Raw genomic sequence first — 70,094 nt, 5'->3', positions numbered from 1 at the left:
GGTAGAAGCACCAGGGGACACCGGCGGGGTGTGCCCTGAAGCAGCAGCCCTTCTTTGTGCACTCCCAGGGCTTGATGCCGGGGTGGCCGCAGTTTATCCTGGTGTAAGGATTGTTGGGACACATTTTCTTCACTGTGTAAAGCAAAAAAGAACAACAAAGGAAGGAAGGAGAATGTGTTACTTCATGCTCCGTCTACCTGGTGATGTAATTCACAAATAAAGGCAGGACACAAAGGTGAGGTCCCTGAGTACGTCCCTGATGACCTCTGAACCAATTTCAGGCACCAGATTCACCCAAATCCTCACCCAGCCTCCTATGCAAAACTAAATACCAAAGGGTGATGAACTGCTGCTGTGGCCCAGGGACCACAGGAGGCAAAATTCACCCCTGGAAGTGTCTGGCAGAAACACATCTTTACCTATCTTAAATCCAGCAATGGGGTGAGAAGTCCTGTGCCTCCCACAGTGGTAACACATGCACTGGCCTCACACCAGGGTTTTATTCATGACCTGACCCCTTGCTCACCCCAGAGAAGCCTGGCTAACATAGGGAGAGGACCACCCAACCCTCTCTGCCAGCTTAAGTTACAGAAAGGAAATAAGGAAATAAGTCTTTTAGGAGGAAATCACAGCTCTGCCAGGCACTTAAAACTGAAATCCCAAGGAAAGAGATTATACCACCCAGCTTGACTACTTCAGTTTTCCTCTGATGGAACAGTTCTGTCCTATGAAAATGGCCCTGTAAGTTCCTGCTGCTCATTTTTCAAGGTTTACAAGAATGAGCAAAATTGCTCAAAAGCAAAACTGTTTTTTCCTACTCTAATTCTGATCCCTGTTGACTAATCTCGATTTATATCAGGTTCTCCTGTTGGGTAACATTGCCTTTGCACCTTCAATTCCTTTCATGTTGCCTGTGCAGCTGCTGAGGCTGCCCTGAAGTTCTCCTAAGGAGGAGTTGTGCTGTCAGCCCAGCAAACGTAGCTTACACTGAGTTAATTAACACAGGTAATTACAGTCAGTTACTTAACACAGTTATGTAAAATATACTGCTAATCTTTGTAAGACTGGGAGAGCAGCTGTTATCCTCTCTGAGAAAATAATGGTAGAAAATAGAAGCAAGATGCTGACAGATGTCAAACAAGTAGCCACACAGCAAACCCACTTTGGTAAGTGCTGAGGATCCCTTGCTCTACCCATGGACAAGACCACAAATGAAATTGAAATGTCTCTAAACAATCAGCACAGGTTGTTTGATAACTAGAAGCCTAAAGAAAGAGGAAATACATCGTGTGAAGAGGATGAAGCAGAAATCTGATGGCTAAGCAAGGCTTGACTTTGCGTTTTCCTACCACCGGTCTCCTAACAGAGGTTTGTGCCCACTTTCCTTGCCTAAGGAGAAAAGCAGAACTGCTCCCTGGTTGTAGACATTTCTGGATAATCAAACACAAGGTAAAGCAGTGTTTCTGGCAGAGATATTACCTTTCTTTGGTTTAGGACTGTAGCACCAGGGGACACTGGGGACTGAAGCGTTGAAGCAGCACCCGATTTTCTTGCATTCTGCTGCTGAGATCCCCGGGTAGCCACAGTTTGTCCTCTCCCTGGCAACCACTTTACACTGGCATTTTGCTGTTCAGGACAGAAGGAGCAAGTTACAGGGTGTCAGTTTGCACACTTGTTAGAGGGGTGTTTATCAGATGCTCACTGGGAATGATGCTCTTTCCCTAGATGCTTTCCATCTTTTCTGTTCCCTGCCAAGACCACAACCTGAGTGGTTTAAAAGCTGCTTTTAAACTCCTACTGGTTTTGGTCAGGGCTGTACATCACCCTTTGAGAGTCTGTGGTCCCACTTGCAGCCCAGCCAGCCCAGCACAGTGTGGTTTGTGGGCTTCGAATCAACCACACCGAATGGGAAATCCCAAGAACTTCAAATATTATGCTATTAAATGTTTGCTGCTTTGCCCATCTCATGTGAAGAGAAAAAGAGTTAAGGGGTCCAGTGGATATTCAAACAGGTGTAAAGATACAAAATCTTTGCATTTTTGTCAGGTGATTATAAAATATAGGATGGGGTGAAAATAGCTGCAGCTATGCTTCTAACATTTTAAGTCTATTGCACAGTCAACCACAACCAAGAATTTCTGGACCTGTCCTCCAGCTGTCATTGCTTTCCACTCCTGGAGTTGTCTAAATTACTTTTCTTTTAATGAGGAGGCAGATAGGCTCCTTTAAAACTGTATTCACATGGCAAAGCAGCATAAACAAAATGTCAGAAGACAATTTAGACAAAGCTGGCTCCTGTTCCAGCCCTGGTCCTGTTCTAGCAACCTCCTCTGCCTTTGCAGTGGGTTCCTGGTTATTCCACCAACACAAGAGTTCACCTGCAGTCTTTCACATTTTGCTATAGATCTCTCTGAAAAACATTTAAAAGTAGGTTCCACTTTGGGAATAAAGAGCAGCACAGAAAGCCATTTGCTGTCTGGTCTGTTAAAGCTGCCAGGCTCTGGCTGCAGTCGGTGGGATGAGGGTCCCACACGTACCTGGAAGGCAGCAGGAGGTGGATGTACTTACTTGGAGGTGCAATTCCCTCTGCCAGGGTGCTGAGGGCTATGACGAGGGTGATGGAGAGTGCACAGACCACCTTGAGATCCATGGCTCTTGGAAGAGGAGCGCTGCTGCTTCCCCTGGAAGCCGCGGGTTTTATGCGCTCCTTGTGTTTGCCCAGCGAGGTCTGATAACATTGTTCCATCTGGTGCTTCACCCAGAAGGTTGGGTTTTCTTTTGTTTGGTTAGGAAGTGTTGCCATGCATATTTTGATACCCCGGAGACAAATTTCTGGGCTCCCGTGAGCCATTGATCACGTATCTATTAGGTACCTATAGATACATATCTGTTATGTGATCCCACAGTCTATCAAATGGATGCTGCTGGGTGCCTCTGGGTGCCAGAGGAACCTCTGGGTGCTCTGATTTCATTAGAGTATTTCAGACCTCTGGGCAGTTTTTATTTTCCAGTCACTACTGAAAAATAAGTGAAATATTTCCTATCCAGGTGTATCTTTTCTGCCTTAATTTTTCCCTGGCCTTAAGATTTTGGTTATGCTTACTCTGAAACAGGTATGGGAGGAGGGCTGGAGCTGTGACACCTCCAAGCTTCAGGAGACCACTGTGCACCTGAAAAAATACATAAACACAGAAAGTGGCAGGTGTGACTGTGAAATACTGAGCCCAGCTAAGGCCACTGCTGGTTTCCACACAAGAGGATTTAGCAAAAGAAGGTAAGATCAGGAAAAAAAAAGCCCAAGAGGATCAACAGCCTAGAGACACAAGAGAAGAAATGAGAGTTTCTGTATGATCTCATCCTGCCCCACAGATGCTGTGCTTGTTCAGGCATCAGTCCTGAGGGTCCCGGTGTTATTTTGAAGTTGCTGCCCTGTGCAAGGTCCTGTTCCAGGGGTGCCACAGCAGGGGCTGTCCCCACTCCGTCTGCCTGATCCCCAAAGCAGAGCAGCACTTCCCAACCCATCCAACACCACCTGCATGTGTTTTGCCAAAACCAAACTTCTGAAGCACCATGTTTGACCAATTAATTCCCTGAGTGGTTTTCTCCTGGTTTAAAGGTGGCCTCCAAGGCAGCCTTTGGGCTGTTTTGGGACAACAGGCCTTGGGACTTGGACTGCTGAAGGCTTTATTCTTCCTTCTGGACAATTTTCTACCATTTACTGTAACATTTCTTCTAGCTCCTTCTCAACTCTTAAATACAACCAGAGCAGTACCAGGGAGTGGGGGAGAAGCAGTGGGCTGGTGGGACCATCTCTGCACCCTCCCCACAGGAGGCATCTGCAGAGCAGCCAGGGCTGGCTGCAGCCCCTTGGGTGCTCTGCTGCATCACTTTTCCGATGGGAAATCCACCAGGTAACTCTTCCTGTTCATCAGCAAAATAAAGAGATTCAATGCACCTTGTTGGTCTTTGACAGAATTGTGTCTCCTTGCTTTTGAATATTACATATGAGTTTGTTTTGTGCATCTCTCCATTACAAAGTTTAAAGTGAGAACTTTCAGCTTCTACAGCTGTGTTTTGGAGGAAGTTTATTTGTTGCAAGGTATTTCCAACAAAGTGGGAGGGATTTTGTTCTAGAAGGGAAAAAAATAATAGGGTTCTTTTTCCTAAAGGTTAACTTATTTAATGCTTTATGGGCTTTTTTTATATCCATCCCTATTTAAGACATGGGTGGCATTTCTCACAGAAAGTCACAATTCATAAATTAGATATTCTGTGTATCCTCCATTTCACAAGATACCAGGCTGCAGGCAGACAAGGGCTGTGCTCCATCACTCAGCAGCTCATCTCACATTTTTTACCTCCATCACTTAGAGAAAATGTTGGACTAAAAACTTTAAAATCCAGTTTTCCCCTTATGTACAAAGGTCCACCATGATGCCTGTCCAGAGTAGCTTTTCCACCAGCTTTCTCCTCAGAAAGGAGGTGAGGTTGGCTGAAACACTGCCCGTGCGCGAGGGGAAAGCAGCGATCCCGAGGTGGACCGCGCTGCTTTCGGACTTCCACGGAATTCTCGATAGATTATCAGCCCATCGTGTGAGTCAGCTGAAACTGCAGATAACATTTGTCACTCCTGCTCCTTTCTGGACATTAATTTAGCCCTTATCTGCTGGCTGTCACCTCTTGGGCCCAATCCCAGTTGCGGGCACAAAGGCAAATCTACCCCCGAGCTCTCGCTGCGGAAAGAGCGTTTGATTGGCATCGTAAAGCAAACACAGGGCAATAAATGAGCTGCCTGCTTTCTGCCAGGGGATTACTTAAAGATCTTTAATATGTTTATATAGCAAAGCCTTGAAAATTATCTGGGGTTTCCCTGTAAATGTGTTTCCTTCTGTGAGGCCGGTGCCTACCTAAACCTTTTGGTAGCTCTGTAAAGGATCTCAGGCTCTGCAAGTGCCCATGGTCAGAAGGGGCTTGGAGGGCTCCTTCCTCCTCTCCAGGCTCCGTGTCCTCCCTCACCACCCTTCCCTGGTCCCTTTTAGCTGCACTGTGGTGCTCTCATTTTCTCCCCAGCAAGCACATGGAGAAATCACCACGGCTGGTATTGGATCTTGCTGTGGATCAGTGCCAGGCTGCAACTCTTTATTTTGCTAATCCAGAACTTTTGAAGGATAAGGGTAATTTTTTTCTATCTCTTTTCACTTAAAATAACCAGCAAACAGAACAACTTTGATTTTCATCCTAAGGGGGGTGTTTTGTCCTGAAGGGAATTTCCTTTTTGTGGTAACTGGTGGCTTGAATGCTGACATGAAGAAATCTGTCACTGGGCCAACAGCACTGCATGTGAGCCCACAGAGTAAATCCCAAGTTTTGAGTGCTCTCTAAAGTAAATCATCATAACAGAGAAAAAAAAAACAACAGTGGCAAAGGAGAGGGATGTCTACAATTTGCTCCTTCCAGCCCTGCGAGGCACACAAAGGCTTGAGCTGGCACATAAAATTCCTTAAACCAGGACAATATCTGTCTGTCCACCAGATAACACCGAGGGGTCAAAATACAAACAGAGAAACCCCTGCATCTTAATTCTGGGAATGGACAGCTCAAAATAACCCCTGACATCCATGGCTTTGATAAAGATCCTTACCAGAGATGTCTAACGCAGTTGTCAAAATCAACTTGAACTTTGTGAGTTCAGACTCCTTCAGGGGAATTTTGTCAAAGAATATGTCATTTTTACAAACCACAGACAGTGCTGGAATGGGACTTTTGTAACATTTCTGTGGCAAACATCCTTGCCCAAGGTGAAAAGAAAGATTTAATTACTGAAATTAATCAAATATGTAACTCAGAGCTGCGTCAGATCTAAAAGCCTGAATTTCAGCATCCAATACACTACAAAAATGTTTGGTTGTGATGCAAAGCCCGGTGCCAGATTAGAAATACAGATCTGAGCCTGTAATTTTCCCTAATGCTTCTGGGATCTCCAAGCAGTCCATGATCTCAGCATTGCCATCATTTTTTGTAAGCACCAAAATAACACCAGAAAATCCTTGCTGTTCCTGAAATGAGGTGGGGACCAGCCTGTGGAGAAGAGGACGCACTGGCTGGAGCCAGCAAAGCAGGGAAATATGTATTTTGTTTCTCTTCTAGACCCCATCAGATTTGTAGTGACCCAGAGAGGGGAAGAAACTCCTGAGAAATGCAGAAGATCTGATTCCAGACGTGACCATTGAAAGGTCTTGTTATGAAAATGCTTGTGATGCATTCCAATTTACCATGCCCCAGGCAATGAGGGAGTCCAAATCCTGACCTATTACCTTCTAAAAAGGGAAACATAAACCAAGAAGACTTATTAAATTGAGCTTAAAGGAAGAGTAAAGTGTGTGAAATGTTGGCAAACAGCAGGGTGCTATTGAAAGATACAATATGAAAAACTCAGTAAATATTTACCATCGAACAAAAAATATGAAAAGGATGTCCTCAGGCACACATATAGACCCAGAATAATTAAATGAAGGAGTAAAGGAAGCTACTAGAAGAAAAAAGACCTTTATTTCCAAAGTCAAATAAAGAAAATAGAAAAAAAAGTACTGCAGGAAAATAAAATCAGAGATAAACAAATAACTTCAGACAGGAGACAAAGGTCAGCAATCAGAAGGGAGAGGAGAGGATTTTTGTTCAACATCCTCATAAATGATCAGGAAAGCTTGGTGAACAATGAGGTGATGAATATGCTTATGACTCAGAATTATTTTTCATATTTTTTAAAAAGTGCAGCTAGCTCAACAATCTTACAAGATTGACTGGGTGATAAATGGCAAATGAAGTACAAGGTAAAGTGCACGGAGGAAGAGTAACCTAAGTATATCATCACCAAGATGGGCTGCAAATTAGCTACTGTCACTCACACAGCTTCCCATCACTGTGGATGTGCCAGCTGACTATTCAAAGTGACAAAAAGGCAAATTGGTTTCAGTAGTTAATAGGAAAGGAGTACAAAGGAGAAAACATAATTCTGGTAAAGCCCCAGTCCCTGCTGCTCCCATGCCCACGTCCCTTTGTGACGTTCTGGCTGCCCCGAGTTAAAAAGGAGACTTGTAATTAGAAGAGATGCTGAGAAAAGCCCTCTGGCTCATGAGAGCAATGAGCTATGGAAAAATGTTTTGAAGAGTGTAGGGATCTTAGAAACTAAGTTGTCACAGGACAGACGGGGAAATTTTCTCCCGGATAAAAACAGGGCAAAAAGCAGAGGGCAGGATGGTGCTCGCTGTGGGGAGGGGTCATAAGGGGGCTCCTGCAGAGAGTTATGCTGGGACCTTTGCAGCTTAACAGGCTCACAAACAGTCTGAAAGAGGAGGTGAGAGGATAAAATCTGTTGGCAACACAGAATTTCTGTGGTAGTGAAAATATGAAGCAGTTGCTCCAATGGGTTGTGCAAAATGGAATGACTGCGGAGTTGGATGGCACGTGAGGCTCCATGTCTGGAAATATGGAGTGATGCACACCTGGGAAAGGAGCAATCCTACCTTTCCAGTTGCCATAAAGGACCCTGAGCTGACTGTGATCACTCAGGTTACTGTGAGCGCAGTGTGAGGATGACAGGAGCATATGGAGGACAACAGTTTTGTGAAAACACCAGCTCAGTACTTAGCAACCGTGAGAAAAGAGAGTGACAGATTAAAAATTCTTAGGCAAGGAATAGAGAATCACAGATTTACAAAGTTTTTCCATTTTATAAATCCACCCTCTGTCTACATTTTCATGCCGTGTTCTCAGTCTCCAGCCTGTAAAAGGTCCTGTGGTGGGGATGGTGGTGTGGGACAGCATCCACACCAGGAATATTTATGTACACCAGGTCTCTCCAGATCCATACAGGTCACAGGAGGCACAGCTCGTGGTCTTATCTAACACAAAAATCTCAATGGTAGGTTAGAAGCTCATGAAGGAAGATGGTTCATCACCAAGCAAAGGGATATGATGCAATTCATCTGCGGATGCTAAAATTTCCCACAGGTCTGAAAAGCAACTGGATGAACTCATTGAAGAAAAATTGTTTGGGGCTGTTGAATCCCCAAACCACACATCTATCTCAGGAAATGTCTAAGCTGCAAATCCTTGGAGGTTGGAAGGGTATTCTGTGAAAGTATCAGTGTCTGTGGCTGGATGGACTTGAGCAAAAGTTACTCATCATTTCTCAGAATAGAACAACCAGAAAGCATTCAATAAAGTGATGGGGCAGGAGTGGGAAATGAGAATAATGTAGGGTATGAGTGGATTATCTTTGCTCCTTGTTGAAGTTTTTCTGTAAGCACCTGTAACTGGCACAGGGAACTGGGCTGGGGATGGATTAACTTAATCTGGCTGATCCCACAATTTTATCATTGCATCTTTTGATTTTCATCATTTCTCAGGGACATCTTTTCAAATCATCTAGTGCAAGTTTCAAGCTCAAAACCAAGATACTCTAGTTTGGGGTTAATACTGAATCTGGTAAATATGTCCTGGTCTGGAGAATGGAAAATGCTGTGATGGGTGGAGCTTCTGAAACTCACCAAAACCTGAAGCAAACTCACGCCAGTGGATTGGTTGTGATTCCCAGAAGGAAGAGCCAAATCCAGCACCACTCATGATGCAGGGAGGGTTTTTGGGTCTGTTCCCTTCCACAGTGACTGGTGGGAGGGAGGGATTCTTGCAGGTGCAGTGAAAGAGCATCACCTGCAAGGGGTATGAGCCAACATCTCTCACCTGCACACAGGGACAGGGAGTCACTGAGATCACCCAGCAGCTCCAAACACTGATGTTCTGAGGGCAATGGCATGGAACAGCTGATATACACTGCCCGTATTGTATCACTTCAGCATAATTCATTCATTAATGTCAGAGCAATTGGCAATGTAAATAGGAGCAGGCAGGGGTCAGAAGCCATTTCCCCTGCAAGCTAAAAGGAAATGTTCCCCTTTTAGTTTTCTGGTGGTTTCTTAGAGCAGATTGAGAGCTCTGGGTTTCACCTCATGTGTCGAGGACTATTATTTGGCACATGAGATATGAAAAAAAAAATCAATGGTTCTCATTTGCTGCTATGGGAACAGTGATCAAAACTTTGAAAACCAGGCAATGCAGGCAAAGGGCTGCAAGGTTATTTCTGACACAAATAGCTAAAGAGATAAATACAAATGAGAAATGCCTGAAATAGGAGAAGCAGGAGTCCTAGGAAATGATAAGTGAACCTAAGACCTTGTGTGGGAGGAAAAGGTCATTTCAGAGAAGTTTTGCCCTAGTGCTTTCAAAAGTGGGGAGTGAAAAAATATTGCCTGAACTGTCTCCAGCTGATGGTGAGGACTGGAAAGGCTCAGAGAGATGTACAGTGTGACAGGGTCTGTAAAAGAATTGAGGTTAGAAAGTGACCTGGGCTGGCTCAGCTGAGCTGATAGCAAAAATCACCTACAGAGCTGGCAGAGTGGAGTCAAGATTGTTGCTGTTTTTAGCAAGTTTCAGTTATTGCTCTTTTCACTGATGACTGTGAGGGGAGGAAATGTTGGCCAGGAAGTGTTTCTTCTGCACCAATTAAATGTGGTTAAAAACAGAGGGAGAAATATTAAGCTCCAATGTTAGCAAGAGTTGATATATGGGGATTAGTGGGAGAGCTACTTCAGGGGACAACTGTGTCTCTGTAGAGTTCAATTCTTCAAGGGATTTAATAAAATAATGGTAGAAAAATGTAGAAAGAAAAGAAGTAGACATTTCAACAGAATAAAAAAAAAGACTAGCTATGAAATTCCTTTGAAATCTTCCCTTTAAAAATTTTAAAGAGACTGGACATAGAAAGTGAACTATAAAGTTCTGCCAAGAATCAGAGAAGAAAAAAAATTCTCTTGAGATAGGAAAATCTTAACAAGAACGTCTTATTTTACTATGTTTTTTTATGATAAGTTACTGCAGGTGAGAGCTTTGCAGAAGCCAGAGCTCAGGCCTAGAGGAGCATGTTGGAGGCTTCCAGCTGGGATGAAGGATGCCATGGCAGAGGAAATGACACCTGAGGCTGCCCTTGCTGTGTCCTGCTTACCTGGGGTAACCCCACAGAAAAGGATGCAACCACTCACTGATCTACAGCTGAGGTGCAAGAACTGGATCAAATGCACCCAGCAGGATTAAAATAAGGCTGTGAGAGCTGGCTGGGATCTCTCCATCATAGAGTTTTGTCAGGATGAGTAGATTGGAACAGAAACTTGATGCCTGCAAGGATTGCACTGGCACAACAGTGCTGTGACAGCTCTTCCCGACCTGAAGGTGTTTTGGGATGGGGCAGACAGCAAGGAAGGGGGGTCCCTGTCACCTCAACAAAAAGCCATTTGCAACAGTTCCTGGAAGGGAAATCCATCTGGGCTTTTAAAAACACCAAAAATACCACACCTGGCTCATGAATTCCCTGAGTCTGGAACACCCAGCAGCTGGGAGAACACTTGAAGTGGACACTTGCCCTCTTGTTGTGGCCAAGTGTGTCCAGGGCCCGAGGCAGCACAAATTTGCCCTTCCACCCTGCCAAGGAGGTGGCACTGGCTCAATCTACCCCACTTTCATCTGAAGTCCTATCTCGGATCTTCAGGGCAAAGTGAGAGCTGAAGCCAGAAAACCCCTTTGATAGTGGGAACATGAAGCCAGTTTGGAGCAAATAGCAAAGCAATCAAATTGTGATGATGAAAGATTTTGTTCACATATTCTGTGTATGTCACACAGACAGTGCTGTAGCCCAAGAGGGTTCTCACATTGGATCACTGGTTTAAATCTGTCATTTGTAGCACAATAAAGTGAATTGTCAAACATATTTCTGTCCACAGTAGCAAAACAGCAATTAATCCATGCCCATAAATACAGGGGGGGAAATGCTAGTACTGCAGTAAATCAAGCAGCTTCCCTCTCTAACATATTTTGCTTTTCATAAATGAGACCTGAATTCTCAATGTCTCTCTGCTAATGGGAAAATTCTTAAAACCTAATTAAAAAGTCTATTCAATGGGCTGTGGAGAATTTATAGCAGTGAAACTGCCTGTGTCAGACTGATATGCTACTGATAGTCCTGTGGGAGCTAATGATGAAGGGACTGCAAATAAGAGTGGAGAGGAAAAGGAACTAGGAGAGAAGAAAGAACTGGGCAGCAGGCTGGGCATTGTTTCAGACAGCTGTGGTGGTGTGCAGGGAGGCAGGGGAAGGGACAGGGCCGGGGACATGCTGGTGTCAGCCCTAAAAAAGTGCTGGTGAGATCCAGTGACTGTGGTAAAAGCCACTGGGGCTTCTGGAAGGGCAACAGGAACAGCATCTGTGAGGAAAAACATGTGTGCTGAGAGCAGGCTTTGCCACTGATGAACTTCATGCAAACCTGACGGATTCAGGGGGAGTTCACAGCATTTCTCATTTCACCACCCACAGAACAAACACTGCTTTTCTCCCAAAGTAAAACCAGTTTGCCCAAAGCAGGAACAGGCTCTTGCCCAGCATTACAGGCATGTTCATGCCAGGCAGATAAATAAAGGAAAGCAGCCCAGCTCTCTCACCAGCCCTGACCCCAGAAAATGCTTAATTGGGGGCTAATGTCCCCCTCCTGCACCTTTAGAGACCACTGTGTTATATCCTGAGCTGGTCACCAGTGCAGAGCACAGGCACACAGCACTTTGCAGCCAAGGATCTCTCACTGGAGGTATTCCAGAGCCATCTGGACACAATCCTGCACCATGTGCTATGGGATGCCCCTGCTTGAGCAGGGAGGTGGGACCAGATGAGCCACTGTGGTCCCTTCCAGCCTGACCCATCCTGGGATTCTGTGAAGGGCTTTGCAGTGGCAGCACCCATTGCTGATGGGAGGCCAGTGGGGTTAAATTGCTTGTAAACCAAACTATGACTTTCTGGTTGTTGGAACCCGCTGTTCCTCGGTTCTACAAATGCTCTTTCTGGGTTTTAGTCCCAGCCTGGTTGGACTTTGTTTGGAGTGGTTCAAAATCTCTTTATTCACCTCCTTGATAACAAAGGAGAGGTTTGGAAATGTGGAGAACATGAGGCCCCTGTAAAAAAGGGGACTGATTCCTGAAGAACCCAGGCACCCTCCCTGCCTGCCAAATGTCCTCCTCATTAGGCAATAGGAGCAGCCACTTTCACCTAATGCCCATTTAATTGTTTGCGTTAAGAAGGGCCACCTGCAAGGGGAGAAGCTGAGAGGGGAATTATGTGAGTCAGAACGAAGCCTTGGAAGTTGAGAGCCCCAGCCAGCTGCTCTCATCTGAGGGCTTCAGGACTGGGGCTTTTCCCCTCATTCTCTCCTCTAGCCTGGACTGGAAGTAAACCTCTGGCTCAGTCCCTTTGCCCCCTTTTACTTAGTGAAATTGTGTCTGCCAATAATTTAATTTAAATTATTTGTTGTCACCTCTTCCAGCCCTGCTGTCTGTGCTGGGTTCTATTCAGAGTAACTGTTATTTAGTAAATGCTTTGTTTGCTATTCCTAAGAGTAGTTTTATACAAACTCTGATTAGACTGTTCCCTACCAGTTATGGGAATGAACACACTGGTCAGGAATTTTCAGTCAGAGGTTTTCTTCCCATGCTGGAACTAAACTTGGCCATTGTAACTGCATGAGGCAACAAAATGATTGCTACTGCAAGGCCTAATTTGGTGAATTTTTCGGTATTACATTAATCTCAGAGATCTGCAATGTTCAAAGCAAATGATGCTTAATCCTGGCCTTTGGGAAACACGGACCTGCAGAGTGTATGAAATGATGAGATACCCTCAGCTGAAATACTCCTGAAAAACAGCTCCCAAACAGATTTCAGGTGAGAGCACAGCTGGGAAGTTCTTTAGAGGGCAACCTTGGCAATGAGGCTTTCTCCCTTTTTGAAGAAGCCAGTCCAGACACAGGAAGGTGAAATTCATTTGCTTTAGATGTCACCAGGGTCAGGGCTTCAGCCTGGCATGAGCATTTGGCTCCCATTCACACTAGGTGGCTCATCCTAGTGCCAACAGGACTTTCTGGGACTTTCCTGACCTCATTCACTTCACCAGGAAAATGAACAGCAACCCCAGACTGAGATGAGCAGTCCTCTTTTCACCTGCCTTCACACCCCAGGAGGCAGCAGGGCTGTCTTGAGCCCCTCCATTCGTACTGGGTCAGTGCTTGCTTCTGAAGGAACAGTGCTGGAAGTGCTGGATCAGCCTCTTTCCCAGGTTTTGGGAGCCAGCCTTTCGCTCCAAGCTCTTGCCTACCTCATTTTCCTCACAGGACAGAGTCAGCAATCCCTCTTCTCAGGAAAGCAGCAGGATGAAAGCAGATTTTGGCAGGTTCTCTGCTTCACCCCCTTGCCATCCAGCTAAACTTAGAAGGTGTCTTTCCTCTCTGGTCCTCCATAACAAGCATCCTGGACCTAAAAGTTAGCAAAACTGGTTTTGAAATCATGAACTAATTAGGTTGGAAAAGACCTCTGAGATCATGGAGTCCAAAAAATTCTCTTCCACGTGCTGTGGGGTGTGGTTAATTATTCAGAGTTGAAGTCATGGGAGTAAAACCCATCTGAAATGCAAGATCCCTACAGGAGATGGGGAGGGATGAAGTCACAGCCCAGCACTTTTTGCTTCACTTTCCCTGAAACCACAAGTGTCCAGGGATAAAGCAACAAGAGTTCAGCTTTAACTGGGCCACAGGGAGGGCAGAAGCTGCACCAACCATGGCTGGACCCTGCCTGTACCTGGATCTGGGGCCATCTCTGACCTGAAGGAGATGCACCTCTGGAGCCAGTCCTGAGGGCTGCATGGGAAAGGCTGATAATTGCAAACTCCATGTTTTCCTCCAGCTTTTCTCTTCTTCAGCAATATCGGGACAGGAAATATGAAGGGATTAATTACTGGAGATGGCAGTCTTTATTTTTTCTTTACAGATTGAGCACGTTTGGGTATTCCCAAGTCCCTGAGTGCTCTCCCTCAGGGCTCGGTTTGGTTGTCTGCACCCTTAGTCCCACCTGCAATAGCCCATGGCATCTGCAGCACTCATGGGAGCTGGGCAGCACCACACAGGACCTGTGGAATTTGCTTTGGGGCACTGAACCCCCCTGTGTGAGCATCTCAGTCCATCCCTCAGCCTCTCTTCCCTGTCATGGTTCCTGTGCACAAGGCTGCTTGTTTAAAAGATTCCCGTAATGCAGGAGTTCTGAGGGGTCCTGTTTCCCCCTTCCCCTCCCTCCCTTCACCAGCTGCTGAGCACATCCATGCCTGAGCTTGCTGCAGGAGAAAGGAATCAATTGTTTCTGGTTAATTTGTGTACTTAATGACCTCAAGATAAGAGTTGTTTTCCTCTGGCTTGGGCCAGCACCAGGATTACCCTGAGCTCCTCCTAGCCCTTGTTCTTGCTCCCCAGTCGAGCTCAGAGGAAGAGATCTCCGCTATCAGCACACAGTGGCACTTCCAAGTGCCTCCTGCCATGCCACAGCCCTGGAAGATCAGGCACCACACCACAGGCTGTCCCCTGAAGGCTGCGTGTCACAGAATCATAGATTGGTTTGGGTTGGAAAGGACCTTAAAGACCATCCATCTCCAACCCCCTGCCATGTCACAGGGTCCTGCTGTCAGCCTCTCCTTGGTCCCTCTATTCATGTCAGGGCCACACCTGCCCTTGCTGCCACTGGTGGGGAGCCAGCCACGCATCAAAAATAGCCATGAACTCAGGGCTGCACTGCCTTCCACTATAAATAGACCTGACACAGGTCAATCCTCTAAGCAAAGGGCTGCTTAGTGAAGTAGGTTACGGTCCTGGCCTGCTGGCAGAAGCAGAATATGTTAACCTTCACAGTTTATTGCGAAGCTGTTTATTGTGGAGCTTTTTCCACTCATATCAGTCCCTGGCCCCTCTCTGTGCCTGCAGCCAAAACGTTGCTGTGCAGGCTGGTGTGGCCCTGAACATCACCCTGAGGAACCTCTGAGGGGGTGACACTGCCTTTCCCTGTGGAAGCAGAGTGCTGGCAGTGCTGGAAGCTGCAAATATGAGCTATTCAAAGGTGTAAACACAGGGGCCGACCTCGGTGCGGTACGAGAGTGATGCCATGAGACTGTGGGCAGTGCCATGGTCCATGTGACAAGGGATGGTCCAAGTGACAAGGGATGGTCCAAGTGACAAGCAAAGGGCTTGAGCAAAACCCCTCAGCTCCAGTGGGGCAGCGATGATGGGTTTGGTCAGTGGAGTGGCTGCCTTCAGCCTGCTCTGAGGCAAAACCAGGCCTTTTCCCTCCATCCCCTGGGAATGCTGTGCCACAGCCAGCACACTGAGGATGCCCCAGGAGCCAGAGGTCCAGCCAGAAGGTCAGAGGCATCACAGCTTGTCCCACCCTGGCTGGGCACTAACAGCCCCAGCACAAATCCTTTTACCCTATTTTATCCCTTTTATCCAGAGAGTATTGCCCAAACAACACCTGAGAGACTGAGAGGCCCTGTGTCTCTCCTACTCCTCCTTTTCCAGGGCAGTTAAAGGCACCTCCACAAGGAACCTTTCTGAGCTGTGTACAGCAAGGATTATACAGGATGATGCCACAGAAACTGATTTAAATAAATCTTACACTATTAGCAGATTAACTAAACATTCAGAAAATCTCTTTTCCCTTCTGAATATTCGCTTGTTTTTTGAGTTCATTCATCCTGGAGAATGAAAATTGATTTGATCTTTTGTAACACAGTCCTTGAGGTACTTTCTCAACACCACTTTATTTTTCCCGTTGTCACATACACAACAGAGTGAGAGGCACCCATACAAAATTTGAAAGCAGCAACACAGCTTTGCTCCCTGATTCTCTGCTGGTAGAATGGGGCTGTTCCCTTTGAGCTGCTGAGTGGTTTAAGTCCAAAATTAAATCAGCTTTTCACCAACTCAAGAAGGAAAGAAAGAAGCTGCAATAATTCCTGATCTGATTCAGAAAAATGTTATTTTTGAACTGCTCAAAAAGCAGCACTGCTGGGAAAGCAGATCTGTGTGTGACTGTGCTACCACAGCTAGAAGAAACACAAATCATCAGTATCCCAGCCTTTACCCTCAGTCCTTTTCACAGGAACAATACTGAAATTGGCTTCATTTGTTGTGTCCATCATGATCCTGATTTTACCTCTGCACGTAACTTTACAGCTATAAGCATAGTATTCACTTAATGTTTAGTATTTCTTGAAGGTGAAGCAAGCTCCCTGTGAAGTGTTACGTACCAGCCCAGGCTAATTTCAGATGCTGGACTTTACAGTTCCTGGTTGCTGATAGAGAAACCCCTGAGCTTTGTCTCTGGGTCACTGCTGCTCCACAGCCAGGGAGGTGGTGAGGACTCAGGATAATGCCCATCTGCAGGCTTTGGGCAGGATGTGTATCCAAAGGAAGCAGTCCCTTTTGAGGCTTTTATTTTACATTGGTTGTGTTTTTTCAAACACACTAATTTATATTGTGGAGCTTTTTTACAGTTTTAGTTATTTTAGTCCCTTTTGATTAACATTTTTTTAGCACATTTAAAGCAGGCAGGTGGCTGGTGCTGAGCAAAGGAAGTTCAACCATCAAACTGGGCATTCTCACCAGCCTGGCTCTTGTTTAGCACTGGATGTGTGTTCTGCCAGTTGCTAAATAAGTTATCTTCAACATGGTGAATCACCAAATCAGTGCTTTTATATGTGTGTGGAGCAATATTTTCTATTTACTTCTTAAATTATGCGGGTAACAGGGAGCCTTCAAACAGTGCTCAGTCCAAGGGACAAAATGAAGAGGGGCTGCAAGTGCTGGAGAGAAAAGGAAAAAATGTTTTTTTTCTTTAGTGAAGCAAATAGGTGCAGACCCAAATGAGACAGGATTTGCAGAGGGGCTTGTTATTATTCCTCCTTTCTTTTATCAGTGTTTGGTAGGTCTGGTACCTGTGCTTCCAGGAAAAAGGCAGAGCAGTGGTTCAGTCCCTCCACTCCAGGCTCTCCCTGCCTTGCTGGATAATGTGCACAGGTTGTAGCACTGGGGAAAGTGGGATTATGGATCTGGTGGAGCTGCACTTCTTCCAGCTGCAAAACCACCGTTGGCAAAAAAAGTCTGGAAGAAGCCCCGTTCCCGTGTGCGTGCCTGTGGTTTCTGGTGCTTCCAAGGCACTTCCACAGGGCCTAAAGAGAGGTCATTAAATGCTACACTCACTTCAGTAATTGCTATCCGTGGGGACTGATAAAGGCTCAGTCAACATTGCAGAGCTGGTGACGTCAGTGGGGTAAAAAAGGTGACACTGCTGCCTGCCAAGCATTGGGGTGGAGGGGTCACCCCAGGCAGGCACCGGCTGGGCGCAGGCAGCCTTTGGGAACGGGCAGCCTTTGGGAACGGGCAGCCCTCGGGAACGGGCAGCCCTCGGGAACGGGCAGCCTTTGGGAAAAGGCAGCCTTTGGGAAAAGGCAGCCTTTGGGAACGGGCAGCCCTCGGGAACGGGCAGCCTTTGGGAAAAGGCAGCCTTTGGGAAAAGGCAGCCTTTGGGAACGGGCAGCCTTTGGGAACGGGCAGCCCTCGGGAACGGGCAGCCTTTGGGAAAAGGCAGCCTTTGGGAAAAGGCAGCCTTTGGGAACGGGCAGCCTTTGGGAACGGGGAGCCCTTTGGGAACGGGCAGCCTTTGGGAACGGGCAGCCTTTGGGAGTGGGCAACCTTTGGGAAAAGGCAACCTTTGGGAACGGGCGGCCCTTGGGAACGGGCGGCCCTTGGGAAAAGACAGCCTTTGGGAACGGGGAGCCCTTTGGGAACGGGCACCCCTCGGGAACGGGCACCCTTTGGGAACGGGCAACCTTTGGGAAAAGGCAACCTTTGGGAACGGGCAGCCTTTGGGAACGGGCAGCCCTTTGGGAACGGGCAGCCTTTGGGAAAAGGCAGCCTTTGGGAAAAGACAGCCTTTGGGAACGGGGAGCCCTCGGGAACGGGCAGCCCTCGGGAACGGGCAGCCTTTGGGAAAAGGCAGCCTTTGGGAACGGGCAGCCTTTGGGAAAAGACAGCCTTTGGGAACGGGCAGCCTTTGGGAAAAGACAGCCTTTGGGAAAAGGCAGCCTTTGGGAACGGGGAGCCCTTTGGGAACGGGCAGCCTTTGGGAACGGGGAGCCCTTTGGGAACGGGGAGCCCTTTGGGAACGGGGAGCCCTTTGGGAACGGGCAGCCTTTGGGAAAAGGCAACCTTTGGGAAAAGGCAACCTTTGGGAACGGGCAGCCTTTGGGAACGGGGAGCCCTTTGGGAACGGGCAGCCTTTGGGAACGGGCAGCCTTTGGGAACGGGCAGCCTTTGGGAAAAGGCAGCCTTTGGGAAAAGGCAGCCTTTGGGAACGGGCAGCCCTCGGGAACGGGCAGCCTTTGGGAAAAGGCAGCCTTTGGGAACGGGCAGCCCTTGGGAAAAGACAGCCTTTGGGAACGGGCAGCCTTTGGGAACGGGGAGCCCTTTGGGAACGGGCAGCCTTTGGGAGTGGGCAGCCTTTGGGAGTGGGCCACCTTTGGGAAAAGGCAACCTTTGGGAACGGGCAGCCTTTGGGAACGGGCGGCCCTTGGGAACGGGCGGCCCTTGGGAAAAGACAGCCTTTGGGAACGGGGAGCCCTTTGGGAACGGGCACCCCTCGGGAACGGGCACCCTTTGGGAACGGGCAACCTTTGGGAAAAGGCAACCTTTGGGAACGGGCAGCCTTTGGGAACGGGCAGCCCTTTGGGAACGGGCACCCCTCGGGAACGGGCACCCTTTGGGAACGGGCAGCCTTTGGGAACGGGCAGCCTTTGGGAAAAGGCAACCTTTGGGAAAAGGCAACCTTCGGGAACGGGCAGCCTTTGGGAACGGGCAGCCTTTGGGAGTGGGCAACCTTTGGGAAAAGGCAGCCTTTGGGAAAAGGCAACCTTTGGGAAAAGGCAACCTTTGGGAACGGGCAGCCTTTGGGAACGGGGAGCCCTTTGGGAACGGGCAGCCTTTGGAAAGGGCAGCCTTTGGGAACGGGCAGCCCTTGGGAAAAGGCAGCCTTTGGGAAGAGGCAGCCCTTGGGAAAAGGCAGCCTTTGGGAACGGGCAGCCTTTGGGAGCGGGCAGCCCTTGGGAAAAGGCAGCCTTTGGGAACGGGCAGCCTTTGGGAGCGGGCAGCCCTTGGGAAAAGGCAGCCTTTGGGAACGGGCAGCCTTTGGGAGCGGGCAGCCCTTGGGAAAAGGCAGCCTTTGGGAACGGGCAGCCTTTGGGAGTGGGCAGCCCTTGGGAAAAGGCAACCTTTGGGAACGGGCAGCCTTTGGGAACGGGCAGCCTTTGGGAACGGGCAGCCCTTCGGAACGGGCAGCCCTTGGGAAAAGGCAGCCTTTGGGAAAAGACAGCCTTTGGGAACGGGCAGCCTTTGGGAACGGGCAGCCTTTGGGAAGAGGCAGCCTTTGGGAACGGGCAGCCCTCAGGAGCAGATCGCCCTTGCAGGACTGCAGGAGCCCTCCCTGGGCGAAGGATGCTCTGTGGGCTGGGAGGTCTCCCTGATAGTTCCCCTATCCCTGGGATGGCTCTGGCTCTGCCCCTGCTCTGCCGCTGTCCTCATAGTTCAGTTGTGTGTGTGATTTGTGTGATTTTCACGAGTGACAAATCCCCCCTGCCTTGCAGGTCCCTGTGAGGACGGGTGTCACAGTGACATCCCTGGTGTCTCACAAAGGGATGCTGGCAGCACTCAGGCGGCTGTCAGGAACAGCAGTCACTACCCTCCTCTCCAGCAAATCCATATCTCAGGCAGGGACCGGAATTTTTGGGTCCCAGAGTCAGCACTTGCAATGGGAAGGGGATTAATTAATCAGCTCAAGCAGCATTTCTGAATTTCCAGTCCCAATCTGTCAGTGACCAGAGCTGTTGCTGGCCAGCACAGCAACTGACAAAAATGGAAAGAAAAGAAAATAACTTTAAAAATGTGAACACATGTCCATGCATACAGGTGGGTGAACAGGAAAAGGGAAGTCACATAAATAAAGAAGCATCTCCACTTGTAAATAAAAAATCATTTGGCTGCAAGGTGCCAGATGGTCCCTGACTTTGTTTAAAATGACTGTGGCCCTTGGATTGAGAAAGCTGGGAAGGGCTGATCCCAGTGTAGCACACGTGCAACACATCTGGCACTGCACAGCAGACAGGGCTGCCAGAGGTAAAGACCTGGCACTTGTCAACACATCAACTGGGATGCTCCCACTTTGCTCTACCTGCTGCTGGCAGGGAGGGCAACAGCTCTGAGTCCTCGCAGCCCCCTGAGGCAGTGAGGTGTGCTCTGCCTCTGCAGCCACTGACCTGGGCTTGAGTTTCTCTGTGGAGCTCCATCACCACCAAACACACCCTTCTTTCTGGGTGCTCCTGCACTGTGAAAGGGGGGAGCAGAAGGTCCTGGGTATAAACCACGAACATAAAGCTCTTTAACTTTACCAAGGCATTTTTTTCTTTTTTGGTTTGCTGGCTTCTGTGTATTTTCAAGCCTATCTGCATTTCGAGGCTTCATTCCTTTCTCTGCTTTATTCCTTTCTCTGCAAGCACCCAGGAGGCTCAGTTCCACAAGACGGAAGGATGAGGTGGCCAGTGGGGCTGTGGTTCCCTCAGGAAGGAGAAGTGCTCGGTGCCCAGACATCACTGGAGCCGGGGACCAGGATCTGCTGCAAGTGGCACCTGTGCAGGGACAGCAGGAAAGGTGCAGAGATGCTCAGGGACTGACTGGGCCTGTGAGAGGGGCACAGATGTGGTGTGACAAGAGGCTTCACCCCAGAGGGGTGAGAATTTGGGGAGGAGGAGAGGGTGCTGCCTTTGGAAGGGAATGAAGGCTTGAAGTTATCCTGTGCCTATGGGGTTCTGCCTGTTTCTTGCAAGCAGGGGGCACATCTGCCCTTCTCCCTCTTGGCTTCCCGGTCCCCCAATCACTTCATGCCCTGGTTTTGGCTGGGAGAGAGTAAATTTTCCTCTCAGTAGGTGGTACAGCGCTGTGTTTTGGATTTAGCAGGAGAATAATGTTTTGGTTGCTGCTAAGTAGCAGTCACCTTAAACCAAGGACTTCTCTGTCTCCCATGCTCTGCCAGTGAGGAGCTGCATGAGAAGCCATGAGGGACAGGACAGGTGATCTGAATTAGCCAAAGGGATATTCCATACCATGGAACATCATGCTCAGTGTATAAACTGGGGGCAATTGTCTGTGAGGGGCTGGGGGCTGGGCTGGGCATCGGTCAGTGGGTGGTGAGCATTGGGCATCACTTGTTTCTCTTGGGTTTTATTCCTCTCCCACTCGTTTTCATTGCTGTTGTTAATGTTACTATTTTCAATTATTAAACTGTTCTTATCTCAACCCACAAGGCTCACCTTTTCTTTTTGATTCTCCTCCACACTGTAGCAGGGAGGGGAATGAGGCAGCTGCGTGAGACTGTAGTTAAACCTCAACACTCCTGAACCTGTTGGACAGAATTTGGGAGAGAAACCACAGGAGAAGCTATTGAAACAGTGATACCAACATCTGACAAGTTTTGTGCAAATTTGCGACTGTTCCCACTGAGGGAAAAGCAGGGATGTTGCAGGCTCTGGCTTGGCATCCGCTGCTGGGCTGATGGTCGGGTGCCTGCCCTGCCTACTGCCCAGCCAAATGCTGTGGGACAGGGTACATGAGGGACAGGGGAAGGAGGGTGGGTATTTAGGGACACAGACTTGTGGAGAAAACAAAGGGCTTGTGAGGCAAGAAGGTCTCTGAGAAGCAGAGAGGATCTGGGGTATTGCAGAGGAGGAACTATAAAAATCAGGGATTATTGTGGCGTGGGTGGATGTGGGGATGCAGAGCCGTGGAGGGGCAGGGACACTGAGCCATCTCCAGCTGCCATGGACATGTTTTCCTCCTTCTGCAGGGAGAAGCAGAAGGAGGAGGGGAAAGAAATCTTGAATAGGTGTCACCTTTCTCTTTTCTCTTTATTGCCACCATGGTGTGATGAAATATTTTGTTTCTGGAGAAGTTTAACCTCCACTTCCCTACCAGCTTTAAGGGTTTCTTAAAATTAAGTTACCTGCACATGGCTGTAAGTGTCTAGCACTGGGTACCTGTACAGAAATATTTTTATGTGATGGTCTTATTTTTGCCCTGAGGCCTGTAAGATGTGATCCCATCCTAGTCGTAGTAAAAGTGCTCATAAAAAGGATAAATAAACTCTAAATAAACTTCTTTTCTTTCTGCCATTGGGGAGTGACAAAATAATTCGTAAGGAGAAGGTTCTTTTTCACTGTTAATGTCCAGTTGTAAATTCAGCCTCTGATGGGAATAGACAGGTATTTGGAGATGTGGATAATAAGCTGCTCAACAGATCTCTCTGGATCAAAGCCAGCCCTGCAGTGACATCTTACTGCTATTTTAAAAATATTTAAAAAATAACAATATATCAAAGCATGAGAAATTCTGAGGCTGTGATTGCCAGGGCATCCCACAGCGTGAGGAGCCAGCAGCACTAGCACACAGCAGTCCCCCAGTTTGGGGAGCTGGGGCCAGCACCCACCAGAGGAGACCTGGGGAGGTCTGTGGATGCTCTGGCCACACTCCCAGGTGCTGAGAGTCCCCTCCTCTGCTGGGGAACTGCATCTCCTCAGTAACCTCTCCTCAAACCTCCAAGAATGTGACACGTGCTGTAACTGCATTTGCATTATCCACTTCTGGTGGCTGAAGCACGAACTGTTCAGCGTTTATTTATTTATTTTTCGACAGGATGGAGGCAAAATTTTGCTGAATGCTGCCACCTGCTGTGCGTTTCATGTGATTATGACCATTTCAAATTGGTCTCTGGTAGAGATAATGCTGCTTAGAGTAAAGGTAACCAAATAAATGACACATGAAGTTGTATGAAAAGGATCTAAAACTCCCTTCCACTGGACCCTGTATGCAAAATGTCCTTCAAACAGTGGGAAACCTGTAGGAAGGAACTATGATTTACTGGTGATTTTAAGTGCAAATTATGTCCTCTAAGTGCTTCATGCTGTGGTGTTTCAAGACATTCTCGTTCTTTTCTCTTCCCTTCTCATTTTTCCCTCCCTCCCTGCCTTCCCCCTCTCACCTGAGAGCTCCAGGGGGACCATATTTATGGCTGGCAGCCTCAGAGCAGAGCTCTGACGTGGGTGCCTGAGGCAAGGCCAGGCTCCTGTCTCAGCTGCCAGCCCTGCCTTTACCTTGAGTAAATACGCTCCAGCATTATGAGGTGGGGAAATCAATAATCTTTTTTCCTCTTGCCCATTGCATTTTACAATTGCATTGCTCAGCTATCAAAGCTCTCTTCAGGGAAATGAATTGATGATGGAGTCAGTTTTCTTTTGATCAGGAAAAACTGGTCTGGTCATATTTTGACAACTCAAAAAGATTGGTGCATTTTTACCTCTCCCCTGCCAAAAATGATGCAAACTATTCAAAAACTTACTCATATACCTGGTGTCGATGCTGGGGCCACAGCCTGCTCTCCTCTACTGGGGCTGGAGCCCCACCAGCAAGAGAACGTGTGACAAAAGCAACAAAACAAACTTGGAAGCCTCTGCTCATGTTAAATACATCAAAAGAGAGATTAAAGGCAATGATCAAGCGTGCTCTTTCAGTCCAGATAAGAAACACTTCCTTGTACCTTCCCTAAAGTCAAACACACCAAGCAAGCTCCTTTCTTACTGTGCTTTATGTAATCTGGGGCTCTTGATGCCCACAACTCTGATACTGCTTCTTACAGGCCTTTTTGTTGAAGAGAATAAATTTGGCCTGCAGATTTTAAACCAGTGCTACGCTCACCGAGATGCTGGAGTGTGTGCACCTTTCAGGGATCAAAATAGGCTGGAACCAGAACCAGCAGGATGCACAGTGCAGCACTGAGAATGCCAGTTTCCAGCCTGCTTTGGGATATTGGAGACACTCCAAAAAGTGAAGAGACTGATCTAATTTTTTTAAGCCTAATGTACAGTTCTTAAATTTGCATTTACAGGTTTATGTGAATCTTGCCCTAAGAACAGAGCTGGGCAGATGCCCACTTCTGTGCTGGGATGTACCTGGTGCAGGATGTGTTAAAAGCATGTCAAAAGCAAGTTAAATGCATGTCACCTCTCAGAAGGCACTTTGGCTTCCTCAGACACCAAGCTTAGGTTCTTGTTTTTATGCTCATCTCTGTCTCTTTACAGAAATTTCCTATTCATTTGTACAACTCAAGGGAAAAAAAACAAAAGGGATTTTGGATTGGCCAAAGGAGAGTTCATCCATGTGATGTTTCTCAGAGTGTCTGGGAAAACTGCATATTGAATAGAAGTCACTTGTGGCTCATCCAAACTTACCAGCTTTGTCTCAGTTTCCAGACTAAACTCTTGTGGTGACAGGAACAGATGATGAATGGCAAAGGAGTTTTCCTTCGCGTGCTGGACATTTCTTGCAGCGTCCAGCATGTGAAGAACATTGGATGAATTTCCCAAGAGCCTGTGACATATTGCTGCAGGGCAGCGCCTATGAGCAGGTTGTGTTTCTAAGGGTTACCGTGGTTGTAATTTAACCCTGTGCCACACCAGTGATGTGAGTTCACAAACCTGAGGCTGTTTCATCAGCCTCTTTAATAAGGTGGCAAATATACACTCCCCTAATATAAAGGTCTTAAACACTCCCAAGGTGTTTACCATGAAACCCCTAATCAGGATTAGTTAAACCAGAGCTGCCTTCAGCCCCACCTGGTTTGGCAGCCCTCTGTACCTGCACATGCAGTGTTGAAAATTATTTTTGTTGAATAAAGAGAAGAAACCCCAAGGAAAAGGAAAGGCTTGGTAGCCTGCCTTAAAAACTCTTTGAAAAGTTACTTTTTTGTCTACCAGTTCATTCCAGCTGTAATACTGAGTACCACTAAAGACCAGTTCATCAGTCCCACTTCTCTTTGAATAAAATTCAATGCCCATGTCCATACAAAACACCTCCCACAGCAAATGTCCTAAACCCCCAGGTATCTTCACCTGGCTTAACATAAAGAAACATGTTAATATTGTGATTATATTTATTTTAAAGCCTCTGGCATGAATATTATGGGCATAAGGAGGGGGAGGAAAATCCAGCTGTAAGGAGGGACTCATATGGCAAAGGGGTTGGAGCTGGGTGATAAAAGGTCCCTTCCAACCCAACCCATTCCATGATTCTATGATTCTATATCCTGCCTGTGCATAATTAAGACAGCACAGCAAGGGGTTTAACAGAAATGAGAAGGAAGATTGAAGGAAGATTGAAGGAAGATTTTCAGGCTTGCTGGGCTGGGTCTACCTATAAGTGACTGTCATTGATCTGGGGGTCAATGTGGCTTCTGGTTGGGAGGATTTCAGCAGCTTTCCTCATTTTACACTGGATTTCTCTTTAATATAAAAGCAGACCACAATGGATACTTATCATACAGTCTTTTTATGGAAACACAAGAGTGCAAAAGGAATTTTCAGGGGTCCTTTCAGAAATATGAAATAACAACACTGTCAGCTCCAAGAGCAGCACCCCCTTCTCCAGACTGCTGGTAATACTAATGTTGGGCTGTGAAACTGTCATGATAACAAGCAATGAGCATTAAAACTCTTCCGAAAATGTCTCAGCTGCACAAGGTTTCAACATACTTTGTTGTAGTTCTGTCATGTTTCTGTCAGTTGAAATTAATCCCAGTTTCTGTGTCAGCTTTGCGATAATGATTCCCTCTTCTTTCCAGCAACATTCAACAACATTCCAACACTGCAGTTTCTTCAGTCAGGGTGAAAGCTTTTGGTGCAGCGTCCTGTGATATCAAGGTTTGTATCCACAGAACAATGTGGAGGTTGACAGTTCATGCAGGTTTGCTGTTTTCTCTCGAATTTGACCTGATACGTTGCAGCAAAAATTAAGTTCTGATTCTGCTGGCAGAATTTGCAGCAGTGTTGATGCAAATACTGATTTAGAAGCACACAGACTGCATCCAAAACCACATCTTAAGCAGATCACCAGCACTTGATCAGATGGTAAGATCAATTTTGGCTGATATTGGAAAGCTCTGACAATATTATCCATTTTTCAGCGATCAATTCTAAAATTGACAACTTCCACCCGGGATTTTTACAAAGGGCAAGTATCAAACAATCAAGAATTTGCCAGCCTAAAAATAGCTGAGGCTGTTACATTAAACTGGAAATCAGGAAACCACAGCAGCACTTCAGGTGTTTTGTCCTTTGTCTGGCTGGCATCAGTCCATCCACAGATGGTGTCACTAATAGGCACGAAGAGTGAGGGATCTGTATTGTCCCATCAGCAGAGAAAGGGAGGGAAAGCAGGGCAGAAAGAAACTCCTCTTCCATTTAGGTTCAGTCATCTCAGAATTTTCCAGTCAAGTTACAACTTGTTGCTCATTTCAGAGCTATTTACTTCAGGAGAACACCAAAGAATTCGATTTTTGGGAACTTTGTTCACAGTGACATGATAATATACTTGAATTCAGAGATTATTTTTTCTAACAGTTGAACATACTTGTCAAAAGTGCCAGCTTTCTGCTTCCTGCATGCTTTATGGATTCAAAGGAAGCTGCTGCTGCCTGAGTAACAGAGCATGGACCTCTTATGGACCTACATGAATACTTTCAGGAAAAAAGGAATTTTTGTAGTCTGGTTCTTGGAAGGTAAGTACTAAAGTAACAGTGAGCAACCTGATACAAAGTTCTGGTCTTTTTCTGCAAAACTTGATCGTGACAGCATTCAGGGTTATCAGTCTTAGCTTTTTTGCTATGTGTAAAAATTGTAGCTGACAGTAAACACACATGCTCATCATCCAGCATCCATCTGCCTCTTCCATCCAAAACAGGCTGAATGTGCAACAGTTTGCATCAAGTGCAGCTGCCAGCAACAAAAATAAATGGTAAAAGGTGTTCTGTGAAGGTCCAAAGCTCAGAACAGGTGACCAGAAGAGTGGGATGGGTCCTTCTGCAGGGCTGGAGCGTGATGTGGGTTTTCAGGAGCCCAAAGCATGGCCACTCTCCTCAGGTCTGCAGTTCTTCTCTCTGGGGAAAAAAAAAACCCAGTTATGCATCTGTTGCAAATGCTGGTGTAGCCGCCCATTGAATTCTGAAGGGGTTTTCCCACTGTACTCAGGTCACCAGGGGAACTGAGGGACTGCTGGAGCCAGTCCTGCCAGCAGGATCATAGAAACATGGAACGGCTTGGGTTGGAAGAGACCTTACAGCCCATCCCATTCCACCCCCTGCCATGGGCAGGGACACCTTCCACTATCCCAACTTGCTCAGAGCCCCATCCAGCCTGGCCTTGGACACTTCCAGGGATGGCGCAGCCACAGCTTTTCTGGGAAACCTGTGCCAGGGTCTCACCACCCTCACAGGGAAGAATTTCTTCCTAACATCTTATCTAAATCTGCTCTCTGTTGGTTTGAAGCCATTCCCCCTTGTCTTGTCATTCCAGGCCCTTGTAAACAGTCTCTCTCCAGCTCTCTTGTAGGCTCCCTCAGGCACTGGAAGGCTGCAGTTAGGTCACCCCAAAGCTTCTCTTCTCCAGTTTGATCTGGGCTATGCCCCAGTACAGCTCTGCCAGGTACAAGCCATCCCCTTGGCCCCACTTCCAAGGGCACACTAATTCTACTTTCTTTTGGTTTGCTTCGAGTCCATTAAAAAGTGTCTATGTTTCCATGCTGTAGCTGGAAATCCTTTCTAAGGGGATAAATTGAGGAATTAATGTTGACATCTGAAGGATGTCCCTCTGAAAAAGCTAATATTTTAGCATTTGGCTCGACGAAGACTTTGCTGTACTTTTTTCTCCCTTGATCATTTATAATGGAAATCTGTGATTTTATTTGATATGACCTCTTCATCTGAAATGTTAGTACATGCAAAAAAAAATCACAATTATATATATATTTGGGGGGAAGAAAATCAAGTAATATTACAGGTCTTGAAGATTCAGAAATATCCTGTTTTCCTGTTTTCTCTGAGTGACAGATAGGCTTGTGATAGCATAAATCTTCATGTGCAATATAAGCTGTGAAAAGAGTGTGTGTCATCCAGTATTCAGACGTGGGCTGAGCTGAAACTGCACACATCACCTTATTTTGGGCATTTGCTTGTCTGTGAATGTTTGATATTGGCAGTTTGGTTTGAGGAGGAAGTCTCACAAATTTCACAAATGAGATGGTGACAGGGGTGGTTTCATCACATGCCTGGACTGCTGGATTGCTGGGGCTGGAACAGCATCATTGCTATCCCTGCATTCCCTCATTCCAGCAAGGAACAGCATTGAATGCTGAACAGCAGCTCTGTCTGCGAGGGCAAGGCTGGAGCAGGATGGGATGCATGCTCTGGTGTTTAGGATGGCTTTGCCACAAAGACAGGAAAATTACAATTAAAAGCCTGTGCACAGCTCTCTACCTGTGTCTGCATGTCCAGAATCCTCCCAGGGCACTGGGGGAGGGTTCACCTGCCTTGCACTTGCCCTGTCTAGTGCCACTTGAGGTGTCTTAGTGCACTCGGCACCACCTGTGCCTTCGTAGGGTATCCGAGCCATCCCCACGGGGATGGATGGTGGATACAACCTAGGGTGAGCTGCAGATCCTTGCCTTCTGCAGGAACACCTGTGACCCAGCAGGACAGCCTGAGATCTCTAAAATGTCTCTGCATGCCTCTGCTTAGGCAATGGAGCCCTGCCTGGGAGTCCCACTGGAGCAGAGTGCCTGTCTCTGCTCAGCTGACTCTCCGGCAGCACTGGAGAGGTGCTGACAGCAGCAGAGCTGGTCTCCAGTGAGTGGTTCAGCAGGGAGTGGGCCACCCTTGGGTCAGGTGAAGGTGGCTGCAGTGTCCCCTCACTTCCCTGTCTCTGCTCTCCTCTCCTTCCAGACAACAGCGTGTTCTCTCTGCAATTCCTTTGGCCCACTCAGCTTCCACTCCCCAGACCTTCCTGTAGCAGCCTCACGGCTTCAAATCAAGTCACAGAATTATGGAGCGTTAAGGGTTGGAAGGGACCTTCAAGATCAGTTCATCCCAACCTCTGCCATGGGCAGGGACATCTCCCACTATCCCAGGCTGCTCCAAGCCCCATCCAACTTGGCTTTGGACACTGCCAGGGATGGGGCAGCCACAGCTGCTCTGGGCAACCTGTGCCAGGGCCTGCCCACCCTCACAGGGAAGAATTTCTTCCTACTGTCTAGCCTAAATTTCCCCTCTTTTGGTTTGTACCCATTACTCCTTGTCCTGTCACTCCAGTTCCTGACAAAGAGTCCCTCTCCAGCTTCCCTGTAGCCCCTTCAGACACTGGAAGTTGCTCTGAGGTGTCCTCACAACCTTCTCTTCTCCAGGCTGAGCAGCCACATCTTTCTCAGCCTGTCTTCTTTGTGGAGGTGCTCCAGTCCTCTTACCAGCTTTGTGTCCCTTCTCTGGACTTGCTCCAACAGTCCCATGTCCTTCCTATTTTGGGGGCACCAGAACTGTACTCAGTTACAGTTCCCTATAATCTCTTTCCTTGACGCCCATCTCCTGACTCAGCCTTTCCACACCTCCCTGCTCTGCTCCAGTCCCCCTCCCCAGTGATCCCCACCCATATGGATGTGCTGTCCTCTCCTCTCTACCCCTGTGGGGTGCTCCCAGCCCCTCACTAAACCCCTGCACCCTGCTCTGCCCGAGGACCTGCCTTGATCCCCAAACACCCCCTCGAATTTCACATGTCTATATGGCACAACTCAGCTCTCACAAATACAGGCAAAACCCTGTGTGGCACAGGAGGAGCAAAGTGACATCAGAGGTGGAGGAACAGGGCAATCCCAGACCTCCATCTGCTCGTGGATCCAGTCCAGGAAGGAAGTGGTTCGGCTGTAGACGCCTGGCTTGTTCTTCTCTGCACAGCCCACTCCAAAGCTGGTGGTCCCCACCAGCTTCCAGATACTCATATCTTCACATGCTAAAGGCCCCCCACTATCTCCCTGAGGGAAAAAGAATGAAAATAAATGTCAAGGTCCCAGAAAAGGAGGGAAATGTCTATTTGGGGAGGTAGGGGAAGAGACACAGTCCAATAATTCAAGAGTCTTTTCTCTGCCCTCTTCTGGGTCCTGGGAAAAGCACATTACAGCAGGACTTGGAGACTTCTGAGACGTGTATTAGATTATATTTTTATTTGCCTGGCTATTGAGCTGAGCTGAGCCCAAGGCTGCAACACCAAGCTCACATCTCACCTCCTTCCCTGCCTGCTCCTGCCTGCTTCTCCAGCCCTTCCCAGACACTTTGCTAAGCAGATTCAACTCAATGGACTCACATCTAAGTACTGAAAACTCCCCATTTCTTTTTTGCTGGGCAGTTTCCTGCCCTACGAGCATCAGAGCCAGCACAACAACTGGAAAAAAAGGGAATTTGGAACAGGCCAGTCCCACTGGTGAGCAGGGCTCCTCCTGTCACGTGGAGCTGTGTGCTGAGCACGCTGCCTTGGGCAGCTCTCCCGGGCAGAGGTGGTGCCAGGTGGCGCCTTTTTGGGGGGGTTGTGTGCAAAAAGGGGATGAAATGCAGATTTAGGCACCCACTGCCTTTGCTTTATTTTGTCCCAGGTGTGGATGGGATGGAGCAAGTCTGGAAACATGAAGTCCACAGAATCCCAGAGAGGTTTGGGTTGGAAGGGACATTGAAGTTCATGATCCAAGCCCCCTGCTTGGAACAGGGACACCTTCCACTAGGAATTCCTCCCCAGCCTTAGCTGGCTGCTTTTCACCATGGGCTTTCTGCACCTTTCAGGTCTCTGGAGCTGCTCACAGTGCAGGGAAATGCAACTCAGTGCAATGCAGAGGCCACAGCCAAGGCAGAGAAAGGATGGCACCGTGCTGCAGCACATGCAGCAAATCAAAATATGCCTTAAGCAAATTTGGCTTCAGAAGTAACAGATAAGGTCCAGAGAAGAAGTATAAAAAGGAAATTGTAGCGTGTGAATGCACGTGGTCTGTGATTGATAATCGTGGTGAGCAGAATAAATGGCACCAACCCAAATGTTTGCCCAAGAAAAGCTTGGGTGTGCTTTCTGATAACTTATCACTCATGTTTTTCCATTTCCAATGAGCACAGTTGCAGTTTGGAAACTTCCATACCTGGCAGGTGTCCACCCCTCCCTTTAGGAAACCAGCACAAAGCATTGAAGAAGTTATGATCCCACCGTAGACATCTCTGTGATTGCAAATTGCATTGGAAATCAGAGGAACACCTGCATAATTCATGGTGTCGGATGTATCACCTGTTAAAAAACCAGAAAAAATGGAAAAAACCCCAGAAAAACCAGAAAAAAACAGAAAAAACCAGAAAAAACCAGAAAAAACACAGAAAAACCCAGAAAAAAAACCCCAGAAAAAAACAGAAAAAACCTTCCTGTCCTTGAAAATAATCTCCATTTATAAACAGAGAATGTTTTATATGTAAGGAATTGGCAAGGAAGGATGAAAGAAAGAAGGTTAAATGACAAGACAAAAGTAAGGCAATGTGGTGTCTCATCACTTACAGAACACAGTAATTATCCACTCTGTAGAGATGTGGATTATCACAGTGTATAAATAACAACAAAATCTGGACATTGTATGTTTCCACTTCAAACTAGACAATCAATGACACTAATGAACTAAAAAACTTGTTGAACATTGTGTTCAATACTAGTGCCAAAAACGTGTTCTGAACTTATCACCTGCTCTGTTAGTCAACAAATCATCTGCAAATATCTGATTTACTTTATAAATATTTATTTTATTTCATTCAGAGCCTGAATGGATCCCTTCTACAAATGGGAGTATTTGCACACTGCCTATTGTCAATTTAGGGCTGGTTTTTTTTTTTTTTAATGTGGCAAACCTTGCTTTCATTTTCTCACCACCTTGGGCTGTTATCTGTGGGTCAGGTAACGTTCTGATCTTGTTCTCTGAACAAAAAGAACACGTTCAATGACATGAATGAGGAGTGATAAAAAACAATTACCTGACAATTCACACATTTTCGCATGAAGGTGGTTCAGTTTATATTATTGATTAACATGACCTGTGAGTCATGGTAAAAAAAAAAAAAAAATTAAACATTTCCCTTTTCTTTCTGATGTTGTTTCATCCAATTTCTACATCACCCAACCTGCCTGAAAATACACATATGCTGCCTCTAAAAAAAAGGGATGGTTAAGTGTTGCATTCATACTGTGCTTTCTATGCTTGGAGTTCTAAAGGGCACAGCCTTTTTGACTGAGGCTGAGTACAACACTGTGGGCACTTTATATGTGTAATTTTCAACTGTTTCAGAGGATACCATCCATTCCTTGTGATAAGAGTTGGCACATCACTTTTGGAGTTCAGTTTGTGCGTAAAATTCAGTAATATATCTTCTTTCCTCCTCCAGGTATTCCAGAAAATTTAGTGTTCAACAGTGCCCCAACCAAACCCTGTATTCACTGTATGTAAGATGTGTGCATGCAGTGAAATCATCATCAGACTATTTAAAATACCTCCTTCCACAGTTGCTCCCCATCCTGATACCCAGCACATTTTCCCTGCTGGGAAATGTTCACCAAAATTGGGCAGACAGATCGGTTCAATGTGACCTATTTAAAAAAAAAAAAGAAAAAAGGAAAAAAAAAAGAGAGATAAGACAGGATCAAAATTTAGCAAAAAAAGTTTATGTGTCTCAGAAAAACTTAAAGATTTGGCTCACAGTGAACTTGTGATGAACACCACCCACTCCCCACATAAATAGCCTGGCAGTTTTCTGCAGGTTTTTGTCTTGTGGGCAACACTGAGGGTTTGAGACAACTCCCACAGCAGCGTTTTGGGAATGAAGCCACAGAAGGATGTGTCAGCAGGTCAATAAATTGAAGAATGAGCAAACAAGAAATGCAGCTGAAGGGCAGATCAGAGGTCCCAGGGCTTCTGGGTGAGACAAGGAGCTGGGTGTGCACGTCCCTGAAAGGACAACAAGATTCCTGGAGGGCTCTTTGCTTCCCTTCCATCAGCTCACAGAGTTTCGGCACCTCTGTGCTCTGGGACATGGAATTTCATGTGATAAAATCAATGCTTGATGCTTGCAGGGACAAACTGGTGCTGAGTAAAAGGAGGGAAAATACAAAATATAACTGGGCAGTTCCCAGTGGTTCTGTTCTCCACAGTGCAGTGATCCCAGCTCTAAGCCCCCATCATGGAACACAGTGGGATCTTGCTCAGGTGCAGAGCCACTAGTGTTCCTTACAGCTTCCCAAAGTTATTCATAAGCAAAATAAAACAGCAGCAGCTGAGATACAAATCAGAACAGTATCAAGCTTAATTTTCATTAAAAGTGAAAGTTTAAACCATTACAAGAGAATTGACTGAAGAATTGACCGTCTAGATGTGTCAGAGATTGCCAGCTCCCCTTTGCAGTCAGCTCACAGTGATTAGGGGCATTGGCAGGTGAGCATTTCAATTAATACAATATTATTATATATTATTTCAACCCATTGTATCAACTGCAGGTAGCATCTTACCAAGAAAATAAAAGTAGTTTTCATCTAAATCATCGTTATATTCAAATTGCCTTTTTTTCTCTTGGAAATTTAAGGTTGATTTTCAGCTTTGGACACTGCTGAATCCCCCAATATTCACGGAAAGGACATGATAAAAATCTCTGTGACCTCCAAGCAGAACGAGGCAGGGTGTTTATTTTAGATAGGAAGAATATTTAGAAAGAATAAAGTTAATGTTTGCCTATTAATAAATGCCTGCAGTAAATCAATACCAGCGCGGACTGGGAACATTTTGCAGCACGTTGTGGCTGTCCATGCCTGGATGTGGAGTGCAAAGGAGGTGCTCACACTGAGGCTGGGTGGTTTCTGCTGGTGTTTCAGCTGGGAAAGGTGAGGAAGCCAAGTGAAAGCTCACAGAGATAAATTACCATTGAGAGCAAGAGGTGCTGCCAGTTTCACCAGCGCTATATCATTCCCCATTGTCTTGGGTTTGTAATTCCGGTGGTATATGATTTTTTCCACGGAGTGTGGGTGAGCCTGGGTGTCCTGCTGAGTCACAAAACCGACCTGAACGCTCCATGAGCTCGGCAAGTACAGGCTGGAACAAAGGGGTAGAGGAGAGTGTCAAACCTCCAGGAAAATCCTCAGGTTTTTCTAATTGTCCTCTGAGCTTATGGACCACATAAACTCTACAGGCCAATAACTCCAGTCTGCTGTACTGGCTTACCTCTCTGTTAATAATGGCTATGTTCTGCATCTAATCTTTTCAAAATGTAGAAAAGGTGATTAATCTTATTAACAGATTGGGTCACTGATACATTATCTGTGCAATTATCTGTATCTTTCTACAAATATGTGGGAGATTTTCATCAGCCCAGCTGTCTGTGCCCCTATGAGACCCCACAGCTACTGCCTGGCACATCTGCACTCAGCCAGACCTCAGTGGCACTTGTGACAAGGCATTTTCAAGGAGAAGCTGCCCTTCTGGAAGGTGTTTCTGCCCCAGTTCATGAGCTGGCACATCCTTCAGCCTCCAGAACATGAGCAGCTCCTCTCCTTTTGCCCTCACTCCCCTGGGAAAAAGTTCCAGGAATGTGGGTTGTGTTACCTGCTCCCATCCCTGTCACCCTTCAAACACACCACAACCACCTTGGTTGGGGGGGACAAAGTCAAGGACAAAAGTTCTAAAATGCTGAATTCCTAAGTAATTATTTTTATGGCAACACAGGGCTCTAAATAGGAACTAGGAGTGGGGCTTTTCTGTCCCACCTCTTCTCTCTACTGGGTATAAAAGCACTGTACAGAATTTACTCAGAAAAAGGCATCCATGTTGTGGATGCTTGAAAGTGATCAGAAAAATCCCATTTTAGCTGTCGAAATGTCTTTGGTGAAAGTGGCCTGGAGTTTATAAGAGCAAGAGGAGCTCTCCTGCACTATTAGCATCAAGCAAGACTGCAAAACCAGACAGCTCATTATAAATAAGAGAGAGGGCTATGTTTGTAATTACACAAAGAAGAGTTTAAATAACAATTTAGCATCTATTTACAGCTCGAAGACCTCTTCAACTGCATAAAAAGGAGCAGTGAGTAAGTGGCAAAGGGCACAAAGCACTGTACAACTGACCAATAACCACTGATTGATCCTGTCAACTTGAAAGGGATCCTGTGACTTATTTTGAAGCTCCAGTGGATCAGAGAAGCCAAATAAAAATTCTGTACATGCAACGTACAGAAACTACAGATCGGGATACCTAAAATCTAGCACTTAAGTGTTGTTTTAGGCTGATTTGCCAGGAAGCTGGGAGTGCTCAGGACATCTGGAAACTGGGGCCCTGCATTTGGACAACGTCTCGGGGAAGATTTTTTTCAGTAGAGCCCCATGCAAGAAGAGAGAGAAACAGGTGAAATACTACGGATGAGGCGTGAGAGTGTCCTGCAGCTTATTTTTAAGAGCAAGCAGAGGGGCCCCTGAGCAGGGGGGGATTTGGGGACTCACTCGTAGACGCAGTGGGCGGCCGTGATGATCCAGCGCGGGCTGATGACGGAGCCCCCGCAGAGGTGGTGGCCCTGGAACTGCAGGCTGACCTGCCAGGGCCACTGCCGGGGCGACGACGCGTTGCCCCCCACGATCCGCGGCCCGTAGCTGGCCCGAGTGCCACAGGCTGCCAGGAAGCAAAGCTTACAGTCCAGAGAGGAAACACAGCCCTGGTTTGGGTCACCTCCAGCCCCTTTTCTCACAGCAGCAGGACCATGCCCATGGTCACATCCCAGGATGCGACAGCTCCCAGAGGTTTCTCCTGCTCCCTCCCACCCCTGCAGGATCGTTCATGGACTGGGGGCTGTGGGGCTCATGTCTCTCCCCTGCAGGTGCAGTGCTCAGGTGAGCTGTAAAACCCCCCTGCTCTGCCCTCCTTCATCCTCAGCGTCCCACACAGGCAGGCTCAAGCATCTCCTCTCCCCTTGTGATGATTTTGCTGTTGTATTTTGATTTTTTTGTATCCCAATCAGAAAACTAGCTGGCATGGGGAAGTGGGGGATGAAAATTCAATTAAGGCAGAATTTTCCTTTTCCTGCCAAGATGCCAAAGAGTTGGAATTACAGTGTGAGCCCATGGACTCAACACACAGTCCTTAAATATACACTTCCTACTGGGATTCTCACTGAAATGCTCCTGCTATCTGACACTCCCAAGCTGCCCTCCCAGCCTATTTTCACTTTCTGAAATTCTTTCATATTTTACACAAAAATTACAATTTTTCTTTGGTGTGATAAACTGATAGTATAATATGCCCTGAGTACACAGTTGCTCCCACCTCTTGCCATGCAGTGTATAAAGAAGGGTAGTTTCTGATTTTATTTTCACTTTTCCTGATTCTTACCCAAACACTTTAAGATGATCACATTACCAGAAGTGCATTCCTCCCTGAGATGAGAAGACAGTGCATCATTAGTCCCAATTCACAAATAGTGCAGTTTTTTTCAATATTGTATCATTTTCCTGTGCACATAAATGAAAGTAACTCATATATTGAAAGAGGCACAAAGGCATGAACTCCTCCAATCTAATTAGGGCCTTTAACTGAAATACTGACGTCAGGAGCTTGGCCACCATCAGGAGGCTGCAGACCATATGCCACCCTGCTGAGGAGGGGTTCACTTTTCCATGAGGGAAGGCTCATCAGCGGGTCTGAGGTCTCCTTGGAACCACTGCTCCCTTCTCAGTGGAAGGTAACTAAGAAAAACAAGCACTCATCAGGAGGAATAAATGGGCCATAAAGGGCTCATAAACCCACTGGGAAACGTGTAAGGATCTGCAAACCGAAACAAACTGCTTCACAATGGAAAAATGTAAGTGCCTGGTGTCTATCCATTTGCAAAAAAAAATGGCATCATGGGACAAACAGTCATTTGAAACAGCTCATTTGAAAGCCTTTGTTGATTTTAACAGGTCCTGGATCAGACTCTTGGTTCATATTCCAGCAAGACTGCTGCTGAACCTCTGTCTGGGATGTGTAACACCAAGCACTTATAAAGTACTACATGCCTGAAAAAACAGCAACAATCCCAAACTATCAGGAATTCCCCTTCCATTGATTGGTCTCTTTCTGTCAGGATGAAGCAGCTGAGGCATACCTGAGGTTGGTGGCATTGTGCAGGGATGTCACTTGATCAGCTGAGAACCAGTGGCTGAGGGATACGAAATGTCTTTGGAACTGCTTTTCGACTGCAGCCACGGGCAGGTAACCTGAACTCACATAACTGCAAATAAACCATCAGCACAGCTTCCCCAGACAGCATTGCAGCAATCTGCTTAAATAATTCACTAATGAAAACCACAATAATCAGGTTCTGCTAATGAAAACCACAATAATCAGATTCTGGCACTCGATAAAAGTAATTCTATCCTCCCCCTATGCTCCTTACCACATGCATGTATTTTTGACATAATCATGCGTGGAAGCCACACATGCTGAGTTACATTTAACTGGCAGAGAAAGTAAATTTTAATTGTAATATTACAATGAAGTTTTTCATTGTAAGTGGTTGGCACATTTCCTGAGGCACTAACAAGCTCATTGTCTCCTTTCTCTACAGTTATGTTTTGCAGCAGGGAGGATGATTGATTTTTAATTTTTTCTTCTCTTCTTTGTTGAAAATTTGAGATCCATTTTATCCTAAAGGCAACAAGAACTTATTCAAAGAGGCTTTATACTGCTAACCATAACAGAAATCAGAATGATGCCATTGTAAAATAACAGAGCATCATGGCAAATCACAACTTCAAATCTTTCTCAATTTTGTGCAACTTTGTGAAAGAAATGGTGCTTTTTCAGGAATGGGGTCAATCTAGCAAGAACTGCCTTGCCATGTTCTTCTCTAATCGGGAGGTGGACCTTAAATGCTAACAGATGTCATGACATGAATTGTATATACGATTTACCTACAGAGGAAGTAAAGACATGGAAAATGCTCATGTTTTTCGTGCCTCTCTGACAGGCTACTAGAGTGACAAATAGGATTTGGGTACCTGTACCACACAGGGAAGATTTAGCCAAGGAATTGTATTTAGCCATCATGCAGGATTTATAGCAGTAATGAAAGGAATTTGCCATGTACAAGTACTCAGAGCTATTTCCCACATCATCTCAAATCTCCTCAATCATATCACTCACAAAAGTGGATTGTTAAGTCATTTTTAAAGCACAAACTAACACAAGGCTTCATTGAAAACTTCAGAGTTTGTTCAGAAGGCCAAACAAAGTTTCTGGCTTTGGTGTCCATACCTTGAGAAGCCCAAGTGTTTGCAGGTTGTGTTGCCATACTCTGCTCTCCAGTCGTCGGAGCAGACCGTTCGCCAGGACCCAAAGGTGAACACTTGCAGCACTGCCCTCTTCCCACTCAGCCTGACTTTGAGATTCAGGACAAGAAAAGCCTCAGTGAGCTGTGAAGATGAACATCAGGCACACAACAGGCACACAACAGTGCCAAGGCATCGCTGTGGTGTCTGTGTTTTCTGGCTCGCTGAGTTTTGGCTACTTGTCTTTTTCATCACTTGGATTCTTTGACAGAATTTTTGTGTGCCTTTTCCCCCCCCCCCCCCCCCCCCCCCCCCCCCCCCCCCCCCATTAAAGAAGGGAACGGAGGTACTCTGAGCTAGGACAGCCAGGAGAAAAATATCTTTACTCAAGGGAATGTCAGCTCTAATACAGGCAGCCAGGCTGCCCGGCCCTCCAGAGAGCTTTAAGCAAGTCCTGCTGATTGCAGTGAGTTGGAGCTGCAGATGCTTTGCCCCAAGGAAACCTGTGGTCAAGGTAAGGGGTGGAAAGTGGCTGGCACCTCCTGTGTCAGAGAGGTGGATGCATTTGTGCCCAGCTGCCCTGGACCTGGGAAAGGGCACATCTGTGTGGTGGTTCCAGGGAGAAGGGAGGCCATGCACGTGGTCACTGCTGAACAGGGCTTTCCCACACGTGCCCACGAGCCAGTGTTATGGAATTGCAAAGGAAGACCAGAAAAGCAGGGGCTTTCCTGTTGCCACAGGCTCCACAGAGGCCTTGAGCCTTCCTGGGGAAAACTCTCCAAACGCTGAACACACTGTGCAGGGTTAACTGGGGCCAAAAGCTCGTGGTTCTTGTCGTTCCTCCTATTGCACAGATGGAAAGCTGTGCTGCCTCCTTACCTGTGGGTACAGGAGCCAGGATTACAAGTGCACTGACCTAAAAACCAGTTATTCTGTTTATTAATTTTAGAGTATTTTCCCTCCAGTGGCTGTGAACACCACAGTCACCTTCCACTGTGCAGGACAGGGAGGGAGCATTTAAAACCTCCCCGTGATTCCCAAAACCACCACAGAGAGACATTCAGACAGAGCTTATACATTTCACACGTGAAGCAGCAAACTCTGCAGCAGTAAATGCGCAAAATGCTGATTTCTCCCATTCCCACATCCTTTAAGATAGTACCAGGCTTTTGCAATCATCAAAACTGACACAGCACAACGGTGTGCCAGTGACTAGAGAGTTCTCTATTTACACACCACAAGGCAGTGAGGTTATACCTTGCAGGCAGAGGAAATGTGAGCAGTCAAAAAGCATCTGGGCTTCTAATGGAGAAAGATGATCGATATGGCAGCAACAATATTCAGCCATCATCACATTTATCTAAAGAGCAGTTTGATTTCTCATAAACTGTAAATCAGTACCTCAGAGGGATTGTTCCTCTGAAGTGCTGATTCAGATAATCCATTGGTCTCTGTCTTTCTTGCCTCACCCAAACTCTTTACAACAAGCATTCCTTGATAACTTGCCAATTCTACGGGAGGAGGTAGGAGGCATTTAAAATCAAATTTAAATTACCACATCTGTACTCATCCTCCCCTTCTTTACAGTTGAAGACACCATTGCACCTGGCTGATTTCTGGATACACTTAAAGGATGATCGACAGCGAAACTTCCCAATGCAGTTGTACTGGACTAAAAGGAATGAAAGAAAACAGGGCAATGAAAACACACTTGAAGATTAATTTAACACTTCTGAATTCCACTATCTGGCCAGATTTCAGTCTTGCTAAGGAAAAGCCAACTCCTGTATTCCAGGAACATTTGAAATACAACCTGGAGGCTGCTCCATGGTGCTGCTAAAACTCATTTATTAGTAATGACTCGTAGGAGGAGTCAGCCTTGCTGTGAGTGCTGTGTGTGCTGACTCCTTCCCAGCTCCCTCTACCCAGTTTAAGTTTCTCCCGAGGGCAAGTTCCTGCCTGGTACCTCAGACCCTCAGCAACAAATTAGGGAGACCCTTGGAAAACACATCCAGTACTCGCTCTTCCCAAGGGGATGCCTCAAATTCCCACAAACTGATCCCTGTTCCAGGTATGAAGACACAACATATTTGGCCCCCGGACCTGGGCAGGTCACACTTGCCAGCCACAACTAAACTCATTCTGCATTTTCTTTTCCTTTGTAGAAGTTGTTTTTGATAGGGGGAAAGTTCTTTAACTCTTTGAAGACAAACTTAGAGAAGTGAATTATAAGACAAAAATACGGTGTGGGCTACCTGCAGGGTTTTTTTTACCCCTGGTTTCTAAACTCAGCTCATTGCCTGAGCGGAGCTAACAACATTTTACTAGAGAAAGGTTTCCTGAAGCTGCAGGTTCCCCAGTGTTGTAAATATTACACCAATCCTCTCAGGAGTGCCAGACCTATTTTATCCCTACATGTAAATAAAATTTAAAGCCATCACATCAACAAGATTTTTTACTTCCGCAAACAAGCCACAGTAGCAGTTTAATTCTATTCTCAGTAAAAAGCTCATGAAAAATTAAGCATTTGAATGGTTAAGTGAGAACTTAATGAATAACTGATGGTACTCACCACCCAGGCCAACGGCAACTGCTAGGATTACTGCAAGGAATAAACCACAGATATAGGGGAAGTATTTTAGGGAGACAAGAGCATGGCACATTGAAGGTGGTTCAATATCTCCTGGAAACCAAACAGAGGAAACAGCTTCTGTGAGGTTAAACCAGCTGAGTTTGCAATGAAAAAAGATTTATCTAACATTAAATTAGATGTCATCAATAACCCCTGGATATACTTTATGAGCTGACCTCACCTGAAGGGATTTGGATCTGCTCTTTCAGGGAATGAGAAAGCTCCAAGAGCTTTGGGGCTGCTGCTGCTCTCAGATATCCCTTGAGCATTTGCCTTGGGAGGGTCTGAATTGTGTCCCTGCAGAGCACCTGGCCTGTCCTCAATGCAATCAACAATATGAGCTCCAAATTTTCATTTTCATGGGCTACATCACACTGGGAGCTTTTCAAGTATATGAGCACCTCTGCTGAAAACGTGAGTCCTGGGATAAAAATGAAATTCAGACCTGTTTTGCCTGTGTAATCAAACTTGTGTGCAGCTCATAAATAGAAGCTCAAGACAAGAGGGAGGAAAGTCACTTGTCCTTCTGGACTTGGAAGCAAGGTTAACTGAAAATTACAAAAAGCTAAATTTGAAAAAAAGCAGGATCCTCTAACTAGTCCCGAAAACTGTGAAAAAGTGATCTGCTCCAAGTTTTGCTATAAAGGCAAGAAGAGAACTGAGCAATGGCTCGAGGCTGAGTCTTGAGTTTTCAGGTAGATGCATCTAAAGTTAAAATATACATCAGTAGTAATTGCTGAATACATTTCATGAGCTGGACCTGTTCAACAACCACTGACCTCCAGAGCTGACCTCTCCTTAGTGGTATTGCTGGTCTGGAAGACAACAAGTGATTCTGCTGAAATTAATGAATGGTTCACTTGTTTCAAATGTATTTTGATATACAAAGGGCAAACTGTGGGGATAAAGAGAACACAGCTGGGTCATGGGTGCACACAGGAACTGACGGACCCTTGTCTTTAATTTTAGTTCATACAACTCTTCACTTCCCCATTCCTCAGGCTTTGAAATTGAGATTGGCAGATACAATCAGTCAAGGATAAGGAGTGACTCCGAGGGTTTATAGACTCTCTACTAAATCCCAGCTTCCTCAGACTCCCAGCAGCAGATGAATAACTGGTTTCGACAATGGAAGTGGTGTCTGGTATGCCAAAGATCTTACACAGCTGTAGCAGCTAATGGACTAGAAAATTAAATTGCTCTATTTTCATTCTGGAAGCTCGGTCTGTCTCTGTTGGAGCCCATGGTTGTTTTGAAACCTATGGGAAGCAGCAAATAGAGATGCTAATCCTCCAAGGCTGCTGCATTGTATATTCAGGTTTTTTAATGGACCAATTTCCAGGCTGAAAAAATTTCAAACAAACCATTCAAAAATGTGTCTGAAAAGCGTGGGGAAACGTTTGCTTATGTGTGAATAACCTGGCTGTGAGAAATGCTTGTGTCTGCAAGTCAACACAAGATGTCATCATGTTACTGAGCTGGCAAACCTCACACCTGGGGGAGGGAGGTCGTGTTTCTTCCTCCTCAGTGTGATTGCTTGCTCTGAGTGGGCAAGCACAGTTTGGCACACAGTGGCCATTTGGATTGCAAAGGTCAAAGGGCTCTGGGTTGTCCTTACCAGATCCATCTGCACTCGGGTCCACTCTTGCTTGTGGTATGAAGAAAAATCTTTTGAAGGTAAACTGAATTGGTGGTACTGGCGGTTCATCTTCTGTAACAGAGATGATTTCAAGACTTCCAGTAGCGGGATTTGTCTCTTGTACCTGACTCAACAAGAGGAGAAAAAAAAAGAAAAAAGAAAGAAAATAATCATTATAATGTTGTCATAGAGTCACAGAATGGTTTGGGTTGGAAAGGACCTTAAGATCATCCAGTTCCTTCCCCCACCATGGGCAGGGACACCTTCCACTATCCCACGTTGCTCCAAGCCCCATCCAACTTGGCCTTGAACCTTTCCAGGGATGGGGCAGCTACAGCTTCTCTGGGCACCCTATGCCAGGGCCTCACCACCCTCAAAGTGAAGAATTTCTTCCAAATATCTCATCTAAACCTTTTTGTAGCCCCCTTTGGGTACTGGAAGGCCACAACAAGGTATCTTTGGAGCCTTCTCTTCTCCAGGATGAACACCAACTGTCTCAGCCTTTCCTCATAGCAGAGGGGCTCCAGCCCTCTGAGCATCTTCCTGGCCTCCTCTGGACTCACTCCAGCAAGGTTCATGTGCTTCCTGTGTTGGGGACCTCAGAGCTGGACATAATACATGGTTATAGACTTAATTTTCATGAGAGGAGCACTTATAATTAATTTACCAGCAAACTACTGAGGTTATTTTCTGTTCATATCTGTCTAAGCACCGTAGCTACTTTAAATAACTCACGCTGAGGGTGTGAATCCACCCCCTCCTCTATAATCTCAGTAGGAAACAAGAGAAAGACTAAAACGCGTAGGACACCAGCACAGCACCTGACAGGATCCTCATTCAGGGGAATTTTAGTCCAGTAAACTTTTGATGATTTACTACACAGGGAAAAAAATAAGGTTAGCTAGACCAGAATCTGGGGCAAATAGATTTGAAACGGTAATTTCTGATTCTGGTTCTGCACAATGGAGAAAGGAATCAGATTTTTGAACTCACAGTGGTGTGAAATAGGTCCAGGTTTGTTAAAGACAGTGGAGCTGGTAAGCTGTAAAAGCAGCATGTTTGCAGGGTCAGTCCAAGAAAATGCTTACAATGACACATTTTAGGCAAAGAATACATGTTTTATCTGTGACATTATACCTATAATGGACTATAACCTGGAATATTTTTGCACCTTTCAGCAATAAGGTTTACGGTCTTTCATTTGGTAAAATTTCACCTACATTTCAATGAACATAAATCAAACTTTGTAGAGAATCTGCCAGCATGATCGTTAAATATTAAAACCAAAAAGCCTTCTAGCTGGTGCATAATTTGCCCATCAGGAAACAAAACAGCATTGTGAAGTAAATTACCTGCAAGCTGAACACTGACATTTCGCTTATTCAGAGGCTATCACATGCTCCCAAAGCTTCACTCACCTCTTCCTGAGAAGTCATAGCTAAAAACAAAACTGTTTTCCTTCTTCATTATCGAAAGCAACCCAAAGGAAATTCGGAGTTTGCTGAGCCACCCTGCTCCGGGAGGGTTTCCAGCCGGCCGTTGCGCGTGGCATCACGGCCGCAGCCCGTGTAACCCAACCTGGAGAGGGGTATCGGGTGGCCCCGGATGGCATGGCTACGGAAAGGGGGAGATAAAAATTCAACACGCTGTCTAATTATCCTAAGAACTCCAGGCAACACTGGAGCATTTGCAAACCTTCCCGCAACCCCTCAGCAAAGGAGCCCCAGGAACGCCACATGAGCGCTGGCTCATCCTCTGTCAAAGCTGAGGGGCCTGAATGCCAAGGGCAGTGGGTGGCAGAGGGCAGCAGCCCCAGGGCTTCACCTCTTCAGCACACAAAGCTCACAGACTCACCTTGCTCCTCCTTCACTTGGTTTAGCCTTCGCTGTGTGCCTGCACAGGGTTTTTGAAAAAAGCGTCTCATGTTGCTGAGGTATCAACTCAGTTGTACTCTGGGATTTAGAAAATGGAAATGGATGTTCAGCTGCAAGGAATGCTCAAGAGGAGTAATAATTTGGCTGGGTTGTTTTCACTAAGAAGAGAGATTCCTGACAGAGGGAAGGGTGGAGGGAAGAAGGAGAAGGAAGGATGATGCAAACAAACCACCAGAGTGTAAGTGAAACAAGGCTCCCGAGAGGCCAGGGAGGAAATTAAAGTTTTCCAGGATAAAACCCATGTCCCTGGAACATGGCTGAGATGAGAGAAGCTCTTCAGTCCCTTTTCTGTGCACAATGGAAACTGGCACTTCCAAAGGAGAGAACATCACGTCACGATCCTGTTAACTTAGGCCGTGACTTCAAGAATTCTTCGTCCTCTCCTGTGTCACTTTCAGCAGCCCTCCCTGGAAATGGGAACACTCTCCCCACCAGGCTTCAGGTAGCTCAGATGGTTCTCCAAATGGCTGGAGAACCAGCTCAAGCTGGCCAGGTGCCCCAAGGGGAACTTTAGCCAAAGTGGGGAAAACGTGAGGGCTCATTTCAGGAGACCAGCAGCTCAGGTGATCCTTTCAGTCTACGGGGTGAGGTGTCCTGTCCTCCACAGGGAAGACTGATAACCTGCAATGAGGACAGAAGATACTGTCTCCAACCAATTCACCCACTCTGGCCATGCTGGAAAGGCTGGGGACCAGCCAGGGCAGCTCGGCAAAGGCTCCCACAGCGGGACTGGCACCCCTGGAAAGGACAAGATCTTCTCCCTGCTTCCACTCTGAGCTGCTCCAAGCTCAGTCTCAGGGTGTGATGTCTAGATGGGACATTGGGTTTAATCTTCCACAGTGGGGTTGTTCATTGATTTTGGCTGAGAAGACCAGAGCAGGAGCCGTGTATGATACAGACAGAAGGACATGAAACTGAGCCCAAAAGGAAAGAATTTGGCCTCCAGGCTAACTTCCTACGTGCTGCAGGACAGCCCCGCTTGTTCCCCCCTGGTGCAGTTGCAGCTGAGGTGGATTTCTTGGCTTTCACAAGACAGTTTAAAGTGAAAAGCTAAAAGATTCCACCTCAGCCCCTTCAGCAAGTCCCCTCTGATGGTGGTGGTTACCTGTGGGCTTCTCATGTTGTTCTGCCAGGGCAGATAGGAAAAGCTTTTTCTTTTTCAGCCACCCTCCAACAAAAATTCAGAGGCGCAGATTCTATGAAAACAGGATGTCAGCTTTTGTCAGAAAAGATCACAAGGGCTGTGAGGTTTGGTTTTTTTTTTTTACTTTATCTGCCTCTTTCTCTCTTTCATTTTCTGACTCTCTCCCTCCCTCCCTCCTTCGCACCCTCCTCCCACCTCCCAGTTTCTGTCAGCACCGAGCACACGGAGAGGGGAGGACAGGGAGGAGATGGCGGTGGCTGAGGCACAGCTGTATGCAAAGGTGTCCAACAAGCACCGGAGCAGGAGCACCTCTGCACTCCTCGAGCCTCTCCTCGCCAAAGGATTCCCGGCTCATATCGCGTGAGTAGTTTGCTCAGCTGACTTTGCAGAGGGAGATTTATTTAAGGTATGAGGTGTTTCCCATAGAATCCCGATAAAGGCACCTCGGTTTTTTGATCAGGAGAATGTGCTGCTCCTGGGGTGATGGCCCTGTGCAGGGATCAGACCTGTCTTGCTCTGAATTTCATACAGAGCAGTGTGTATTGCCCATATAGCAAAAGCAATCTGCTCAATGTCCCACTTTCTAAATTACTGTGTAAATCTAAAGATTCACACCCTTCCACATCCTGAATTTGAGAGGCTTTTCAATGCATTGAGAAGTTGACCATAGTTTGCTCTTGAGATACATCATCTTTCATCTTTTTCTGCTTATCACTCTTATTATAAGGGAATTAAACACTCTTATTATAAGGGAATTAAATATAGATGTAATTTCTAGCTGAAGTTTTCTTTTAGGCCCGGCAAAAGTCTCCTGCTGGATGGTGTCACTGGAAACTGCTTTAAAAGCTTTCCTTAACAAGATGCCCCATAAGTCTGTCAATTTTTCTTCCTGTCTTGAATCAGGATCGTGTTCCAAAAATCATGTCCTGCCTAGAAAATACAGTAGTAAGAACGAAGCCCTATTCTTGGCAACTCCAGTACATGAAAGAATAACTGGTGGCAGGTAAACAAGTTAATGCAAAAGAAAAGTGCTGGCCACTCCTCCCCCAAACATCTCTCCTGTTGGACAGGCAAGTTTTGGGGAGGATTTTCCAACTTCTGAAGGGCAAGTATGGACATTTTTGGTTCAAACTGTTCAAAAAGTAAATATTATTATTTAAATATTAGAGAACCCCTCGTAAAAAGTATTTTAGAAAGAAGAGCAATATCTCTCTCCCTTTTGATTGAAAATTAAGCAAGTGGAAGAGGCTCCATTTTTAAGTGCTGTGTTGTTTTTTGGGAGCAGCTGTGGAAGCAATCAATGTCAGACATGATGGGCACAGCTCACAAGGGAACTGTGAGTCCCTTGTTCCCAGTGATGCACAGTGGAATTTTAGCTGTGGGCTGAAAACATGGCTCGTCATTTCTCTATTAATATTGTAAGTTTGGTCACCCCAAAGTAGTGGCTACTTTTTGAATTTTTTTCTGCTTTATGTGATGTTTTTCCAATCCCCTTTAAAACCCTTCCTGCTGTTACTGAGATGACTTTGTGCTTCCCAGTTCAAAATCAAGAAGCAGCAGCAGAAATATTGTGCAAATCAACAAAAGGCCCAAAAGCAATTTTTAAAAATTTTATTTTCTTTTTTTGACTTTAGGACCTTCAAAATTTCGACTGCATTTTTATAAAACCTTTTAGCTGTCTCTGCTGTCCCTCAATTAAACCATGAATGAAAGCACTGAAAAGTTTCTTTGGTATGTCCTAGCCTGAGAAATATGAGGTGGGGTGGAAGTATTACAAAATCTTTCACCATGTAGAACCAATAGGCCAAAGCAACATTTCCTCGATGAACAAAACTCAAATATGTGAGGGTCAAGTCTAGTGTAAGATCAACAAATTTATACAAGAAACGCTGCCTGCAGCTTCTTTTTTAGGGAAGAGCCAGCTTATTCTCACTGTAGATTTATTTTTAATCTACTTTCAGTACAGATTTTCAATGTTTTTTTCCTACTGTTTATCTGAGAGACATTGGTACATGCAGAATTTATTCTTTGCATTATTTTTCAATTTTCACTTCTCATGATGGAAGTGTAGGATTAGTCACAGCCTAATGCAACCCTAGTGCTATGGGAATCATCCTACAGCCAACTTATGAGATGAGACCAAAAGTGGGAACAGGTATTGAGAGGGGCACAAGGGAACAATGAGACAGGAGTGAGCAGGATGGCAGTTCATGGCCTCAGGTCTCCCTTGTCTTATTATCTTTAATTTTGAATGCCCCATGGTAAAGAAAAGCTGAAGCCAAACGCTGTTTTGGCTCCAGGGCTGGTTGCACAGAGCTTGTCCTCAGGTGGGAGGAGCAGCACTGCATGAAGTGGTAAAACACTCACTTGGAGGTGCAATGAGGGGTTATGAAGTGGTTGTTTGTGTTTGGTGTGATGGAGAAGGAGGACTCAGCAAAGGCACAGAAAGGGAACGTGCAGTGTTCCATCACAGAGGGCACAGGCTGGCTTTGGACCTCGTGGCTGTGCATTGATCTGGCCACAGGAGTTGATGCACTTTACGGAAAAGGAAGGTAGAAGGTAAAGTCTGAGCTCACGTTTGTCCTTATCCATGTCAAGCCTCACTAAGGAGCCAGGCATGGTTGCATACAAATGTTATTAAAAAGCCCAAGGGTAGTTTTTACACTAAAGAGAAGACAGAAGACTGGGAGGGAACATAAGGATGAACCTGAGTCCTGCAGCTCAATGCACACACTGCTCATGTGTGTTCGGGTGTCATGGGGATGGATGAAGAACAAAAATGGGAGGAGACAACAAAATTCAATGCCCTCAGAAGCCAGTGGCCAGAAAGGGTGGCCTCAAGAGAGAAGGAAAGACATCAGCAGATGGCAAGGGATTCAGTAGATGCCAAGAAATTCAGTAGTTTTTTCCAGTGTCCACTGTCTCTACGTCCCCTTTGTGTTTCTTCTGAGAAGTTTGTAGGTGCATTTCACGGATGGAAATGGGGCTCATAGGTGCAGCTGCTGTTTGAACACTGGAATCCTTCCCCCATCACCCAGTATTCAGGCACAAAGATTTGCTCATGTGAAACACATGGCTGGCATTTTGAAAACTCTAGTGAGAAAAGGAAATGTGAATCAAATCCAACCCCAGAGAACGGAAGTTGCATCAACAGAGAGAAACGAGAGGTTTTGTCCCTCATCTTGGACTGAGCTGCTGGCTTAGACCTGGCTCTCTGCTGGCTGTGGGTGAACCTCAACCCGGATTTCAAACCCCAATATAAGTGTGTTTTGCTTAGTTTTAATGTATGGGCTTGGGCCTGGCATCTTGAATCAGAACCTTTTTCCTATGAACCAAGAAAACTCTGTTCTTGCAGTGGATGGATGGTTTATCTGACCCCAAGGAAATACATGTATTTGGCAGGGCTTCTAAGGAAACACCTCCAGAACACAAAGGCAGGCATCTAATGGGGAGGACAGGTTACCAATCTTCCTACCAAGAACAAAACTATCTGGAAAGTTTCAAGAACATTAACATTTGCTAGGGAAAAACTTCTTACTAAAAGTCCTGCCTGTGCTGCAAAATAGACTTGGTGACCACAGTCACTAAATGCCTTTACTTTATAAAAGTTTTCTTTCTGCTGTTCTGAGGAATCAATTTTGTGCTTTCTCTAGGCAAAAGGCCTTGGTTGCTACTGGACAAAAGACAGTAGAAGATGCAGCAAAATGGTAAGTACCTGTGATTTCTAAGGTGGGCCTTCATATTAAACCTGCCTAAAAATCCCTGTTGATGTGCTCATTCTGTCACTGAAGTTACTTGCCATAAAAAAACCAAACCTGAATTTGAGATTTTTTTTTTTTTTTAATTTATTTCACTCAGAGAGAGAAATATTTGTATTTGTACTTATTCTGGGACTCAAGGTTACTTGTGGAAGGTCCAGGCAAATTAAAAAGAAGCAGCTACTTTTACCAATAAGCCAGTTCATGGAACCAGCTGGTCTGGTCAGAAAATCCTCCTCAACTTTAAGCCTCCTGAGGGAAAGGAACAAGGAAACAGGGAAAATTTATGCAAACCCATCACTGCTCTTACAAATACATGCAGAAACACCAGCTGAAGGGGAACAGAAAGGCTCACCACAAAGGGAAAGGCTGATGGTCAGAGGGAGGTATTACTACAATTAAAATCACTTCTCAATTTTGAACCCCACAAAGTTTTCTCCTCCCTACCAAGACTCTCCCAGAGTATTTATATGTCATTCATGTGCTGATAATTGATTTTATTTTTTTTTTGCTTTAACTCACCTTCACATTAAATCCAGTCTTTCCTTGCACTTTTTTCGGGGTTTTGTTTTGCTTTACTTTTTCCCCCCTCCTTGGTTCGATTTTCTTCTTTTTTCTTCTTTTTTCTTTTCTTTAATGAAAAGCCAGAGGAGATATTTGAGAATGGCATGTTCTTTCCAAATAATTTTTTTCAGGGATGATACCACACTTCCCAACAACCATTCCCAATCCAACAGCTGCAAAGACAAACATACAGCATGTGAAGGACATGCTAAAGGACATAATCACATGGCATATGAGTTTCTGCCCTTTGCTTGTGAATTTTCTGATTTGTCTTTCTTGCTTTTCTTAGGGCTGAATAAAAAGGCTCTTTTCAAGTGTTTTTTTAATCTTCAGTTAATTTCAATTTTGTCATTCTTCAACATGCTCCACCCACTGTCTTTTTTCTTCCTCCAGTCCTCTGTTCCAGTCATGAAAAGGGGGAAAAAAAACCCCAAACCCCTAAAAAAGTGGTTTTTGTTTTCTGTCATTTTCAGACACTGACAGAAGTGAAGACACATGATAAAATGTAAAGCACTCAAAAAATAAGCAGACAAAAAAAGAAGTCTCCATTATTTAGTGTTTCAGAGAGAAAAAGGAGCTTTTATTTCAGCTTTTCATTTGTAAGAAAATACTAAAATTGTATTTCTTTTTTCTGATCTCTGCTATGGAGACCTTCAGCCACAGGAAACAAGAGCCAGTGGTGCACACCCTCACTCTCAGGGGTATGCTCTTGATTTCAGGCTGCATTCCCATTGCAACGACCCCTCCCTGGATGACCCAATCCCTCAGGAATATGCTCTGTACCTGTGCCCCACGGGCCACCTGCACAGCCGCCTGCAGGACTTCTGGAAGGAGAGCAAGCGCCAGTGCGGGAAGAACAGAGCCCACGAGGTTTTCCCACACGTCACCCTCTGCGACTTCTTCACGGTGAGGCACGGGAGAGTGCAAGGGTCAAAATTCTGCTGGGTGATATTTGGTGAAACTGGGCCACCTGCTGCTGTCTGACACCAGAACTTGCTGGTGATCAAATGACACGACCCAGGTCCAGGCACGTTGCTTCATGTCTGAGTGATGCTTAATGTCTGAGTGATGCTTTATGTTTGAGTGATGCTTAGTGTCTGAGTGATGCTTAATGTCTGAGTGATGCTTTATGTTTGAGTGATGCTTAGTGTCTGAGTGATGCTTTATGTCTGAGTGATGCTTAATGTCTGAGTGATGCTTTATGTTTGAGTGATGCTTAGTGTCTGAGTGATGCTTAATTTCTGAGTGATGCTTTATGTCTGAGTGATGCTTTATGTTTGAGTGATGCTTAGTGTCTGAGTGATGCTTTATGTCTGAGTGATGCTTAATGTCTGAGTGATGCTTAATTTCTGAGTGATACTTTATGTCTGAGTGATGCTTTAGGTTTGAGTGATGCTTTATGTCTGAGTGATGCTTAATGTCTGAGTGATGCTTTATGTTTGAGTGGGACGTTTCACGGTAGCTGATCCATCTAGAGCAGCCCTGTGCAGTCCAGCTGCTTTCAGGCTCCCACGTGTCCACTGCTGCATGGATTTAGGATGATAAACCTTCCCAGCCAAGGCAGCAGTGGCTGCCATCAGCCAGCTGTGCAGAAGGGACAGGGTTACCGTAAGATGCAGACAACATCGGTACCAAGCCTGTGGGAATGTCAGGGAAAGCTCTGCCTTCCCCACAGAACCCCATCAGCGGCTCACTGCTATGGTGGTGTGTCCCAGATTTTACCCTTTCCACTGAAGCTGAAGATTTTGTGAAATCATTTGAGAAGTCCAGCAAAGAGTCACTGGTCTGAAAAAACTCTGGAGACACTTGGAATCCAATTTTAGCATGTTGGTGGTGCAACACATGATCATCAGCTGTATCTGGGATGTGCTGAAACAGGCTTGGGCTAGAGCAGCTGGATAAAAATTACTTTGTTCATCATACTTTTGTGTTAAACCATCAAGAGCTTCCTTCCCCCTAAGGGTGGGTCATCACAACCATGCCAAAAAGTAGACACAGTGAAAATAAGATTATTTTGTTGCAAAACACAGAATGGTGCTCTGTGGCCATTAAACACAATTATACAGAACAAAATCATTAATTAATAATGAATGCCATGCTCTCGGGAAGCATCAAGTTTAAAGGCCTGTCTGGAAGAGACAACTGCATTGTAACCCTCACCTTGCACATCTCAGCAAAGGATTGTAGGATAACAGTAACACAAATCCTTACTTAGAACTGAAGAGGGAAATCATGATCCCTGCCTCATTTCAGACAGGTTACTGCACACCTGTCAGGTGGTAAAATACTTTGGCTTTTTCCTACCCAGGCTACCTTGGGTTAAAGGCTCCATCTCCTGTTATAGAACCAGGACACTGTGCTGATCCAGCTGCCCACTATAACTGGTTTTAATGCCAGGAATTTCAGGCAAATTCCCAGGGGTTTTTTTTTGTTTCTCAGGAAGTTTGTAGCCCCACAGTTTTCTGGCAGTGCTGTGTGACAGAGGCTACAACACTGGCTGTGAGCTGGTGGGTAAAGCCTGCTCCTCCTCTGTTTTCTTTCAGTGTGAAGACCAGAAAGTGGAATTATTGTATGACATCTTAAAGCGAGTTGGTGACAGCTTTTCCCAGAGCTTTCCACCATCCATTTCCCTAATACTACATGCATCTCCCAGCTACCTTGGCTTCTTCATTGATGACAGACAGGCAAATGTCCTCAAAGAGTTTGCTGTGGCATTCTCATCAGAGGCTTCGGCTCTGGCAGGTAGGACCAACATCAGAGGGCAAATGGGTGGGTTGGAGCACAAATGCGTAGCCACAGTACTGAAAATATGACCTGTGTCTCCAGGGGAGCTTGGCTGATATATTCCTGCCAGCAAGCACCCTTTCCTTCTACACATTTGCAGGCAGAGAGGCCAGAGGAGCATGTTTTAGTCTTTGAAGACACCACACTTTTGCCTAAAAGCTGAAATGATCCTGTGTGCAACTTGGCAGGCCATTGATCAGGATATCCAAGATGGGCAGGGACGTAACACTCCCCAGATTCCCAGCTCCGTGGTGCTGTGGCCCAGCTTGATGGCCTGACTGCATCCCTGGGAATAGGGCCTAATCCCCTTTCCAAGGGAAACTGCATCACCAGTGGAGACTGAAGGGGCACAGCCCCACCACAGCTTTGTCTGGGAGAAATGGGTTCAACACATCTCAGGCTGGGAGAGGAAATCAAACCCTGATCATTTTTTTTCCCTCGCAGATGAAGCCAGGAAGCAAATCCAGTCCACATTTGTGAATGATTTTGGCATGATTAGAACCATGACATCCTTCAAAACCATTGTTCAGTAGATCTACTCTACCACTAGTTACTGTGATATTTCCTGCATCAAGCAAAGCATGTAGGATAAAACAAGAGGAGCTTTAAATGCCCTTTGTTTCTGTGTTGTGATGTGATTGTTTCATCCCTAGACTGCCACGTGAAGCCCTCCTTGAAGCAGTTCCACCTTACCTTGGCCCACAGGTTTTATCCTCACCATCAGAAGACTTTGGAACAACTGGCCAAATGCATTAACCCAGGGGAACCCTGCCAGTGGGTGGCTGCTCTCTATTCACGGGACATGCGTTTTGTGCATTACCAGGTACTGGAATCAGATTTATTTCATTTCCTGAGCCCTTGATTTTCTTTGGTACACTTACCTTGCCTTTTCCATCCTTAAGAAAATATCTGCCTGCTCAGCACACTGTTTCAAAGAGCTTGGTTGTTTCCAGTGCCATTTTGGGTTGAAAAACTGCACTCCTGAATCAGTAGATAATACTTTTATTATGGTAGGTTGCTTGACCTGCGTGTCTCAAAATCTAATTCCAAACCCCAGCGGAAAAAAACTTAATCTTACCATGACATGAGAAAATAAAAGAGACAGGAAATCATCATCCTTTAATGTTTGCTAGGATTTGTCAGTTTACAGTTTTGCAGTAAAATTCCATTCAGCAAAATTAGTTTTCTTGATTGTTCCAGCCATGATGAAAATTGCAGCAGTGAGCAAGGCACAGTTCTCACTGATGATTTTCTGCTTAGCAGACTCTTCGTTGAAACCTGTCAACATTGTTTCAGTTCTCATTTCCAAATTTAAATTATGGAATGATCAACAGTTTTTTGTCAGATCAGTAAATCACTTTGTCACAAGTCTCACACTGGATTTTAGTCACACTCAGGAGAGCTGCAAGCAATTCATAAAAATAGGTCAGATCTATGCTCGCTTTCAAATAAGTCTGTACCAGCAACAGGAGAAAAAAAGTATTTTTGTGAAAACCAAGTGCCTGTTTTTACACATATTGTAAATGTGGTAGAGTCTTCCTTTTCCTCTCCTGGAATGCCACCAAAGAGCAGGTTGCAGAGTGGAAAACAGAACTGGTTCTGTGTCCAGGAGAGGGGAACAACCATCCCCTGAGCTGCTGCAGCACAGAGAACATCCTGACCCTGCTGTGTGTCCCCCCAGAGGCTGAGGGCCCTCTTCCAGTACAAGCCCCAGAACATTGATGAGCTCATGATCAACGCTGGGGACTTGATCTACGTGGACCCCACGCAGCAGTGCGACGTGAGCGAGGGCTGGGTTATCGGCATCTCGCACCGCACCGGCTGCAGGGGCTTCCTCCCAGAAAACTACACCGAGAAAGCCCACGAGTCAGACACGTGGGTCAAGCACAGGTAACTTGGGATTTCACGGGTGTTGCCTTCCATCAGCCACTTTTCCTGCTGAGGAGCCATGGCAGCTCCTTCTTGCTGGGACCTGTGGGCAGAGGGGGAATCCTGAGGGTCTGGGCGGGATGCTGGGACACCTTCTGAGAGAAAAGGGAGAGGACACACACCCGCAGACACCCAGAGTTCATAAGTTCAGCTGCTCAAGGGATGACCCCTGCTTGCTCTTGAAAAACCTGAACGCCCTAATGAATTTTGAAAGAGCACATTTTGCCAGGGCAGGCTGAGCCTTCAGCGTGGCTGTCTGCTCTCTTCTTTTTTCTCATTTCAAGGGCTCATAGAGTTAACTTGAAATGAAACCACACAAAGGTTGCTCCAGCAGCTTGGCACCACCCTTATCTTGTTGATGTGCCCTGTATCAGAAGGCACCTGCCTGGCTTCCTGCACTTCATTCTGCAGCTGACAGCACAGCTGATGCTACTTGTAGATTAGAGCTGACTTTTCTAGGCAGGGAAATTTTGGTGCACTTCTTGATGTCTCAGAGAAAGGGAGGAGGCCACCAGGTAGTATTTCCTGCTTGAATGTCCCACTTTAGCAGGGTTACACCCAACATACACTATCAGTTCCTAATATTTTAACCACATTTTTATGGGGCATATTCTAAATGAACAGCAAAGTGATGAGGTGGATTGCAAGTGTGCAAAAAGTATTGAATGGAACATGAATCCCGACTTACTGAGCCTGTAAAAAATACCATGACTCAAAAGTCTCTTCTATTTGTGTGTGTGCCTGTATGTTTGTGTATGTGTGTGTGTTGCTTCTGCTTTTTCTACAGGGAATATCTTTTTGAGACAGCTTCAAGATCCTTCACCAAAACGGAAAAGGAACCCAATGTAAAGCTGAATGGGGAGGGCCATAATCCCAGTATGTCAAGGAGCGTAACCAATGTACTTTCTCTTCAGGTAATTGTTTTTTCCATTTCTTATCTTTGCCACATGCTTTGGCAGATATGCTATTAATTAATGGCATTTAGTAAATTTAATAGTATTTTCCTCTTCCTCCCTCACATTTTCATGTTTTGTTGTACATTTACACATGTTGTTTCGTTTATTTATTATGTTGTAGGTTTATAAGTACATACCCACTCATACTGTATTGTATAACATCTCATACTTTTTTTGTAATGCATATTATATATATTACACTTGCTTTTCATAAAACTTTCCTTATTCCTGTCATAATAGCACAAAACATGAGTTCTCTGTTCAGGTTTCTCTGAGCACAGCCTCAGTGGATATGGAGATAAGTCTGACAGGTGAGACACAGGCATGACCTCCCCTGACTTCCACGTGGCTTCAGCCAGAGTAACTATATCAGAATTAGGCTCACCATTCATGGCTGCTCTTATGTCCAGATTCTGTGGGTGTCGTCTTGGAGGTTCCCATGGTCCCAGATCCCATTTAAATGTTCCATTTTCTTTTTTATTTTTAGATATGTAGGTAGTGCAGATAAGTGCACAGAACAGCTAGCTGGACTGGTTAATAGCACTGGTAGGATCACGTTTTTGTCCCACGTTCAAAATCAACAGGTATCAATTTTTCCTGTGTTTTCCACTGATCTTCTGGTAGGAAGAGCAAAACAAATAAAGACTCTGATTTTTTCCAACAGCAGATTTTCACCTGCATTGCCTTTTTGGCTCTGTCAGGGATGCCAAGACTCGTTTTCAGCACAGACATGCCTCAGAAACCTCTTCGGTTTGCTGGCCCCACAGCCTCTCTTCCTGCTGTGCTGGGCAATAACCCTGGGCTGGTTTGTGTCAACATCAGAGAAACTGAGGGCACCTTGAGGGAACTTCCATCCTGGGGCCTCCAGGACACCGTGTATATGACTGTAAGAAATTTCTGCACAAGTCACACATCCTTCCTCTGGCTCTTGGCTGCTCTTGGCCTCTCTTATCCAGGTCAGATCTGTGGTAGAGCTGAGGCTTGGCCTGAGGAATGTGTTTTGCAAATGGGCAGTTCTCCAGTGTACAGTTTCCCTGGCCTCTGGGTTCCTCTCAAGCAGAATAGGAAGACCACAAAACCTTGAGTTTATACTCTGATCTTGTGGCAGTTGATGGGCGTTTCATGGCAGGAATGCAAGTGTTTAACAGAATGCACGAATATCAACCTCAAACCACTTCTTAAGAGTTCCCTTCTCTGTTGCTGAAGATGCAGAGCACTTAACTCAGTGCTGCAGCAGTAACACTGTTTTAAAGTTTTAAAACCTTTGACCTGTTCCTCCTTACCTTCTTCTCATTTGTATTTAATGTGCATTGTATACTAACCCCAAACTACTTCAAATTTATTTGTAATTCCATGCAGTCTGAGTTTAAAGAGTGGCCTTGTAGGAGATCTGGGTTCACTTTTGATTTGGCCACACAGTTATGAAAATGCAGAAGTAGTATTTTCATTAGGAAAAGCAGAAGCTTGGTGTTAGTGCTGGTGTAGAAGAGGGCATTACCACTTAAATCTTAGCTGGTTTTCCATTTTTTGTTTGTATCAACCATAGGATATAAATTAAAGTTATGATTCCTTCCCACACTGAGATTAAAAGATCTGTTACCAGCACTGTCTTCCACTAGTGCTAACACAGAAACAAAACCTGCAGCCCATGAGGGTCAGGGATGACACCTTTGACAGGACAAGGGAAGGTGGCCTTAAACTCCACCAGGGGAGGTTCAGGCTGGATATCAGGAAGAATTTTTCCATTGAAAGGAAGCTCAAGCATTGAACAGACTGCCCAGGGAGGTGTGGAGTGACCAAACCTGGAGGTGTGCAAGAAACAACTGCATGTGGCACTCAGTGCTGTGGTTGAGTTGACGACGTGGTGATCGGTCAAAGGTTGGACTCGATGATCTTGGAGGACTTTTCCAACCTTAATGATTTTATCTTTCTATCTCTTTCGTTCGCCTTTGGTGGAGAACCAGTCGGGATTATCACTGTCCTAAAGACAAGCATCTGTTATACTGTCTCTTCTCCAGGAATCCAGACTTTTCCTGAAGGTTATAGATAACATTCTCATGAAACCTCCTTTTCCCCAGCTGTCTCAGAACACCTCCCTGCGGAGAGGGGTGCTGGTGATGCGCCACGGGGAAACAGTGGATCAGGTCTTTGGCAAATCTTGGCTTCAGCAGTGCCTGACTGCAGATGGTGAGTAAGGTAATTGGAGGACCTGCAAAAACCAGGACCAAACCAAATTAATCCCAGTAATGGGTAGAAGAGATTCAGTGCAAACTCTGCAGATAAACAAAACTCTTGTGCTACTGAGGAATACTGTCTCGCTGATACATGAACAAATCACAGGAGCACACTCATCACCTCTCATTATGCAAGGTGGTGGTTGTCAGACCCCTCCACCTTTCTGTGCCTGAGTCAGAATCATGGGCTGTTGATCAGAGGCACACTATGTCACTAGTCCAACCTGGGCAATCTGTGGTGGAAATGAAACGTCAGCACTGACCTAAATTAAAATCTGAATTTCCTCTCTCTCTCTCTCAAAAAAAAAAAAAAAAAAAAAAAAAAAAAAAAAAAAAAAAAAAGTATGGTTTTAGGTGAAGAAAACTGATCCAAAACAGGGAAATGTGAACTTCTACCTTCTTGTTCCCTTCCTTCCTCCTGACACACAAGTGAGAGCTTTATGCTGAAAGTCTGCCTTGCTATGCTGGAGATTCCCCATGTTCAGTATGTGAGATTCACACCAGATAAGGAGAGTGGTACCTTCTGGCTGCATAATCAATGCATTGGTTTCATTTTGATTCAGTGGAAATGGTTTTTTTGGTCATTTTGGCAATAGTAAAAGAGTAAAGATAGGGAGTAGATTTTTGTTTTTCTGGAGCCCCACAAAGCCAAATTCTCATGATTTCCTCTTCTTTCTCTCCTCCTCCCCATTTGCTCCTTCTGAGCTTACAGAAGAGGTGCTATTCTGTTAGGACAGGTGATTTCCCAAGTCAGTGTTGTAACCTTAAAATGTGACCCCTTCAAGGTAATAGCACTGGCTGTTTTTCATCAGTGACACTGACTGTCTGTAACATGAACATAACACAGCTGCTGCCTCCCTTGTGCCACAGAAAAATGTCCTGCTTTGTTTCAGGAAAATACTACAGAGCGGATCTGAACTTCCCCTCCTCCCTGCCAAGGCGGAAAGACAGCATGAAGCAGTTTGAATGTGATCCTCCTTTATCTTGCTGTGGTATTTTCCAGTCAAGGCTTATAGGTAAGCTGGATATTATCCTCCTGCAAATGTAAGGGTTTGGGAAGCCGGCTGTCATCATCTGCCAAAGCTCATGCTGGCTTTATAGCAGAAAAAATTCCTACCAGCACTCAATGTTGGCCACAATTCTCCGTGGGCAACCACTGCAAGATCTTCTTAAATAGCAAAATAGAGAACACAGCTGTTTACTTGTCTTTGAGACCAACTCTGCCAGTTCCTGGCAGAGAAAGCCAAAAGGAAGAAGCCAGAATATTACCTGTGCCCTGCTGCTTGTCTGCAAGGGATTAATGTCTTACGCAGTTGTCCCTGAATGGGCAGTGAGGAGTGAAGGGGCTGGCCAGAGGAAGCAGCTCCATGGTCAGCAGAGTGTGGTCACCTCCCTGCAGGAGGATGGGTGGTGTGGGTTAGGCTGACTCAATTCACTCACCAGATGAAGTTGTTTGTGCTCCCTGAGCAAGATGCGTGACTGTGACAGTGCTGGTCTGCTGCAAATGCTTGTCTCTGATGGTTCAGATATATGGAGACAGCCAAATGCCTAACTGCTGTTTGCAGATTTGGAGTGAATCTTCTGTAATTATCTTTCCAACACTCCTTTTAGAATTGATGTTTCCACCAGAATGAGCTTTCTAATGAGCCCAATCAGCAGACAGTGTGAAAAAAATGAATAGAAAGGGACTGTCAATGTATCCCATGTTGATAAAATTGCAAAGCTCTGAGCTGGTTTTTTGCAGGAAGTATTTTGTAGTTGTTTCTCATCTGTCACACTCTGCTGTTGCCATCCAGGGGAAGCTCTGCTGGACCAGGAGGTGACAGTCAGCTCCGCGTACTCGTCCCCCGCCCTCCGCTGCATGCAGACAGCTCAGCACGTGCTGCGGGGTAAGGCAGCAACACCTGCCAGGTGCTTCTGCCACACTGGAAGCATCATCAAACTTCTATGAAGTTTCTGACATGAGCAATTAAGAAGATGTACAGCTTTGTGGTTATTTGTGGTTCTCTTTAAGCAGGGAAGATGAGGTGGTTTTGATTAGCTGGTAATGCAGGCAGCAACAAACCTGCTGGTGTGTGTACAGTCTGTGGGATAGGATGACATTAACACTAGTCCTTGATAGCTAAAGTGGAATCTAATGTTACATGAAACATTCATGTATTGAATTCAGCATTAGTAGATGTTCACCAAATCACCATTGCCATCTCTTCCAGAAAATATTTTGAGGCAAAAACCAACTATTTCCAGAGCCCTGAAGGATCTGAATGTGAATCATGGATGACTGCTTTCATGTTTTCTTTTGCAAGCTGAACTACTTTAATCCTTCATATTGCAGAACCTCTTCCCCTTCCTTTCCTCTCCCTCTTTTCTTTTTTTACCTCCTGTCCCCTTCAGCAGGTTCACAGTTCATTATCATGTTTACATTAGAATGCATTCACTGCCAGTCAGTAACCTCTCTTGAAAACACTCAAAAAATAATGTTTCTTTTGACAAGAGAATTCCATTTCTAATACTGAACAGTTTGGAAAATTTACTGCCCCACTGATGAACACTGAGCAAAATGCTGTAAAAAAATGGTAAAAGCATTTCCTGTCTGAAGTTTATTCAGATTGCAACATTACTGAGGTTTTTCCTTCTAGCAGAGCATCACAAGAGAGCTTCAAATATTATGATTATGATAATAATGATGATAATAAGTTGCAGTCCCTTTACACTAGTCAGACAAGAATATGATGGTGGCTTCCTTTAATCAATTGACAATAAGTAATTAATTTTCATTAATGAAAGTACAACAGCAAACAAGGCAGAATGTATAGCCTGAATGCAGCACTTCGAGTGTACCTTTCCCTTAAGATCTGTTTCTTGTTCTTTCAGGGCTTAAATTAAATCAAAGAGTCAAAATCAGGGTGGAACCAGGGCTGTTTGAATGGACCAAGTGGGAAGCAAGCAGAGCAATCCCTAACTTCATGACTGTGGCAGAACTGGTAGAGGCATCTTACGACATAGACACAAGTTATAGGTAATGGCTCTGCGTCTGGCTGATAAAGCTATGGGGTTTTTCCCTGAGGTATCTTATCCTTTTATGTGTCATAAATCATTAAAAACACTGCAGAGGTGGGGTGATTCTGATCAAAGTCAAATCAAAATAAGATATCAAAATAAGATCTGCTGTCACCAGCACATGGGTGCACTCACACAAACCTCTTGTGCATGGGACCAGCCCTGCTCTGGTGTTGCCTTGAGAGCTGCTGGCTCAGGCCCACAGCTGGACATGTACCATCACAGCTGCATTATGGGCATTAATGCCAGGTGCCAGGAGCTTTGCTTTTATCTTTGGTTCATGTGAAAACACTTTGGGAATGTGAGGAATAATCTGATTTTCAGTGACAAAGAAATGTGACGTTAGATAAGGTCGGCCAGCCCTTGGCTGAGGATCCGCAGGGCAGCAGCAAGAGGTTTTGGGGACAAGCAAGATAAGAGCACTTCACTTTAACTGATGATTGTGGCATCATTTTAAGTTGCTCAAAGATTACTACTGTGCTCAGCAAGGACTTTTTGGAGCCCTCATAACTTGGTGGGGTGAGGGGTGATGCCTTTTCTGAGCACTTGCAAACCACAGCCCAGCAGGAAATGAAAAGCCTCCAATTCAATCTAGCTCCTCATCTTTGCTCTCAAAGCAGGCTGCTCAGTGTTTGCAGTGCTCAGCCAGATCCAGGAAATTACTCAGCTGTCTCTGGGATTTCCCACATATTCAAGAAAGGGGGGAAGGAAACATCTCATGTATTAATGGTTTCCTTACAGCCAAGGAAGTGTCTTTGTTTGAGACTGCATAAAGTCTCCAAAATCCTTCTTTTTCTGGAGTGCAGAGCTTTCTGGTGTGTTTTTCACTAACAGACTGTTTTCTCTAGGGTTTTTTGGTACAAAATCACTTGCCTCAAAAGAAACTGCAAATGCACAGCAGTGAGAGGTTCAGAGAGGAGGCTCTAAGGCAATGTTAACTACAGTGTTCAGGCCCCTCACAGCTCACTCAGGTCCAGGCAAAAATAGGGTGGATGAACTATAAATTTGCACATAGAATGCCAGTTTCTTCCCATCACATTCAGGGCTAAAAAATCCTTGGGTGCCAGGTGTTACAAACGTGTGTTTGAGATCACTTAGAGAATCACTGGCAAGAGTGTCAGTAAAAATCAGATATAATATTAAGTGCCAGCACGACAAAATTCATTGGCAAGGTTCACTCTGCTACTGACTAGATGGTTAAGGCACACCAGGGGAAAAAAAACCAACAAACAAAATGCAGTCAATCAATCCAAACAGAAATAAAACAAGAGCTCTGTGTGTGTGTGTGTGTCAAAAGGAACAACATTTAGCAGCATTTACCTTAGTTTACAACTTTAATTAAGCTTACTTACAGGCCTGACTTAGATATCTAAAGTACCTGAACATCTAAGACAGCAGCATTGCTGGTGTATTTGCTGTAGCACATGCACATGTGTGGACACGCAAACAGAAAGAGTCAGTGCAAGGTACCTGTGAAAAATTCCTCTCAGAAGCAGTGAAATACTCACTTTGGATGTCTTTGCATGTCCTCAAAGGGAAAAGGGTTGAGCCTCGAGGAGTGGGGGGATCAGCCCAGGATCCATCATTATTTGGGGATCCTACAAGTGCAGCAAATGGGAGATTCCCAGCTTGGAGAGGTCCCGCTCACAGGGAAGTTCTGGTCACTGCTGTGGTCCAGGAAAACTCCAAGGGTCTCATTTTGGGCTGCTGTTTATAGGGCCCCAAGAAATGGGCTTTAGTCATAGCAAGGTTTCATCCTGGCCCCACTTCGGCTTGGCACTTTCAAAGAAAGTGTGAGAACAAGAACATCATGCCATTCAGGGAAAAAAAAAATTCCAAGGCTGCTCATAAAAAAAAGCAGGAGCTCGTTGGACAGCAGCAGTGCCTGGGAGCAGACTAGCAGATTATTTCTGATAAACTCCAGAGGAGCTGAGCCCAGGGGCTGCTCATCAAGGCTGAGGCTTAATGAGCATTTCACAGATCATAGTGTGGCCTGAAAAGGGTGGGGGGGTGTAGGAGCTTGGGTGGGTCGGACGGTCGGGACGGACGGAGACGAGAGATCTCTGAAGTCAGATCTTGGAACATGCGGTTTATTGCAAAGGGCGTGGGTATAGGGGCACTGCTTAGAGCTGCCAGCTGCAGCTCGGAGCAGGCCCAAGAGAGCAAGAGTGTAAGCGGGTAAGGGAGTAAGTAGAGTGGATGTGCAGAAGTCCTCGTTACAATACAATAAATCATCTTCTGTACTGAATATTCTGATTTTCACTAAGCAATCTAATACAAGATACGAATCCTATAGCACTTACATACAGCCTATAAGAATTGTTATATTACCATAGAGTGTTACATCTTAACTCCTAAAAACTACTCTTTGGACCCCTTCTGCTGAGCTAGTAGGGTCTGCTCTGACCCTTGGACCTGCCTGCAAGCAGAGGGTATTGTTCAATCAAGAGGGGATTACCTTCAGTCGGCCATACCATTGTTTTCCAGTTGTTCAGTAACTAAGACTTGGTATTTCAAAGGTGGCTTTCATTTCGATGTCGCCTGTAGTTTTCATATTCCCAAAATCTTTTGTCAGGCAATCATATTTATAAGGCTTTCCTGTTTCATCTTCCCCAACAGGGGGGAAAGATGCACCACCATACCAGGGTCTGGTTTTACCATATTCACCCACTGCAAATGGGGGCATGCTGTCCAGCACTCAAGGCCCACCAGAGCTTTGAGGCTGCCCTGATTTACAACAGTGTGAAGGTCTGGCTCTTAGTTTTTTTGGGTGCCTGAAAGGCTCTGGTATATAAAAGAAAGAAGAAAGCCTCAGCAGAAGTGCTAGATCATCAGAGTGATGCATTGTGATTACTGTCCCTGGAAACACCTTTTTTTGAACTCTAGCAGTGACAGTCTTTACTATCCATTTGACCAACAATGCAGATAAGCCTCGTTTGTTGTACATTTTTTCACTTGGTATATTGAGGAGATTAATGCTGAGGGACCAAATCTTGCAAACATTCATGTCATCAGTGTCTCTCCTTTGTTTGAACTCAGTCAGGATTGGAAGACCCAGGCAGCTCTGCTGCCCGTGTCTGGGCAGTGGTCCCTGCTGGCAGAATTGCTCAAAGCTTTCCTTAGGCATAAATCCTGCTTTAAATAATCTCCACTGTAAACTATAAGTTTTACTGAACCTGGTTTTGCCTGCATCTGGTGCTTTATGAGCTGTGAGACTTAGCCATGAGATTTAATGGAAATTACTCAGAGAGAAGCTAATGCTCCAGAGAAGCAGAGGTAACAGTGTGCCAGCCAAATCAGTAGATAAACCTTTTAACTAGCTGCCTTTTCTCTGGTGTAGTCATTCAATGGTGCTAAGAATATCCTAGTATTCACCTAGATTAACACACAGTTGTGATTTTATTGTCAGGGGTAACTTCCCACTCTCTTCTCTGGTGCCATCGGAAAGTTATGAAGACTATGTCAGCAGAAGCTCTGCGGTTATAAAACAGATCATCACTGCCTGCCCCAGCAAAGGTAAAGGTTTCAGGTCTTTGTATATTCTGTCAGACAGTTGCAGTAACAGGAACTGGCAGAGACTTGCCAACAGAAGCACATTTAATGTGCTGTTGGCACTGCACAGAGCTTAAGGCAGACTCAGTGCTTGTCCTGGGATACACTGAAATAACACACATGCAATTTATGGGACAGAAATGAAAAAAGTAATATAGAACTGAGACAGTAGAGTACTAAATTGCAAAAGTATATGCTTTTCTTGGTCTTTCTCCATCAGGGTGTAGTTCAGCAAAAGATAATATGTTTTCCCGGAAAGCTTTTTTTTCTCTTTCCCTCGCAAATGCCTTCTCTCACTAGCTGGCAAGCTCAACTCACCAGATACTTTCTGCCCATCACAACATGCTTTGCCACATTATCAAAAAGGTCTGCAAAGATGGACAGCCCCCCCATCTGCTGGGGGGGAATGTGGCAGTGCTGCAGCTCCCTCACCACCATTCTTTGCTTTTCCTGGTGTGCCAGGTGTCATCCTCATCGTGGGCCACGGCTCCTCCTTGGCACCTCTCACCCGAGCGCTCACAGGGCTCCCCAACAGAGACAGTAGAGACCTTGCCCAGATGGTACGGAAGGTAAGAGGATTTTATTTCATCAGGAAGCTTTTGGGTTGTTTCATTATACTTTTAATAAGGAGACTGATCATGCAGCAAGCACGTGTGTAACAGCATGCCAACACCAATGACATCAACTTTCTCATTCCAAAGGGAATCTCATGCAGTTTTAGCAAAGTGCTGGAGGTAAAGAGAAGGATTTTATTCTGGGAGCATTGTATGTGACTAGCAGCTAAATCTTTGAAGAAGGTTTTCATCTGGAAAGCCGATGCCATGTAATGCCTACAGACACGAGGCACATTTGGAAATCTCTCCACTTGTAGCTAGTCTCCTTCCTTTCAAAGTGGAAAAGAGAAGGCTTTGGGGTGACCTAATTGCAGCCTTGCAGTGCCTGAAGGGAGCCTACAAGAAAGATGGAGAGACACTTTACAAGAGCCTGGAGTTACAGGACAAGGGGAAATGGCTTCAAACTGACAGAGAGTAGGTTTAGATTGGATATTAGGAAGAAATTCTTTACTGTCAGGGAGGGTGAGGCACAGGAACAGGTTGCCCAGGTATGGACGTGGAGTGATGACACAAGTTCAGCTTTCACCCCTCAGGCCTCGAGCCTGGTTTTAGTTCATTTCAGAAGTGACAGAATATCAGGGGCTGCTCTTTTCTGTAGCAAAGCCCCCGCTTCATGTCAAAGCAATGACCCTGCTGGTAACTTCCTTCCCAGATCCCTTCCCTGGGTATGTGTTTCTGTGAAGAACTGAAAGAGGAGAACAAATGGCAGATGGTCAACCCACCAGTGAAGACATTAACTCACGGAGCAAATGCAGCATTTAACTGGAGAAATACTATCATGGAAGATTAAAAGGTCATCTCTGCCTTTGCAGTTGTCAAAAAGGAGCCAAAGGCAGGTTATGGTTCGTCGCAGTCCAGTGATTCGTCCCGAAGACACACAGAGGGTGGGAAATGCACAGAAAAACACTTCAGAGTTTGGTGCCTGAATTTTGATTTTATTTTGGTGACTGAGAAGAAAGAACTCATGAACTGGTGTTTAAGTGAGAAATAACACTTCTGCTGGTGGTGAGGAAAGTATCTTTTAACATTTTCTGAGAGTACAAATGTTTAATAAACAAGGATGTAACTACCTGATTATAAACTTCACTCCAAGAGGCACTGAAGTAGATAATGTTGTATTTTTAAGACCGGACTACATCTAGCAAGAATTCCTTTTTTTTTTTTTCTTCAGTCACTTGGATATTTTCAGACAACAGAAAAACTGGGACTGAAAGAAGTCAACTCCTACCTGAAGAGGGGACCAGCTCTAGCTAAAGCCACTGTGTTTCCTGTTCACTCCATCAGTTCTGTGAGAGCAAATACCACACTGACTCTTTATTTACCTCTTCTATGAAGGGAGTCCATTTTCTGTCACACCAGCTCCTCATCCAGCAATTCTCAAGTGATGCATATTGCAAAAGGGTCTAAATTATTCCTTTTTGAAGGAATCTGAAGTGATTGATTTACTGTTTCTGGGACAAAGAAAGATGCCCTGTGTTACTGTACTGGTGATAAAACTGTGACATGAGTAACTCTAACTCTGAACCCTTCACGAGATGGCCCTTGCAGTTCAACAGCTTTGCTTTGTGCTGGTTTGTGCCAAATTTATTAATGGTGACCCATCTTTCCAGTGGGTCACCTGCAAGGTTTCTGTAGCTCTTCTCTAGGTGATGTGTTTAATTAAGGGAATGTAGCCCTGAAATTTTAGGCAGAAACAGGAACATGCCTTTGCACAGTCTTTCTTCCTCTTTTCCTTCCTGGTTATCAGATAACTACCTCCAGGAAAGTACAAGTGTTTCTTTCAATGAAAGGAAAAAATGAAAATGTTTCTCTCAGTGCATGACTAAAAATGTTTTCATTTTCATTCCTCACTACCTGGTCCTATGTGACATCTCCCTGCATGCCATTAGCCACTGGGCCATGCAGCGGAGCCCATCCAACATTCCAGCTTTGGGGTTGACAAGCACCTTTATCTGTGGGTGTAGAGATTTTGTTATCTCAGTTGTGCAGCTGCAATGATTCGTTCTGACTTTCCAGCTATGGTGGAGTTGTTTGAGCTCTCAGTTTTCTGACAGTGATGCAATTTTACAGTGGAAGTCAAATGCCCCAGGGCCAAGACAGGAGCTCTTTAACGAGCAAGGGCATAGGACTCAAGCTCAAGAGACAGGTGGCTACAGCTGCAGTCCCAGAAAAAGATAAAAACACCAAATGTCACCACAACCTTTTCTTAATCAGGGGAAGCAGGATGCCACTGCAGCGCTGAGAGCACTGCAGCTTGGCTACTTCTCCACATCTCACCCCAGCACAAACTTGCTGTCCGCCAGGAGAGGCAGCTGTGGTGAGGGATGATTTTGCTCTGAGCTCAGGCCAGGCTCCTCTGTGGTCAGCAGGGAGGGCACTGACCCACAGGTCTGGCTGAGAAAGGGCTGTATGATACAAAAAAATCAGCAAAGCCACTTAAAAGACTGGTCATTTTTAAAGCATTAGGGATATAAAATTTCATTACAAATTTTCCTCTACCTTTTCAGAAATAACGTAATTTTTTCCCAATAATGCTCTTACACGTTAATCCTAGACTGTGCTGCAAACAACCAGTTTGGGTTAAGAATCTGTGTCTTCCTTTAAAATACCAAAATAAAATACCAAGTGAGATATCTCCCTTCACCCAATGGTATCAGATATATTTGTCAGGGTGGGTCTGTTGTGAAAAATAACCTGTAAGAACAGCATCACCTTCTTTCTTTAGCAGCTTTATGCTGCTGCCACGGCATACAACATAGCAATGAAATACTTCTCTTTGCTTTTCAGTCCTTCTGGTCTGCAGAAATAATGTTGCTAAAAGCCAGTTAATGGCACTCTGATCTCTTATTGTCCATCCAGCTCCTATCCTTAATGAGTGTGTGCAGCTCCCAAGAGGCAGGTGACAGGAGGGGAGAAAGACACGCCTGGGGGAAGTGTCTGTCTGTCTGTCTCTTATAGAGGAAGGATTTAACTGCTCCACCCGATCTTGGCATCTAATCAGATGCCCACAGGGCATGGACAACACTATTGACAAGCTAAATATACTTAATGGGCAGATTCCTAAAATGAATCAAATTCCTAACTTGAACCAAAATCCCACTGTGCTTTTCTTTTATCCTCAATACAGATGCACTCCAATGAATTTCAGTTCAATGAGAGCAATGAATTAAACTTCAGAGCATGTTTAAAAGAGGGTTTGGGGACTTAAGTTTTCTCTTGGGGTGGTTTCTAATCCAGACACCGCAGTGCTAAGCAGGTGAGGACAAATGCTTAGTCACAAAAAACTGTATTAAAGTTATAAAGACTTCTCCATGTCTGCTGTTTGATTCAACTGTACAGAAAGAATATGAACAGAAGGAACAGGCAGCACACACAGGAACCCATTAAAACTATCTCGGTCTTAATAATGGAAGGGCAAGGACAAGCCCTTCTATTCATAAGGACCCTGCTTTTGGCTTTCCTGGGACCCCATGAGCACAGATTCACCTCTAAACACTTTTTAAGACCAGAGCTGAAATGATGTCTTCGACATACAAGGTTTCTTGGTTGTACAACCTGGTACTTAGGAGAGAGGGAATTCCTCATGTGGTGTTTACACAGCATGAGACTAATCACTAAACACAGGTGAAATGAAGAAAATGTCCTTGGAAGCTTCCAAGCTGGTTTTGTAGTAAGCAAAAGAAATAGGAAATCCTTTTCCAGTATCTTGTTTTGTTGGTTTTTTATGCAACTTCTAAAATTAGTTGTTGCTTTACTCCATTGCAGTTTTCTTTGACTGGATCCATTTCATTACAAAGTTATGTACTCAATAGATGCTTTTAGTACTGCCTTGAGAATAGGAATGTTTTCTTTATATCTTAAAAAGTGAGAACATAAATTCTTTTGATGAAGACCTGCAGTGAAACTAATCTGTGGTGACCCCTTGTGGGAAAACACAGCCTCAGGCTAACATGGCTGAATCAGATCTGGTGTGATTGAGGGATGAGGAGGAAGAGCAGCAATTTTTTTTTTAACTATCATGCTTCCTCCATACCCTTCGGAAGGATATTAACATCAAAATTTATAATGTTTGGGACTACTTTTAGGTAAAGGAGCTTGGAGAGACACTTGAGTCAATTTCTTCTGAAAAGTGAGATAAGACAGGCTATGAATGTTGTGATGCTGATTTATCCAAAGCTTTTTCCTTGTGCCAGCATTAATACTAGTGCAAGGAATATGCACAGTTCTGCTGACTCAAAGAAGTAGATATTTCTATTCTTTGCACAATTTTAAGTCACAGGTGAGGAATAAAACAGCTGAGTGGATTTTTTGACTTCTCCAACAAAAACACTGGGGGTCTCCAAAAGGAGCAAGTCCTGTTCTCAGGAGCAACCTGTAACACATTAGACATTTCCTGATGTTCTTAGCTTTCCTTGATTGTATTCCAGACAGGAGGGTTTTTATTTTTTCAGGAATGCCACTGGAGGTCACTCATGTACTAACAAACAGTGCTGCAGGGGAAAAAAAGTAAGTTAAAGCAACCAAGAATGAACTCAGCTTGACTTGAAGATGACCTTAAAATGGAAGTGAGTTTGGAAATATGTGGTGCAGATATTCCTCAAATTTACAGTAGACTATAATAAAAGTAGCAAATAAACCAATTATCTTAATTTTCTTATAAAAAGACCAAAAAAAAAAAACCCTCACAACATTAGCAAACTAATGTTAGCTTTGATCTAGCTACAGTAATAATAGAAATGCAGCACAACTCTGTCAGAAAAAGCAAAAAGAGGAAAAGAGAACCCATTTAAAAATGCTCACTGGGGTCACATCCCTTGACAAGAAATTGCAAACAAAGTATAAGATAGGAGAGGAAAAACTACATGGGAGTTTTCTCATTATGATATTTCTGATAGCAGAAAATTTGCAAGGAAGAAGTAATAAACTCTATTTATTTCATATTACTTATTTCCCTATCTCCACTCTCTCGATCCATTTTTATCACTAACTTTCAAATTTTTGGATATATTTTTGCTGGAGTCCTGAGTTGTAGAGAAAAGGAAATTGCTAAAATGTTTTTCCT

General features: G+C 45.3%; 3 protein-coding genes across 4 annotated transcripts in view; 1 reads left to right on the top strand and 2 right to left on the bottom strand.

Moving 5' to 3' along the window:
• Window positions 1–2,650, bottom strand: part of LOC116439876 (trefoil factor 1-like) — a 3,300-nt gene extending 650 nt beyond the window's left edge. The window contains exons 1-3 of the mRNA XM_032099917.1: window positions 2,569–2,650; window positions 1,480–1,626; window positions 1–132 (exon numbers count right to left, since the gene is read on the bottom strand). The exon at window positions 1–132 is cut by the window's left edge and continues 18 nt beyond it. Of these exons, the coding sequence (XP_031955808.1) occupies window positions 1–132; window positions 1,480–1,626; window positions 2,569–2,650 (361 nt within the window). The remainder of the gene's footprint in view (window positions 133–1,479; window positions 1,627–2,568) is intronic.
• Window positions 2,651–25,326: 22,676 nt separating this feature from the next.
• Window positions 25,327–42,673, bottom strand: TMPRSS3 (transmembrane serine protease 3). The gene is made up of 12 exons (XM_032101062.1): window positions 42,483–42,673; window positions 40,805–40,915; window positions 39,788–39,904; window positions 38,219–38,342; window positions 37,068–37,193; window positions 36,314–36,357; window positions 35,431–35,596; window positions 33,864–34,033; window positions 32,446–32,541; window positions 31,061–31,203; window positions 29,762–29,914; window positions 25,327–26,996 (listed from the first exon to the last, which is right to left on the bottom strand). Exons 2-12 carry the CDS (start codon window positions 40,893–40,895, stop codon window positions 26,976–26,978), a joined length of 1,251 nt encoding a protein of 416 aa, XP_031956953.1. The 5' UTR covers window positions 40,896–40,915; window positions 42,483–42,673; the 3' UTR covers window positions 25,327–26,975.
• Window positions 42,674–45,755: 3,082 nt separating this feature from the next.
• UBASH3A (ubiquitin associated and SH3 domain containing A) lies at window positions 45,756–67,675 on the top strand. Of its 2 annotated transcripts, none has more exons than XM_032101059.1 (14): window positions 45,756–45,941; window positions 49,235–49,288; window positions 50,623–50,809; window positions 52,447–52,645; window positions 53,341–53,510; window positions 54,369–54,577; window positions 55,404–55,530; window positions 57,651–57,759; window positions 58,700–58,822; window positions 59,603–59,695; window positions 60,681–60,825; window positions 64,276–64,382; window positions 64,881–64,987; window positions 65,685–67,675. In XM_032101059.1, exons 1-14 carry the CDS (start codon window positions 45,829–45,831, stop codon window positions 65,820–65,822), a joined length of 1,881 nt encoding a protein of 626 aa, XP_031956950.1. In that variant the 5' UTR covers window positions 45,756–45,828; the 3' UTR covers window positions 65,823–67,675. The 2 variants fall into 2 exon arrangements, with proteins under 2 accessions (XP_031956950.1, XP_031956951.1); XM_032101060.1 differs by having other exon boundaries at window positions 45,855–45,941; window positions 50,553–50,809.
• Window positions 67,676–70,094: the final 2,419 nt, after the last annotated feature.

The sequence above is a fragment of the Corvus moneduloides genome, chromosome 2, assembly GCF_009650955.1.
Source record: "Corvus moneduloides isolate bCorMon1 chromosome 2, bCorMon1.pri, whole genome shotgun sequence".
Lineage (NCBI taxonomy): Eukaryota > Metazoa > Chordata > Aves > Passeriformes > Corvidae > Corvus > Corvus moneduloides.
This window is presented reverse-complemented; position numbering and strand designations above follow the sequence as displayed.

Bases quoted from the DNA above. Each gene is read 5' to 3' on its own strand.
- TMPRSS3 (XM_032101062.1), bottom strand. From the start codon at position 40,895: ATGTGCCATGCTCTTGTCTCCCTAAAATACTTCCCCTATATCTGTGGT. The intron at 31,204-32,445 runs GTATTTTAAATA...GTTTTTTAACAG, and splicing joins GGGAGCAACTGTGGAAGGAG to GTGATACATCCGACACCATG. The intron at 29,915-31,060 runs GTATGGAAGTTT...TTTTTCCCTCAG, and splicing joins GAGGGGTGGACACCTGCCAG to GGAGATAGTGGGGGGCCTTT.
- UBASH3A (XM_032101059.1), top strand. From the start codon at position 45,829: ATGGCGGTGGCTGAGGCACAGCTGTATGCAAAGGTGTCCAACAAGCAC. The intron at 58,823-59,602 runs GTAAGCTGGATA...GTTGCCATCCAG, and splicing joins TTTCCAGTCAAGGCTTATAG to GGGAAGCTCTGCTGGACCAG. The intron at 64,988-65,684 runs GTAAGAGGATTT...CTTCCTTCCCAG, and splicing joins TTGCCCAGATGGTACGGAAG to ATCCCTTCCCTGGGTATGTG.